General features: G+C 52.1%; 4 protein-coding genes across 5 annotated transcripts in view; 3 read left to right on the forward strand and 1 right to left on the reverse strand.

The window, feature by feature from the left end:
- The window catches only part of KLHDC3 (kelch domain containing 3), a 34,673-nt gene extending 28,214 nt beyond the window's left edge, over nt 1-6,459 (forward strand). For both annotated transcript variants that reach the window (XM_024213937.3, XM_024213938.3), the window contains exons 9-11: nt 4,760-4,833; nt 5,379-5,457; nt 5,932-6,459. In XM_024213937.3, the coding sequence (XP_024069705.2) occupies nt 4,760-4,833; nt 5,379-5,457; nt 5,932-5,998 (220 nt within the window). In that variant the 3' untranslated portion in view covers nt 5,999-6,459. The remainder of the gene's footprint in view (nt 1-4,759; nt 4,834-5,378; nt 5,458-5,931) is intronic.
- Nucleotides 6,460-12,799: 6,340 nt separating this feature from the next.
- LOC112116453 (neuronal PAS domain-containing protein 4-like) lies at nt 12,800-22,332 on the forward strand. Its single transcript, XM_024213936.3, has 8 exons — nt 12,800-12,897; nt 15,444-15,610; nt 16,953-17,092; nt 18,209-18,314; nt 19,286-19,532; nt 20,018-20,127; nt 20,718-20,859; nt 21,351-22,332. The coding sequence occupies exons 1-8, from the start codon at nt 12,800-12,802 to the stop codon at nt 22,330-22,332; spliced, it is 1,992 nt and encodes a 663-aa protein (XP_024069704.3).
- Nucleotides 22,333-23,278: 946 nt separating this feature from the next.
- Nucleotides 23,279-45,096, forward strand: RRP36 (ribosomal RNA processing 36). Its single transcript, XM_024213939.2, has 8 exons — nt 23,279-23,388; nt 25,518-26,011; nt 32,194-32,332; nt 36,818-36,884; nt 39,719-39,823; nt 39,963-40,037; nt 40,200-40,317; nt 44,713-45,096. Exons 2-8 carry the CDS (start codon nt 25,549-25,551, stop codon nt 44,850-44,852), a joined length of 1,107 nt encoding a protein of 368 aa, XP_024069707.2. The 5' UTR covers nt 23,279-23,388; nt 25,518-25,548; the 3' UTR covers nt 44,853-45,096.
- A 10,793-nt stretch (nt 45,097-55,889) lies between these two features.
- On the reverse strand, nt 55,890-58,682 carry LOC112116452 (transmembrane protein 121-like). Its single transcript, XM_026653196.2, has 2 exons — nt 58,322-58,682; nt 55,890-57,785 (listed from the first exon to the last, which is right to left on the reverse strand). Exon 2 carries the CDS (start codon nt 57,782-57,784, stop codon nt 56,840-56,842), a length of 945 nt encoding a protein of 314 aa, XP_026508981.1. The 5' UTR covers nt 57,785; nt 58,322-58,682; the 3' UTR covers nt 55,890-56,839.
- Between the last annotated feature and the right edge of the window lie 2,315 nt (nt 58,683-60,997).

Below are 60,997 nucleotides of genomic sequence, written 5' to 3' on the forward strand. Positions count from 1 at the left end.
CCTCTGGGTCACAGGGATTACAGTATGGCCAGATCAGACCCCCTCCAATATAACGTTACAGAGCCCAAGGAGGTGAGTGGGAGGGATGGTCTTCCGTAAATGTTCCATTACAGGGTGCTTGTGTACCTAAGGGGAGCAGGAAAACTCTGCCGGACCCTTTAAAGGGGAAGCATCCTTGTCTTAGGCTGTGTGTCTCCTGACTCTTGTGTGTTTAGGAGTGAGGTCTCTTTCGCATGGAATATACAATGTGTAACGTGAAAAGGAATCTGGTAAGGAACCCAGGGTTTCCAAATGAGCTCGGCTGCCCCTGCTTTTCCATCCAGGAGCCCCCTCTCAACCAGCTGCTGCTGCCTCCGAGCCCTCCCTTTCTCCAGCCTCCACCCTCTGCCCAATCTGTCCAAGAGTGTTGGAAGCAGCTCAGAGTGCTGGCCACATGGGAGATGGGGCCTGAAGCAGGAAGCTTTGCTGGTGTCTGGCTGATAGTGGATGAGGATGTGTCCTGAGACTCCCTTTCCTGGGAGCTGTTCACACTGACATTTAATCCCTTAGTTGCTCTCCTGGCCTTGAACTCGGCTTCCCTTAACCCCCTCAGTGTGTGGTGATAATTCAGCAGACATGGGGGCTGCTGGCTGTCCTTCTGAAAGATAAGGGATGCATTAGGGTTTCCTGTGACGGGGATGTGAGATAAGATTAGATTATCCTGGCTATGAAACCGCCACACCGTGGTGGGATTAAAGGGCTCTTTCCTGAGCTCAGACAGATGGGACCCATCAGCAACAGGTACTGTCTCTGCCAATATGGCCGCTGCACTGCTCACTCATGGCAGCAGGATGGTAAGGCCGCCCCTACGCTTGGTGCTGGGGTGGTTGGCTGCCTCCACATTCTGTGTCCCCTCTGCCTTGGGGCCCTTACCAGCCAATCCTCATGCACAAAGACTTGAGACGGGCAGAACCTGAGTGAGAAGTCGCCACTGATGCTCGTCTGCCAGCTGAAATCTGAAAGTATCCATCTGTGTCACTTTAAACTTACTCCATCCCATGCTAGAGTGGAACTTGTGAACTCAGACTCTTACGTACCATTTTTAATATCTGATGATAGCTTTCCACCATGGAGATTGTGCTGTACTTATTCAGAGGACAGATTGGCAGGGACAGTGTGTCCTGCATTAATGTGCCTCTTGCCAGTCGGGAGAAGGGATTAAGTCACTCTGGCTCACGTAGGTCTTGGCTTCTCTACTGGGAATGCACCAGAGGGTGCCAGTCTGCTAGGAGCTAGCCTGAAATTGGAACTCCTTTCACAGGTCACAGAACAGCCATCAGATGGCAACAACTTCAGGTTCCCATTAGCTGGGACTGGCTTGAAAGGAGTGGTGCAGAGATCACGTGGTACCATTCCTTTAACCAGTCAAGCCTCTGAACTTGTTGAGCTGTGTCCGTTTTAGAATGGAGATGAAGTAGTTCTGACTGACGCTTACAGTGACCCCCTGGTTAAGGCTGTTTGAGCATTTCCAGCCTAATTCCCTTTTGTCAGTTGCTTATAACTTTGTCCGGCTTCCCCCTTTTGGGATATGAATGGAGTGGCTGAAATGCATCTTGAAATAGCTTGTAACCAGGAAGAGAAGCTGTTTGAGACCCAGAAAGTGATAAAGGCCCTATACATATGACTTGCTAAGAGCGGCCAGGGAATCTTGGGAAGGGCAGTGTGGGCAGCAGGGCCCTGCTTATGCACGTTTCAGTATGCTGCAAACCTTCATCGCAAATGCGCCTTCCCGTTTTCTGCTGAAGAACTTGGGGAGGTTCTGAGCTGGAGCCAAGCAATGCCGTTCCTGGGGAGAAGAGGGCCAGGCCCAGGGCCGATGTCTGCATGAGGAGCATTGGCACCTAGATACTTAAGCAGGGGTGTCGCACTTGGCCACGTTTCACTAGAGTCTGCAGAATCTAGCTTTTCATTTTTAAGCATTTTCCCTAAGATGATGGGCACTAGCAATTGGTAGCTACAGAATTGCAGTGTGAGGCTCTGGGGAAGTCCTGATAGCTACTTGCTCAGCAGCTGCTCTTTTCACTGGCCTGTCGCAATCTGGAGCCTTTGTCTTGCACCAAAAGCACCTTTCTTTGGGGAGAGTATTAGGGAGCTGTGTTTGAGAGTGCTACAAGAGCAGCCCTTCTACCTCTGGAATTGTCTGGCTCGCTGCATGTGCTGGTTTCATCCCCGGGAGGGTCAGTGCTCTCTGTCCTGTGACCAGCAGGAAAAGAAAATGTTGTTTACTTGTTACCCGCAAAGTCTCTGCAGCCCAAGGAACGGAAATGGAGACCCAGGGACTCAGCTGCACACCGCAAACAAGCAGCAAGCTTGTGAAGTCTCCCAGAGTGTTCTGGGCTTCCAGTTCTCCACTTGACTGCATATGTTCCAAAAACGTGGCAGGCCCTCAAGACATCTAACAAGACAGGACCCTCCCTGAAGAGCATGTGAGGGTTGGGTACTAGCCCTTGTAGGTACGTGGGGATGGCGGAAGGATTCCCCGATGTTCTCCCTGAAAGGTGTTTATCAGCCTCTGTTAATTTTTCCTAGTCTAGGTTAGTTTTGACCTTGGCGCCTCCTTTTAAATTTTACTGTTACTGCTTTTTCTTCTTCTTTCCCCAGCCCTTGCCTGTTTCCTCACTGCTGTAGCTGAGTGAGCAGCAGCTCCGCTATTGTTAAGGTTGGGTCTCTTTATAGGACCACTGTTCTAAGTGCTTTAATGACTTGTACTTGGACTGTCTTGAGTGTGCTGTGCCTCATGGAAGGGGAGTAAATAATCCGTCCTAGAGCCAGTGTGCCCGGCACTCTTTTCTTTCTTCTCACTGCATTCCATTCCAGGACCCGTCCTGCTCCTTCCCTCTGCATCCACTCACTTGACGGGGATGGGGGCAGGCCCTAGGTCTGTAAGGGGTGGCCTATGCAGCACCAACTACTCCCACCATTGTTCTGCGCTGGGGTTCAGCAGAGGCTGGCTGGTCTCCTCAGTGTGGCCTTTTTAAATTCCTGGCTGCTTGACGGTTCTTCCAGAGAAACCTGTGTTAGAGGCCTGCCTCCCACAGCAGCAAAATCTCCTTAAAGCTGCCACTGCCCAGGTTTTCTAGCACACTCTGTCTGCAGAGAAGGCCCTAGAAATGTTGCTGCTCTTGAGTGACCTGACATCAGCCCCGGATTCCATTCTTTTGGTCTTGCTCCCGAGTCAGCTGCCTGCTAGGTGTCTCTGGCCTTCTGTGGTAATGAGTTCTCCAGCTGGTGCTGGAACATCCGGCCCCACCTGCTGTGGGGGCAGCACAAGGAGCATGGCTTGTTAGGGAAGGGGAGACGCTGGAGAAGGCTGGGCAGATGCTTGTGCAAACAAATCTGTATTCTGTGCCAGCCCAGTGTCCCCTTCCCAGCATGCTTGGGTTTCTCCTCCCTCAGGCGAGAGCTGCCTGGTCTCCAGCAGCTTGAAGGTGGCTCCTGCCCTGGGCCATTATGGGGCCCAGGCTTGTGTGTGTGCTCTGAGCTCTAGCGTGTGACAATTACCAGTCTGCAAAGGGCCAGCCATGTTCACAGCACTGTGTAAGAACAGGCTCCTGCCAGATCCTCTTGCACTTGAAATGAGAGAGGGGTCTGCATGTGGATGTCGCAAGGCTGAGGCCTCTGATCTGGGGTTGGGGGCGGGGGGGAGCAGGAGTGACTTTGGTACAGACACATCTTTCTCATGAACCTTAAATCTCTGTTAGGAGTCCGGTTCTAACTGGAGGAAGCAAAGTGAAGGAGAGGTCCCTGCAATGGGGTGGGAGCAGGGTAGTGGGGGAGCTGTAGGCAGGAGCAGAGTTCTGAAGGCAGGAAATGAGGAGTCTGAATGATGCAAACTGAGGCCAGTGCAGGCCTGAGAGAGTGATAGGCTTGAAACAGCAAATGGAGATGATTCTCCCTGCAGCTCTTGGGCCGGACTTGAAAGGGAGCTGGGAGGCCAGGGAGGAGGAGGGTGCAGCAGATGACAGAGCCTGGGCAAGGGGGAAGCGGGCCAGATTTCCAAGATGAGATGGAGGAAGAACCAGCAGGATTTGGCAGTCGGCCCGAATAACTGAGCAGTCTAATCTGAGCTGGAGGCTTCCAGCCTCCTCCTAACTGGGAGAGGTGGCGTTCTTGGCTGTGATGGGGAGGGGAAGGACAGGTTTCCTAGGAAAGAGGTTTTGCTTTTTTTACCTGGCTGATTGAGTTGGCGGCCAGCCAGCTAAGAGACAATTGCAGGTACAGGACTGAATGGAGCAGGGAAAGGCATAGGTTTCGTTGGCATAGAGGGGATGTGGATCCAGGTGGTCACCCGAAGAAGGTGGGAGGGAAGGGTTACTAAGGATGAGACCTTCAGGGCCCCTAATGTGGGAGAAGGAGGCAAAGCTGTCTTAGGGGAACCTCTGAGAGAGAAGTGGGAAGGGAGCCAGTTGAGCCCTAGTCAGATGCCACAGGAAGGAATGACTGTTGAAGGCTGTGGAGGCAATCCAGGAGGCTGCGGGCAGAGAGATTGGTGCCAGGCTATGGCTCCCCTCAGTAGAGTGGCAGGGATGGAAGCTAAATGCCAAGGACCTGTGGGGGAAGCTGTAGGGGATGAGCCCAGGCCCCTGGTAGCTCAGCTCTGCTGTGCAGTCCCTCGTATCTTGGTAGGACCCAGGGTCCCTACCTATCCCCTAGAATCAGAGCAACATCAAGCCCACATGAGGAGCACTGCTACAATGACTGTTCTAATTGGCTCCCACAGCCCGTCTCCAGAGGAGGGAATGGGGGACGAATTTGACCTGATGGATCACTCGGACCTCTACATCCTGGACTTCAGTACGTGAGCATCTCCTCACCATGGCTGTGGCCTCCTGTCCTAGGCTGCCCTCTAGCCAGCTCTCCCAACCCTGGGACCTGAAGGCCAGCTCCTATGGCCAGATCAAGGCCCCTAAATAAGCACTAAATAAGTGGCCTGACTTCAAAAGCGCAGTGCTTCCTGCAGCTCCCGCTGGAGTCACAGGGGCCCCTGCACTCCAGAACCCTTCCTCCTACTTCTAGCAGCCTATATACAGACATAGGAGCTGACCTGCAGGTGCCCAGGCCCTGGAGCAAGGCTGCAGCTGCTCTGTCTCTAGCTAGACTGGTTCACACCAAGCAGGTCCTCCTCCACGTAGGTGCAGCCTCTGGTTTGCCCCTGTCAGGCTGCACAAGTAGCCTAAGAGATCTTTGCCATCCCCACCCATGTGGCTGCTGCCCATGGTAGTTTATCTGGACCCTGAACTGGTGTCTGCCCTTTTTCCCCCTTCCCCCAAGCAAGAGCAATTCCATCTCTCTCCTGGATGTTGGCAGCACTAACACCTTGTGTGCCCTTCTCTCCATAGGCCCTAGTTTGAAGACCCTGTGTAAGCTGGCAGTGATTCAGCACAGCCTGGACCAGACCTGCCTCCCACATGACATCAGGTAGGGACGCTGCTCCTCCAGCTCTCAGCATGCCTGCCCCTGGCTCCCAGACCCAAGCCAGCTGTAGGTGGAAGCTGGTCAGGGAGCCTCACCCATGGGGTCTGCTTAGCTGGGCAATAGCACCATTGGGAGGGCTCTGGGAAGGTATCACACACACTGATGGGGGCTGGGCGCTGTGCCCTCAGATCCTTGGGCAACACTCCCACCCAGGCCCCTAATGCCCCACCTCCTCCTGTCTGCCCACCCCTTGGCTTGCCAAATAAACTCCTGATGGGGATTCTTTGGAGCCCCCCATGCTCAGCTCCCTCATCCAGGAGTTTGCACACAAACCCATGAACAACCCCAGCACACTAAAGTGTAATCCCCCAGCTGGTCACGTCTGGGACACGGGCCTGGTGGGGATGAGGGCTGGCACCAGATGGGGAAGCTGGAAACCTCTGTCTGTCTCTTTCTAAGGCATCTTATGTTTTGCAGATGGGAGCTTACAGCAATGACAACAAACAGCAACATCAGCCGCCCCATCCTTTCCTCCCACGGATAATCCTGCCGCCCGGTCCCCTCTCTGCCTGTCCTTGCCCTCTGCCCCGCCGTGCAGACTGAGCTGCCATCTCAATGGGTCTGCATGGATCTTTAGCCTCTTCAGGGAAGGGCCCTGTGCTCAAGTTCTTCCCCAAAGGCTTTGTTGTTCCTCCTGTCACCTGCCTCTTTGTGCCCTCACCGTACTGTTCTCATCTGTGTCCCTGGCAGGAACTTGGCACAGGTCAGTGTGCAGGCAGACGGGGGTAGCAGGCTCCAAGGAGGAAGAAGCCAATTGTTTCTACTCTCATTGCTGGCAACAGCAGCCTGAATCTCTCTGCTGCACCTCCCTGTGCAGCCCCACCGGATTAACAAATGCTCAGTACTAGCTGGCTGCAGGAGCAGCGTGTGCTTCACCTCTCCAGGATTACTAACTGGAGCAGCACAGACTCTGCATGGCTCTACTGTTCTCCTGCCCAGCCTCTCTCAGTGGCTGAACTGACTGTTTCTAGGCCAGCTTCTCTTACACAACCCTCTACGGCCGCTGCTGGCACGTGGGCTTGGTCCTGCACACTCCAAACTTGGCAGGGTTCACCCTCCACAGGGAGTGTCCAGAGAGACCCCTGGGACCTACATCTGTTAGTCCAACAATGCCTTATGGTGGCATGGACTCCTACTGGTGCCAGGGTCTCAGCTGGAAGAGGGGTGCTGAGGCTGAAGATCCCAACCTGTCAGGGCAGGCAAGAGAGGGGCTTCTCTGCATTTGACATTTGCACACACGCCTGAGTGGAATAGACTGATCTGTGCCTGACGGGAGAGGGGCTGGCCCAGGGGCTGCGGTGCCACTGCCCAGCTCCAGGTGTAAAACAGCAGCTTTGATTTCTATAAATATTTAAAACCAGCCCAACCCTGCATTGTCTGGTATGTCTGGGCAGAACCACTGTTTGGGGAAGGGACGGCCGGGGCCATTGCAGTCCCGGGAGGGCGGGGGGGTAATTCTTGAGCTGGCATGATATGAGGTAGGAGACAGCACACTGTACACCAGAGAATCTTGGTGCAAAGGCCTTTGTGGCCAATAAAGACTCTGCCTTAATGAGGCAGCTAATCAGTGAAGAGAGGATTACAAGCAAGTGTAAGGTTTTCAGGTGAGACTTGAAGAGTGGGGAGGGACAAAGGAGCTGATCCACATGGCAGGAGCTGCAGAGAAAGGTCTCTGTGAGAAGGTGAGGGGCAGAGAAGAGGTCTGTACTAGACAGGTTGGGGAAGGAGATAAGGGTTTTAAAAATTACTTTGCACTGTCCTCTGATATGAGAGGGATGGGGGAGGGGTGCTTCCACATCCACATGAGAAGGTAGCAGTAGTAGCATCCTTGGGCTGCCATAGAGAAGGGAGTTGTCATAGTGAAGGCAAGAGGACAGCAGCAGAGGTGAGGCTGAGGCCAGGCTAATGGGGGTTGTGTTAAGGATGAGAAGTCTGTAGACCCAGGAGGAGTATGAAGAAAGAGTTCAGGGTCAGGACTGGCGCAAGGATTGGGGTTGGCAAAGGCAAACAAGGGAATCCGAGAGAGCTGGCTGTCAAGATTCACCCAACGAGATCTGGCTGAGGTCACAAGCTGACTTGGTCACCATAGGCAGAGGGGGCCAGGGAGGAGTCCCTGCGGTCCTGCTGATGCTAGCAGCATGTGTGAACGTGGTGGTGAACGTTACAGGGGAAGAGAAGCTGCTCTTTCCTTCCCACCTTCTCTTGTCACTGCACTGAGGTCATCCAGTCCCTTAAGGAAACAACTTTCCAACACACAGGAGAAAGCAGCCACAATGAGGAGTGCCTCTCGGACCTGTGAGCGAAAGAAGGAAGCAGTGCCATTATCTGGGCTGGAGAAAGTGGGCAGGTGGAGAAGAGTGAATAGGCTGGAGAGGGAGTGAGGGAGAAGTCGGACTGCAGCCTGGAGGGCAGTGCAGGAACGTCCCGGATGAGATTTCCAGCTCTGTGGGGAGGATATGTCCATAAGCCTAGACCGTGCTTGCTGTGTCCTGGGCAAGGACTCCCAGCAGCCCTCATCTGTGAGGGAGCACATGGTGAGCGATGGGACTGCTGCTATGACTTTAGCAGCTTGGAGCCAAAGCTGGAGGTGATGGTCAAGGTCATTAACCATTGGGGCAGCTGAGGAAGGCACCTCTACATCCTCCATCACTCAGGGCTGCCCGGGGGGGGCAAGTGGGGCAATTTGCCCTGGGCCCCGCAGGGGCCCCCATGAGAGTTTTTCGGGGCCCCTGGAGCGGGGTCCTTTACTTGCTCTGGGGGCCCCAGAGCTTCTTCCGCTCCGGGTATTTGGCGGCGGGAGGTCCTTCCGCCCCGGGACCCGCCGCCGAAGACCCCAGGCCCCCTGAATCCTCTGGGCAGCCCTGCCATCACTTGCTGTCTTTAAATGGAGATGGGATGTCTGGTTAAAAGACACACCAGACTCAACCATGCATTAGTGGGCTTGAGGCAGGTGTCACTGTGAGGTTTTCTGGCCTGTTATGTAGGCGAACAGACTAGATGACTAATGATGCCTTTGGGTACTGAAATCTGTAAAGATCCTGCCAGACCAAGTGTGAGCAAAGCTGGATGCTGGAGCCCAGCTGCTGGTATAAGGAGGACAAGGCTGGAGCCAGGGTGCTCTGCAGGAAGAAATACCATGATCCAGCAGTTCCCACTTATGGAGACACAGCTACCACCCATCTGCGTTCAATGCTGACAGGACTTGGTGGGCAGATTTGGGGGAGGGAGAGGAGCTTTCATTCCGATAGTGGTGAAGCCTTACAATGGAAGGGGAGCAGTATGCAGTACTGAAGTAACTGAATACAAAACCTGGTGGGATGCCTCTCAGACATAGAGGGTAGATGGGTGCATTGGCTATGGGAGAGGAGGATGGAGCCTGGTATCTCAAAGTATCTTGCCAATACAGTGTGTGGTGGTAACACTTTGGGTTTGGTTCGAAGGAAGGACCATGGGAGAAGCTAGCTTGGCTTCCTCACCAATCGCACAGTGGGTCCCAGTTGCTTTGTCAGAGTCCTTCCTTATGGACTGGCAAGCAGGTGCAGTTCTTTCCATCCTGTCTGCTGCTCACTCTGCCCTGGCACATCTGTTGCTGCCTCTCCTTTCCCTGTTCACTTCATTTCCCCTCATGTCTCCTCATTTGCCCTCTGGGCAGTTTGCTCCTCCTCCTCCCCCATAGCTGCACTCTGTGTGACTCAGAGTGGGCATTTGGTGGGGGCTCCATCAGCCCGAGCCCCGCATGCTCTTGTGTTGGAGGCTGGAGCTGGCTGGCTGCAGCCTGGAGTTGCTCCTGCTGCCAGATGAATTGAAGCTATCTAGTCTGGGAGTGAGGAAGTGGGGCTGGCTTCCTAGCAGATGCTGACACTGAAGGGGGATGCGATAAGTCACCTAAAGGGTCTCGCTGCCAAAGACAGGGAGAAACTGGTCAGGGGAGTGTTGGGGGAAGGAGGAGTAACTAGGAACAATGGCACAGAAGAGAGGGCATCCTTTAAACTGCACAGTAAGAGACTTGCTGCTAGTGAGCTGTGAAATCAACTGCAGGGAAGGAGGGACCTGTCCCAGGAGACCTTAACATTAAACTGCCTGGCCTCATAAAGCTCTAGAACCTAGACAGTAGGAGCAGTCCTGCTCTGCCCCCACCGCTCCCTTTAATCCCGCTCCAAGTAGCCTGAGGCGGGCACTAAAGGGTCTGTTCCTAATGGCCAGGTCTGGAATGCCACAGGGCTGGGGTGTTGCTGCAGTTTTGGACTCCAGAATCTGTGTCCATTTTAAACAAGTTTCTGGCCCTTATGCTGTGAAGAGAACTTCATGAAAGTGACCTGTGTGTACCCAATGCAGCGCTGCCTGCCTGAGTCTGCAGAGAGCCTGAGACAGCAGCTCTGAGAGGTGTGAACTGGCACTTGCATGTCACTCAGGGCCCTGTCGGCTCAGACTCCATCTCTGGGGAATTGGGCATTTCCCCAAGATGCCCCAGAATTCAGCATTTCACCCTGGAATCTCTGGTTCTCTGCTTGAGGCACTGGCCCTTTGCTTCCCATTTTCTCTGCTCTGCTGGGACCTGCCCACACCCATTCCCCAGCTTCTCCCTGAGGAAAGTCAACTGAATTCCAGCACATGCTCCCTGTGCTGCTCCATGGGGCTGGGGAGCCAGAGCTGGGGGCTGGCTTCAAGTCAGGGCACAGGGTGGCCCAGCTGTGATGGCTGCCTGGAAAACAGCAACTGTACTGTGCACAGCTGGGGAGATGAGCCCATGGAGCTGGCCCCAGGGTCACTCTTCTCTGGGACACATGGGGGGGATAGAGGCCCAGAGCCAAGTACCTCAAGAACAGCAGGCCAGACAAGGTCTGGGGAGGGGAGCTGGCCTCCTCTAGGGCAGTGAAAACCCCCCAAATACATTTCCTCTCCCTCTGGCTGGCATTACAGGAATGGGGATTTTAAGTGCGGTAGTTCACGACAATAGATAGTTGCTGTGGAAAGTAGTTCCACTGTACCATTGTGCCCTGCTAATAAACTTCCAGGCCTCCCCCACCTATCTCCACTTCACCCTCCCCAGCTTACTCCAGAGGAGGTGAGTCAAGGTAGATCTCCACCTGTCTACGGCATGGTGGGTGCCATGGCAACAGGCACTTCAAAAATACCAGAGCCAGACTAAACTAAAACCAGCTGTTCGTGCCCGCTTTCTAAGGGGCACATGGGCTAAGGCCCAATAAATGGGAGTTTCCCAAATGCACCCAGACCACTTTGGGCTCTGATCTGACCAGCTCTGTCCCGGGGTAGGACTGGTTCAGTACACGCATGGGAGACTGAGGGAAAATCCAGGGGCTGGTGCCTCCAAGACTCTCCTGAAGCCAGTGCCGCAGAAGGCTGCAGGAGTGCTGTCTTTCCTATGAAATATAAAGCCGAGGCCCTGAGCATGCCTAGCTAGTAAAGTTCCCATGGCACTTTGTAAGTGTTGAGAAGTTAATCTGGGTGTCCTGGCCAGATTTCAACTCAAGTCCATCCCCCTGTAGTTACAACTGAATTTGGGCTCATCCTTCTCTTCATGTCCTAAGCCGTGGTGTGGTGCTGCTGTGTACTATTAATAACGTCTGGATGCCACGCTCGAGGTGGGCAAGGCAGTCCCAGCCTGTGAATTACATAAAGAGCAGTGGGATGACAAAGGCTGTCAATGGTTCTGGCAATTACTGTCTTTAACCCTCTCCGATAAGCCCCATATCATAAGCTCCTGTGCCATTGTCTTTGCAGCCAGGGATGTACTGTAGTGTCTCCATCATTGACTGAACTTCCCAGTGTGCTGGAATATGGGTCAGTGCCCTTTGTGAGCGTCCTGCAGGAGCAAAGCTGGGTGTGGGCATGGGGCAGTGGGAGCTAAAAGTCATATATTTTATCACCTTCATTCTCTGCCACAAACTGGCTTGGAGTGGTGCCTTCGTGTGTCACTGTCAGCCCCCTGCTTTCAGCTGGCACTAGCCACTGGGCACCCTGGGGCCTGTGCTGCAGTTGACAGGGTGTAGGAGCCTGATTCCTCTGCCCTGTGCTATGCCACAGAGCAAAGCTGTCATTCGGCATCCAGTGCTCTGGGAACATTTCTGAGCTGTTTTGGTGCCTATTTCTCTAGGTGATTGGGGGGGCGGGAGGTGCATTTGCTACCAGTGGCAGATCTGTTCTCCAATGGGGAGATGGTGAGTGCCAACCCACAATGGGAGTAGGGACCAGCAGGAAGGCTCCAGTCACAGGTGCCAATTCTCCAGCAGGAGATGATGCAGCTGCTACTTGTTCCCCAGTGGGGGAGAGACTGGGAGAAAGGGGACAGCCTTGCACTGCAGGCCAGCCTACCCCAAGCTGGGAACAGCAAGGGACAGACGGATTACACCCCAAGCAGGGGGCTGCAGCTGGCACGCCAGAGTCTGCTCCCACAGCGATCCCCAGGCTTAGTGTGTCTCATACATTTTGCAGGGAAAAAAAACACATTTCCTGGGATGCCAATGAAGTGTATTGGGCTGAACTGACTGGCTGGGCCCATCTTGGGCCTTATGTATGGTGGGTCCAGATGAGACAGATGATGGGAAGACAGCCAATGCCTTCATCACACCAGGACAGCAGGGGGTTGGGGGGGCGACTGACTGACCTCTCTTTCCAATGCCCCTGCCCTCCCTCCCTCCCTCTCCTGCTGAGCTGACAGGTTTGTTTTAAAGAGCCAGGCTTCCTTTTATTGCTTCCCCTATCAGATTGCAGCCAGGCTATGGAGGGTTATTTTTAGAAGTCTGCTTTCTAAAAATAGCCCAGAGCTGTTTAGAATTGCGTCACAAGAGGTAATTTTATCCTGTTTGGCCTGGCTCAGGCCCCCGTTCGCCCCAGGAGGGGGAATACAAAAGGAGGGTCAGTACAGGAGAGGGGGTCAGCGGGTTCAGACTGAGCCAGAGGGGAAGGAGGTAAGAGGCACTTTGCCAGATTCGGACAGCCCATGAGTGGGGCTTTGAGCCCCAGTTATGTGTGCAGGGGTTCTGCCTCCCCTCATCCCATGGGGTCCTGCCAGAGCCCAGGCCTCTCCCTCCACCCAGTGGGGAGCTGGTGTGTCCGTGACCCCCTAAAAGCAGAGCCAGCTCTGGGGCAGCTTCCTGCTGCATGGGGGATGTCTCCTGCTGTTGGATCCTTCCATGCCATCTGGAGCCAGGCTTCAGGGAAAGAGACCAAGAATGGCTGCTCCTTCCCCCCAACAGCAACCCCTCAGCTTCTCTCCCCAGCCCTGCCCCTCTGATGTGACCATGTCTTCATGCAGGCCAGGACAATGACCATCTTCTGTGACCACTGCAGCAGGCCGCTGAGGAAGATGAGCCACCCCCGAGGGAGGAGTGGGATGGAGCCCAGCGCTTCAAAGCCATTCAGGTTAGAGACCATCCTGCTCCCTCTTCTCTCCTTTGCCCGGGTGGACATGCTGTCCCATTACACGCTGCGGGGCTGGATGTTGGCCCTCTTTACTGTACTCTCTGATTCTGTAGAATCAAAGGGCATCACCCTCCTGCCCTGCCCTGTTCCCTTAGCCCTACATGTGAGTCAGGGGGACAGGAGTGAAGGCTATGAAATTAGGCTCTGACTGTATCTGAGCTCGTGGGGCAGAGAACTAGGGTGTTAGCAGTTAGGCGAAGAGGGGCTTGGGGAGAGCAGTGAGGGGGCTGTGGAGGCAAGTAAGAGTCATGGACTGAAGACAGATTGGTTCTCTGTGGGCTAAGTTAAAGGGCTTTAGTTCTTGTGCCAGGCCCCAGTGCCCTGCCCCTTTGGAGTCTCGCTGCTTGGGCTCTTTCCCCAGGTTGTAGATGGATCTTTCTCTTCTCTGTCATACCCAAATGGAGAGAGCAGAGCTACCAAACCATTCATGTATCAGAGGGGCAGCCGTGTCAGTCCGGATCAGTAAAAAGTGACAAAGAATCCTGTGGCACCTTATAGACCAACAAATGAATTGGAGCATAAGCATGCGTCTGAAGTGGGTATTCACCCACGAAAGCTTATGCTCCAATACGTCTGTTAGTCTATAAGGTGCCACAGGACTCTTTGTCACTTTTTACAAACCATTCATGTCACAAAGGTCCTGTGGCAGCCTATGGCTCTATTTGTGTTCCTAGAACCAAAGCCAACCTCACTGTATCTAGGGAATTGTGTCTCCCTCTCCGCCGCAATCTCCTACTTGCTTCTTCAGGATATTCTGCCAAGTGTATTGTCCCTCTGTGCCCAGCTGTAGCCAGGCAGGCTTGGCCTGGGAGCTCCTCCTCAGGCAGGCTTGCTCTGAGCCACACTCCTCTTAGGACAGGATGACACTAGAGGCTTTTGCTGGTGCAGCAGTGCTGGTTAGGGGTGGGATTTTTTGTGCCAACATTTCTATGCTGGGCAAAGCCCTGGTATAGATACAGTGGCATAAAACTCCTTTGACTGGGGGCTCATCTACACTGGCACTTCACAGCGCTGCAACTTTCTCACTCAGGGGTGTGAAAAAACACACCCCTGAGCGCTGCTAGTTTCAGCGCTGTAAAGTGCCAGTGTAGACAGTGCACCAGCGCTGGAAGCTACACCCCTCGTGGAGGTGCGACGACACAAGCCATGTTAAAACACTGCCGTGGCAGCGCTTTAACATTGCCAGTGAAGACGTGCCCTGGGATAGCTCACTTTACTTGGCAAACCAGACTAAGCTATGTGGCAAAAGCCCTTTGCCATTAGAAGCTAGGACAGTTTGCCGGGAATAGCAATACCAGCAAACTTTCCAGTATCGATTAGGTTTAGCCCTTCTCTCCAAGGGCAGGGGTTGGTGTGGGGATCTGAATCATGAGGGGAACTGGCCTGTACTGAGCACCCCTCAATTGTTTGGGGGGCAGGTAATCACGGGGCATCCCAGTGAATGGGGGTCAGTGGTTCATAACAACATTCCAGGCTCAGACTGTTCCAATGCTTTTGTAAAGCGATTGCTTTATCCGCTGGGGCAGAGCTGAAACGCACAGCAAGGCAGAGCTGAAACATGCTGCATGCATGACTGCATCACTTTCCACGGGCTGGCCCATGAGTGATGTGGGGATATGGCTGAAGGCCAGCGCTCAGCAGGGAGATGAACCCATGCCTAGGGACATGCACTATGCCAGCTCTGCAGGCAGCATTGTGTCCCAAGAGAGCGGGGAACTTGCAGGAAGGCCCCACTGAGTGGCTGCTGCCTTTCCTGCTTGTACTGCTTCAGACCCCTTGCCTCTGAGCTCTCGTTTCCTCGGGTTGGTGATTCAAGCCATACCACAGTCTGGTATCCCCAATCTCCCTGCTCCTGTTCCCATCTGGAGCCTTCATGGGATTCTAGGGCTGCATGTGGCTGGGGTGCCACCTCGTGGCCACTTGCTGCAGTGCTCACCTTGGGGGAAGGCGATGGGGCTAAGGGGGATGGATGTGCTTTGGGCAGGTCCGTGGTATCTGCCTGCTGTAGTCCACACTTCTTGTCACTTGCTTTGCATTAAATGCAGAAATCAGAGTTAGTGCACCCTGAATTCTGAGTTGATAGAAGCCTGGATCCAGAGGGGACCTCTGGTTGCCACAGCAGTGATCCCTTGCACAACTTGGTGCTTTGTCACGTTATCTGCCCTGAGTGACTGCTCATGGTTGTCATGGGGACCATGGCTTAGAATTCCCTGACTTGTGTGCAGATCAGATACTCAGAATGGGGCATTGTGTGTTTTATCTGGGGATGGGAATGTCCAAGCCCAATGTGATGCAGATTTTCCCATCACCTGGTAGCTTTTTAATGGAAGTCATGGAGTGGAAACTGTTGCAATGTTTCTCTTCAGCTGGGGTCACATCTGCTTTGGGAAACAAATGAATTACCCCCTTTTCCCTTCCCCAGGGCACCTCCCCGGAGCAGGGACTCCCGCCTTGCTCACAATTTCTAACACTCTGCTTCTCTGCAGGTCGACAAAGGGAGCCTCAAAGGCTCGTCGGGATCAGATCAATGCTGAGCTACAGACCCTGCGCTCCCTGCTGCCCATCTCAGCACAGGAGAAGGAGCGGCTCTCGTATCTCCACACCATGGCTTTGGTCTGTCTCCAAATCCGTGGGGCACAGCTCTTTCCTCCAGGTAAATATCCAGCCCGCAGCTATCCCATTCACAGCCAGGCTGTTGAGTTTCTGCACTCCCAGCAGGTTGCAGAGCTGATCTCTAGCTCCCAGAACCTCCCACTTCATTAGGTCTCATACTTGCTTCAGGTAGGCAGAGCCATACTGTGCATAACAGCTGTTCCCCATACCACGCTCTGGACATGGCTATTGCTCCCACGAACCACGGCACACACCTTATCAAACTGCTTTCTGGTTCCCTTCTCTTCCTCCCCAAGGGCTGCATTTGCAGAGTCATCACATTGCAGAGCAAGTAAGATGACTCATAGACTCATAGACTTTAAGGTCAGAAGGGACCAATATGGTCATCTAGTCTGACCCCCTGCATGATGCAGGCCACAAAAGCTGACCCCCCCACTTTCCCTTAACTCTGCTGTTGAAGTCTCCAGATCGTGATCTAAAGACTTCAAGTTGCAGAGAATCTTCCAGCTTGGGACCCCTGCCCTATGCTGCGGAGGAAGGCGAAAAACCTCCAGGGCCACTGCCAATCTACCCTGGAGGAAAATTCCTTCCCGACCCCAAATATGGCGATCAGCAGAACCCCGAGCATACAGGCAAGATTCTCTAGCCAGACCCTCATTTTACCAGCGATGGCCGTTATTGCCTAATTGATTAGAATCACGTAATCCCATCAAACCATTCCCTCCATAAACTTATCTAGCCTAATCTTGAAGCCAGAGAGGTCTTCCTCTTCCATGACCATGCCTCTTGCTCTGGCATGACTACACCAGGAATAGCCTGTTCAGTTCTGAGCCCCTCATTGCCAGAAAGGTTCCCTCCGTTTGAGGGTGGCTTTCTTCAGACAAGTGCAACAAAAGCCATGGTGTAACAGCCGCAGGTGTTTAAAGGCTGGAAATCTCAAGGAGGGGTGGGCTTCAAGGGGGTGCAACCAGGGTCAATGGAATAAAATGTTAGGAAAGGCAGGTGGAATGTCAGGAAAGGCTTCTGCAGCCTGATGGGTCTGGCCACCTGGAACAGCCTCCCTTGGGAAGTGGGGAACCCTGGCACTCAGGACATTCACACCATCAGAGGTGCTTCCATCACTGTTACTCGGTACCTGCCCCTCCCTGTTTGCGTTACACCCACTCTGGCTGTCTTCAGGGCAGGGACTGCGTCTAACTCAGTGTGCATGTGCAGCACCCAGCGCTACAAGGCCCTGATGCTGACTGGGGCCTCTGGGCACTACTATCATAGAAATAACGACCCAACAGGTGGCACCTCTCTCTTGGCGAGTTGATGTTCCTGCCCCTCCCACTCAGAAGGAACTGCTGTGGAAGCTCTATGCTGCTCTTTTGGTTTTACAGGCTCATCTGGACGTGCTCCTGTCACGATGCCAGATCTGGAGCTCCTGTCCTCATTGCCGGGGTTCATCGTTGCTCTCTCTGCAGATGGCAAACTGGCCTACATCTCTGAGAACGTGGCCCATCTCCTGGGCTTCTCTGTGGTAAGCTCAGATTGTTGCAGGTATAAGGCACCAGCCCACTCTGTTCCCACTCCCCAGTGGCAGGTCAGCAAGTCCTCTGCAGAGCTACAGACTGTTGGGGGGGCTGCTCCCATCACAAAGCTGTTGCTGTTCATGTGCAGTGCCACACCACACACCAGCACACAGCAGCTAGCTTGGCTTTTGTTCAGGGCTGGTTTAGGATAATGAGAACCTGGGCCAGCAGTGATCAACGCTAACTGGCTAACAGCCCAGTTACCCTGACAGTGACAATCCACATGGTTACAGGTGCTAGGCACCCATTGCTCCACCTGGAATCTCTCCATCTGGGCTCTGTTGCCTGCCCCACCCTCCACCCCCATCGCCCTTGCCAGCTGTTAATGGCTGAAACCAAGGACTCTGGCAGCAGCTATTTTTGCTTATGAGCTGTATGCGTTGAGGTGGCAGCTCCATCTGCTGCATAGGTGTCATGACCGCTCCTCTGCTTCAGCTTAGCTGCTGTCTAGCTTTCTTGATACATCCAGCTGATCGATTTGTGTTGGTCTCTGCAGGGTTCCCTGGTTTTAATACTGGGAGTGGGAGAGTGAGGGAGAGAAAGGTGAGGTAAGGAATGAATGAGGGAGCCTGTGCTTATGAACTCAGCAGTCATTCACTGCTCTCATTCACAAAGGGAATGTCAGGCCCATCCCTTCTCCCTGTTCTGTTTCTCAAGGTCAGTTGTAGTTGTCTCCTACCTGTGTTTGGTTGGAGGAACCTGGTTTTTTTTTTTTTTTTTATGTATATTTGTTTCCTAGGGATATTGTTAATATGAGACGTTGTCTGCTGGCTGCTGAAAGTCTGGCCCGTGCTCTGATCCTCTCTCACATGAAGTCCTGAAATTGCTTCCTGCTGAGATCTCTGCTCATCTGTCCACTTTTTTCAGGGCATTCAAACCCACTGTGCACACGGTCTAGTGGCCCAAGGACAGGACTGGGAGACAGGAGCTCTAGAGTTCTAATCTTGGCTGTGACCGTGATATTAGATGCTGTGATACATAAATAAGTACCCCAGTGGCACCAGGCCAGTGTAAGCCAGTTTGTGTCTGTACTAATAAAGTCTCTTTTTGCCCTCTCCTACCAGGTGGAGTTGCTAGCCCAAGGAGACTCAATCTTCGACCTACTAGATGGCTCAGCACATGAGGCCGTGCAGGAGAAGCTCCACTCCGCTCAGGAGCAGCCAGGCACTGGTAAGCCCACGCAGGACTCAAAACAGGAAATACATGGCATGGGGGACAGCTGGGTTATTCATGGGGCTCGAGGCAGGAGTATACACAGGGCTGTGTGATGGGGGATTAGTCCATGTACCAGCCTGTGCTCTGGTGACCTATGCGAAAACCCCCTTCCAGAGGACAGTCTTTAAAAAGATAAACCAATCCAAATGATTGCCACCCAGACCTGCAGATGCTGGAGTGAAGGTCACAGGTACCTATCAGGGGCCCAAATACATTTTATCTCCCAAGAATACTGGGGTAGGTCCACTCTTGAACCAGAATCCACATGGCTTAGTGTGTCCATGTTGAATCATGTTTAAAATCCGTGCACTTCCATTATGTACCCACATCAGGGCTGCTCTAAACCATTTCAGCTGCACTGCCTTCTGGCTGCTTATCCCACAATACAAATACAGCTCCATTAGCCGTGCCTTGTGGGTGATTTCAAAGGTCTTGTTGGGTACTTCATGGTTGCCTTGGAGAATTATGGAAGGAAAGATCAAACTCCCAAAAGTCTCTGGGAAATGCCGAAGAGACTCCTATAAGATCCCTGGGGTCAGTGCCATTTCTAAACTGCTTCCACATGGAAGTCAGGCAGAATGCTTAGCTTACAGTCCTGCTTAAGGAGGGAGAGGACAGGAAGCATGTCTTACCCAGGGTTCATCCCATATGAGTAGTAGCTGAGGCAGTACATCTAGACTGCACATCACTGAGAAATGTGCTATGGTTACTCTTGATTCAGTCTCTTGCTGCCAGGAGTAACTTCTCCCGGGTTGGGTAGGGCTTCCCCTCCAAGCACCCCCCACAGCAAAGTCAGTGTGGTATATTGGGTAATTTCCTCACCAGAGATAGACTGGGATCAAGCAGTTTGTCCCATCAATCTAGCAGCTGCTCACTTCCTAGGAGAAGATGCTGACAATTTACACAATGACTTTTTGTTGCTGCAGAAATTGTGTTTGTCAGTGAAATGCGCACATCCAGATCCTTTCGAGTGAGATATGGAGGGAATCGGGCTGTGGCTGTGAGGGGCCGATTCCTCGCTCTGGATGGGACGACCTCCTCCTCCATCTTAACATTCGTTGGCTTCTGCACTCCCATCAAGCAATTGTCTGACTATGGGGATGGCATTTCTTATGATGCCCCATTCCAGAGCCAGCACACACTGGATATGAAGGTCACTGATGTCACAGAGAGGTAAGGGGTGGCTGCTCTTAGCATGATCTTGACTGAGTCCCTGGGAGAGCAAGAGAGTTCAGATTACAGTTGCACTCCAGAGTACTAATGCCAGCCACAATCCATGCTCTGCAGTGCTGGAGCCAGGTCTCACTCACTGGGATGCACACTGCCAGCCCACCAAACAGATATGCAAGCATTGCAACTATAGACACCCCACATCCCTGCATGCCTCTTCCCCTAACCCAGTACCACTGGGGAGAGGGTCTGTTGCCACCTGCTTCTTCCTGCCCCCACCACCAACAAGGAAAGGACCAGATTATGCCTCTGTGTGCCCCAAAACTCTGAGAGTGGGCAAGTTTTCCCCACCTCTTTCCCTTTATCCTCACATCGGAGAGCCTGTCCTTTCCCCTAGCCAACACTCTCTACTCTAATCCTTCCACCGATGAGAAGCATCTCCAAGAAATGTGTTGACTGAGATGCTGTTCCTTTCTGTTCTTCCTCAGTGTCATTTATCATCTTGGCTATCGGAGGGAGGAGCTGATTGGTCAGTCTTGGTACAGCCTCCTACACCCTACAGATGTTGCATCAGCAGCTGCCCAACATGAGAGCCTGAGTGAGTGCCAAGCTCAGGCTGGGAATGCCTCTACGTATGGGGGAATGAGAGAGATTCTTTAGCAGGTTCTGAAAAGCAGCAGAGTTCACTCTGTTTTATGTTACAACAAACATTGATCTAATCTTCCAAGCCCCTCCCATTGTGTATGGAGCGCTCTCCCTGAGCCTGTCAGCAAGGCCACTGCTCTCTGCCATCCAATCCCTCTTCAAAATCCACTTCTTCTGTGATTCTTACCAGAAATGAGCTAAGGAAGGAGCAGGGGGTTTGGGTTTGGGGCCAGCAGCTTGCTCTGCTCTCCTATAATGTGTGCATTTGTACTGTGCCTGTCACCACCGTACCTAGGCTCTTGGGGCCCTTGTGTGTTCCACTGCCATGAGTATAACATAATTTGACACATATGCTGTTAAGGGCTCTTCCTTTGGGCCAAACCAAGCTCCTTCTTCAGTAATCAGAAGCCCTGTTTTGGCTCTGTCCACAGCATTCCCACGCTGGGGGATGACATGGGGCCTGTGACCCTGCCAGGGGAACAGGACATGGTGCTGTGTACTGCCATCATGGAAGCCCTGATCATTCTGTGTTTGTGATTTCAGTGTGTGACACTGGGAGGTGCAATCAGCACTTAGTGGTTCGCCTGCTCTGCAAAGACCTGAGCTGGGCATGGGTGCAAATCATAGCATCAAAGGAGTATGAGAAAGGAAGAGAGACCATCACCTGCACCAACTTCAGCCTCAGGTACAACCCCTTGTCCTTCCTAAACTATTCCCTAAGGAGCTACCACCTGCCCCCCACTTGTTTAAGGCTCAGTGTGCGGGGCACTTAATAGAACATAGAGCAGAACCAATGTGAATGTGACGGAAACAACAAGATTAAGCATGGTGACTGCTACAGGCCAAAATCAGTATCAGTAATGTTGTATTAGTATCATGGTCCTTACAGTGGTGGCTGCCAGCTGGAGGGGTCTCTGAGGGCAGGGGCCATTAGACTGCCCTGCAAGCTCCTCCTGTCTGGGTAAGCTGCTGGGAGGTTGATGCTGGGTCTCCAGAACCCTGCAGGAACAGACTGCATCCTCAGGGATTGGTGCTTCATCAAGAGGTGGGCGGTTGTTAGGACTTTTGACCCACATGGTCCTAAGCCCTTGTTGACCCCCTTCAGGCTGCTGGTGAATAGGGAGGTCTCTTTCAATGCTTACTTCAGTCCCTGACACATTTTTTTGTTTTCTACAGTGAGGAAGAAGCTCAGTATCTCCAGAGCCAGAATCCATGGCATGGAGTCATCTCTGCAGATGCCCTGAGTCCAAGGCACTATGCCAGAGAAAAAGAGCACAAGACACTGCCAAGAACGCTAAACTCCTTTCCACAGGAGACAGCAATGCCTAACCAGGGGGTACCCAACTATAGTCCCTGCCAGCTCCCTAATGCCCATCAGGAGGAGATGCTGCCAGCTTCCCTACAGCCTTCATTCACCACCTGCTTCCCTGCTGCCACTGTCGAAGCTGGGTTACCCTCCCAGGAGACTGGGTGCTCTATCCTACCTGCTGGGCAGAGGAATCTATCCTGCCCCTTCAGTGTTTACAAGTCACCCTACAGACAGCCCTTCTCCAGTCCTTGTGCGCTCTATTCCCCAGAGGTTCCCCTTTCTCCTGGCAGCAGCCCTTCTATTGATGCTTGTCCAGTCCCTGTAGGAGGGCAGTCCCCAGGCATGTCCTCTGCAGTGTTCCACTCTCCCGAGACAGAAAGATGGGCAATCAGCGTGTTGGCTGAGCAGATCCACTCCCTGGCTGAAAGCCTGTCTCAGTACACAAAGCAAGTGCAACCAGAGACTCCTAATGTCCCCCTGTGTTCTGAGCGACCCAGTGCTGACAGCCAGCTGGGGTCAGGACAGGGCTGGGGCAACTCTGGAACAGCAGCTTTCCTAGCAGAACCCTGTTTAGATGAAGACATCATTACCAGTATATTAAGCAATCTGCTGGAAAATGGGGGTCCAAACTCACCTACCACTGCATGGGGGTCATCACCCACTATCTTGCCTTCAGACTCGCAGGGGGGCCCTCCATTCCGGATACCCATGTCTCCAACAGTCACCTGTCCAGATCAGTGCCTCTTTCTACAGCCTTTGCCTACCTCTGCGTCATTTGACTCCTGTGCACCAGTGTCCCTATGGGATGGGGATCTCAATGAGACTCCATGGTGCACTGCAGCAGAGTAAGTAGGCCCTTGGCTGCGTTTCAATGCCAGAGGTGACAACCCATCTCCGCCCCCTCTTCCGCTCTCCAGTTGCGTTGCAGACTCGGCAGCTTCTGCACCTTCTCTCAGAAGTAGCACTAGAGGTGGGGGAGGGAAGATGGTGTTATCTGTCTTTTGCACTTCCCTGTTATGTAGTTTCCTCCCTTCATTCTGTGGACGGGGACAAGTGGAAGAAAAGCGATGACTAAACGAGGAAAAAAACTTCAGTTCTGTGACCCAAAGATGGCCCTTGTCTCTACCCGGTGGAGACCAGTCAAGGGATGGGTGTAGCACCATGTTCGCTGCCGCTATTCTCAGACACGGGGCACAGGGAACCGGACTGGACGAGTGGCAGATGAGGGCTGTACATTCCTGCCCGAGGCTCCTCAGCTCCTGCTCTGCCCCTGAGCAGTAAAGCTACGCTGGCTCCACCATGAGGCCTTCAGCCGTCCCACGAGCAGCCTCCGCTGCTGGCCACGGCAGGGAAGTGATGGACCCTCTCGGCCCTGGGGCTGGGCATCATCCCCCCAAGGGCGGGAGCTCCCTGAAGGCTTCAGCCATCGCCCTCAGCCGTGGCCGGGGGGAAGGGGAATGCCTCGGCCTGGCCACCCCCCGGCGCACAGGGGCCCCGCCGTCCCCAAGGGGAGCAGCACCGGGCTGTGTACGCGGAGCCCAGAGCTGTGAATAAAGCCTGAGATCCCGGCCTGTGTGTGGCTGTGTGTGAGGGGGGGGAAGGGACATGCCTGAGGGAACCGCTACGGGGGCCGCGCGACGCTCCCTCGCGCCTCTCCCGCCCAAGCGTCGCGTCGCGTCGCGTCCCGTTCCGCCCTTCGGCGCATGCGCAATTCTCCCCCCCGCGCGCCCCCCCCGGCCCTAGGCGCCTCTCTCTCTCCGCCCGCGCATGCGCCCAGCCGTCTCGCTCTCCGCCCTCTGTGACGCAATGCCGGGGCCGGTTGCCTGGAGGCGAGGCGGGGCCTGGTCCGGCCGCGTGGAGCCTGGCTAGCGTGCGGAGTTGCCGGGCGTCCGGGAGCCTCCTGGGGTGAGTTTGGGCTGGGGTCGCGGTCCCCGCGCGGGGCGGGTGGGAGGAGCCTCCGGGGAGCCGCGCCTCGAGGCCGGGCTGGGGCCACCGGGCTGAGAGCGAGCGCCTCCCCCCCCGATGCTTGGACCGCTCGTGCCGCCCCTGAGCTCGCTCCGGGGGCGGGTGGAGTTCGGTCCCGCAGCAGAGCCCCAGCCGTCGGGCTTCTCCCGCACGCCACTGCAGCGTGCTCGGGGCCTGTGCCGAGCCGGGGGGAGGGCGGCTGGCTGGCTGGCCAGGGCCCTTGGTGGGCGGCCGCTCGGTGGCTTCGGCCCAGGGGGGGGCCAGTCCCGAGCTGCAGGGATCTGCAGTGCCCCTTCTGCCCGTCCTAGGAGGCAGCCAGAGCCCCTGCAGGAGCAGCCCACAGGGCTGCGATCAGTGGCACTCGCTGTTTGCGAGACAAGGAGGGGTGGGGTGAGTTGTATTTCAGTTGGTCCAATAAAAGACAACAAGGAGTCCGGTGGCACCTTAAAGACGAACCGATTTATTTGGGCATAAGCTTTCGTGGGTAAAAACCTCACTTCTTATGCCCAAATAAATCGGTTCGTCTTTAAGGGGACTCCTTGTTGTTTTTGTGGATACCGACTAACACGGCTACCCCCTGATACCTGACAATAAAAGAGATGATCTCACCTTGTCTGGCTAATGCCCTGGGATCGACATGGCTACAACAGCGCTATGATGAAAATAACTTGTTGGGGAAGAGTCAACGTGGTTTTTGTAAAGGGAAATCATGCCTCCCCCATCTACTAGAATTCTTTGAGGGGATCAACAAGCACGTGTCCAAGGGGGATCCAGTGGATATAGTGTACTTAGATTTCCAGAAAGCTTTTGATAAGGTCCCTCACCAAAGGCTCTTAAGCAAAGTAAGCTGTCATGGAAAGAGGGAAGGTCCTCTCATGGATCAGTAACTGGTTAAAAGATAGGAAACAAAGGATAGGAATAAATGGTCCATTTTCAGAATGGAGAGAGGTAAATAGTGGTGTCCCTGAGGGGTCTGTACTGGGCCCAGTCCTATTCCACATATTCATAAATGATCTGGAAAAAGGGGTAAACAGTGAGGTGACAAAATTTGCAGATGATACAAAACTACTCAAGATAATTAAGCCCCAGGCAGACTGCGAAGAGCTACAAAAGGATCTCTCAAAACTGGGTGACTGGGCAACAAAATGTCAGATGAAATTCAATGTTGATAAATGCAAAGTAATGCACATTGGAAAATATCTCAACTATACATATAAAATGATGGGGTCTAAATTAGCTGTTACCACTCAAGAAAGAGATCTTGGTGTTACTGTGGATAGTTCTCTGAAAACATCCACTGAATGTGCAGCGTCAATCAAAAAAGTGAACAGAATGTTGGGCATCATTAAGAAAGGGATCGATAATAAGACAGAAAATATTGGATTGCCTCTGTATAAATCCATGGTACACCCACATCTTGAATACTGCCTGCAGATGTGGTCGCCCCATCTTAAAAAAGATCTATTGGAATTGGAAAAGGTTCAGAAAAGGACAACAAAAATGATTAGGGATATGGAATGGCTTCCGTATGAGGAGAGATTAATAAAACTGAGACTTTTCAGCTTAGAAAAGAGATGACTAAGGGGGGATATTATTGAAGACTATAAAATCATGCCTGGTGTGGAGAAAGTAAATGAGGAAGTGTTATTTACTCCTCATAACGTAAGAACTAGTGGTCACCAAATGAAATTAATAGGCAGCAGATTTAAAACAAACAAAAAGAAGAATTTCTTCACACACTGCACAGTCAGTCTGTGGAACACACTGCTAGAGGATGTTGTGACGGCCAAGACTATAACAGGGTTCAAAAAAGAACTGATAAGTTCATGGAGGATAGGTCTCCAGCAATGGCTATTAGCCAGGATGGCAGGGATGGTGTCCCTAGCTTCTGTTTGTCAGATGCTGGGATTAAGCGATGGGGGATTGATCACTTGATGATTCCCTGTTCTGTTCATTCCTTCTGGGGCACCTGACATTGGCCACTGTCGGCAGACAGGATACTGGGCTAGATGGACCTTTGGTCTTACCCAGTATGGCTGCTCTTATGTACAACTGATTGTTTATTGCAGTTGGAGTCTGTGTGGAAACAGTGAAAGCCTCATGATGTGGCCACGCCAGGACAGGCCTGGGAACAGCCCCAGAAAGAATGTTTCCTCCTTTGGAAAAGGAGTGTCTCGGGGGATGCACGGCAAAAGGAAAGTACCAGCCACAGAGACTGTGGAAGAAAGTGCTCAAGACACCATCCTTGATGCTAAGCTTGTCACTGCTCAGAAGCAACCGCTGGAGAGTTCAAGTGGCATAGCAGGCATTTCTGGGGAGTGCAATCATGATGCTAAAAAGCCTCGGCTCCTGCAAGGAGAGAGTGCCACTGACCAGGGAGCTGTCAGTGAGGACTCCGAGGACAGCGATGGCAATAGCGATTACAGTGATCTGGAGGACTTCTCAGGGGATGATGATGACAAGACAGGTAGCGGAACCGCTGGCAGCAGTGATGAAGAGCCATGTGCTGGGGGAAAAGACATCTCAAAATTCAAAACTACCCCAGAGAGTGATACGAAGAGAGGTAAACACTGATAATAGGAAGTGTTTAATAAACTGTGTTTCAGTGTGACCCATCAGCGGTTCTGAGATCTTCTTTCCATGCTGACTCCTGCTTTTCTCTTTGACGTGCTCCTATCTCACAAGTACTGCTACCATGGTTCAGGGCATTCACACAGCTATATTTTTGTTGGCATAATTTCATGTTAGCCTGTTGACACTTTGCACCCTGCCAGGTACATGCGTTTCATGCTGCCTCACCAATGGTGCCTGGGTAGAGGATGTGGATGTGTTTTCAGTTGCTGTGTGGTATAGTGAGATGTCCTTGGGAACAGAGACCTGGGAAATAGGATGACTGGCTAATCCAGTTGCACAGAGCTGGTCAGACCAGCCTGTCTGCAGTAGACACTTCTTGTTACAACCCAGTTATAGCCTGACAGGCACGTTACAGCTCTGTTCCCCAGCGGGGTCAAACCCACCGGGTTTGGAACCTTGTATGTGGAGTAAACTGTTACAACCTGGTTATAAACTTGTTAAAAATCTGTAGAATGGATAAACCCTTAGGCTGGATACCAGGACCTATGTCCTAATCGTGTAGAATCTTTAAGGATGTAGCCTAAGGGAAACATTGGAAACTTATTATCTGAGTCACTTAAAACTGGACAAAACCTTGGAGCAGGGGTTCTCAAACTGGGGGTCGGGACCCCTTGGGGGGCTGCGAGGTTACTACATGGGGGGTCACGAGCTGTCAGCCTCCACCCCAAACCCTGCTTTGCCTCCAGCATTTATAATGGTGTTAAATATATAAAAAAGTTTTTTTAATTTATAAGGGGGGGTCGCACTCAGAGACTTGCTATGTGAAAGGGGGTCACCAGTAAAAAAAAGTTTGAGAGCCACTGCCTTGGAGAGTCTTTTGTAGAGAATGTTACCACGTTGACCTGAGGATGGATTGGAGCTGAACTAATAAGCAGTTTGATAGTCATGTGCAATGTGTGAGCTCTTAATTAACTATTCGTCTTTCCTCCCCACCCACACCAACCTCATGAATTGAATTTGGGATGGGGGGATGGCTCATGATTTTATCTGAGCTCTTTAAGTAGAGCTCATAAATCTGTAGAATGAAAACCCCGAAGATTTCTGTATTTATTTAATTTCCGTGTGAAGAAAGTTAAGCATTCAGTTTGTCAGGGTCATGGGACAGTAGCCAAGGTTCTGCCACCAAGTGCCTGAGAACCATAGTTGATGTCTGTGAAGTCTTCCGATGTGGATTAGCTAATGAACTGCGAAAACTAGGAAGGTTCCAAAGGATTGAGGTGGTGTATGCAAATATGATCTCCGCCTTCAAAAGGGCTCCTGGCAAATGCCACCCATATATCTAATTTAAGTCTTGAGTGAAATAATGGGACAAATAGTAAAGGAAAATAACCTGTAAAACATGTGGTTCAGTGGTGTCAAACACAGAGCCCCCTTGATGTACTTGGGGCTGCATGGTATATTTAGACTGTGAAGAATAAGTTTTAATTAAAAAAACAAGAGAGAGCTCGGAGCCTGCTCAGTTTTAATGATAACCTTCCAAATGTGAATCAAGGGTATGCAGATGCAGTTTTGTCTTCCTGAGCCTGAAACAGTAGCTTTGTGATTTGTGAACTTCTCTACTGCCCATTTATTTAGTTGGAGTGTTAACACTAAAGCTTGATGATAGGACTTTCTAAGATCTGCTCTAGGAATTATTTTGGGGGAGTTCTATGGCTTGCGTTATACAGGAGATCAGACTGTATGATCCTGATGGTCCCTTCTGGCCTTGGAATCTACGAACCTATGAAATGTCAGCATTAACTGTTTTGTTACTGATCATTTGAGTAGATGCAGTGAAGAGAATAGGAGGGGAGCAAAGCCAGTGGGGTTGTGGAATTGTGAAGAATTGTGCTGCAGGGAAGAAGATGTAGAAGGGACATAAAGAAAGAGAAAAAAGGAATTAGGAAGGAAGGTGGGGAAAGCAGGAGTGTTGGTACTAAAAGATGAACATGTTTTCTTCCGAGTGATGCTGAATGCAACAATAAGAACCAAACAGGCAACAAATATAGATAACTAAGTCTACTTATGACAAAAGCCAAATTCTACTCTTCATGTCTGCACCAAGTTCAGCATCTTGGCAGGGAGTCACTAGATGACCATTGTGGTTCCTTCTAGCCCTATGAAGTTCCAATTGACATCAGCAGAATTCTCACTGTGAAATGAGGATAGTATTTAGTCTTAAATTTATACCCCTGCCAACAATTAAAAATGGCATTAGCCTTTCTCACAGAATGCTTGACACCCCTGATTCAGGGTATCATAGAGCTCTGAGCAAGAAGCAGCATGGAGGATTTATAAAGAAAAAATAATGCCTGACAAACTTTTTTTTATTTACTAAATTAGTGGGCAGTAAGAATGATACAGATGTGATATCTGATATTTGTAAAGCCTTTGATTCAGAACCAAATTTTCGAAACCAGCTGCTTAAATTTGCATCTGAGTTACTCCCATGCATCTGAGTGTCTGCCTGAATGCACAATTATAGGATTTGCATCCTTATGAAATCAAACCCAAAAAAATGACATTGGATAAGGTCCGACGCTATTGCATGGATTAAAACCTAGCTGATTCACCACAAACCAAGCTTAATTGTAAATAGTAACATGTTGAGTTAGGGAGGTGTTTAATGAGTTCTGCAGGGACAGGTGTTAGGTTTTATTAAACATATTTATTAATGGATCTGAAGGAGGGAATGGAGAGCACATAAATGAAATTCAGATGATATTGAACTTGGAGGTGGCATGAATATAATGAAGATAAATAATAGAGAGGGCTCTAGAGAGATTAGATAGGTGGTCAAAATAAAAGAAATGTGAAACACAGATGTTCAGTGCAAGGCAGAAACCTGGAAACCAGTGATGCCAAGATATTTAGGGGTGTTAGTGAACAAGTAGCCACAAATCAGAATGACCACTTCATCTCTCACCTTCCAACTGAAATGTAAAATCCACTTCTTTCACCTAACCTCCCAAAACCAAATCCACTGAAATACAACAAATACTGAAAACATCTTCTTGGCTGGGGGTGGGTGGGGGAGAGGCAGATTGTCAGGTGTCCTGGAATTTGTAAGGCACTGAAGTGATAGAAGAACTGGTGTGATAGAACTGTAATGAAGGTTAGATATGAGAAGTAGCAGCTTAAAAAGGCTTTGTGGTGCTTGAGTGCCCAGAACACAATAGAGTGTTTATGAACTTTATAGAGTTATGGCCATACTGGGTGAGACTTCCGACAGTGGCCGGTGGGAGTGAACAGAACAGGAAAATATATTGAGTGATCCATATAGTGTCATCCAGTCCCAGCTTTTAGAAGTCAGAGATTTAGGGACACCTGGAACATGGGATTGTATCCCTGACCATCTCGGCTAATAGCCACTGATGAACCTACCCGCCAGGAATGTGTTTAATTCTTTTCTAAAAACCCAGTTATACCGTGCTAGGAGTCCCAGAACTTTCACCTTTCGCAGCAACTGGGTCTATGTGTTGTAGTTGGCTTCTAACTTGGGTATTGCTCTTGGATAATGAGGCCATTCCTTTGAGGACAGATTGCTAAGGGACATAGCAAAAAACAATTCAAGGTGGTTGTTGTCACAGAACAGCTGCAGATGGTGGAGCGCTGCTTCTGGGCCCAAGGAAAAGCACTAACTGGTGAGATTGCATTGTAATGCAGGATTGGGGCGACGAGCAGTGGCTACAAAACCTTTGGATGCAAAAGGCCACATTCCTGGATCTGTGTGCCATGGTTGCCCCAACCATCCAGTGCAGTGACATCAGAATGAAAGCTATACTGACAGTTGAGAAGCAAGTGGTAATCACATTCTGGAAGCTTGCAAGGCCAGATTGCTTATTGGTCAGCAGGAAATCATTTTGGAGTTTGAAACCCACAGTGCGGGCCAGTGTCTTGCAAGTTTGTAGGGCCATTAATAACCTCTTGCTATGCAGGACAGTGACGCTGGGCAATGGACAGGACGTAGTGGATGGCTTTATAGCAAGAGGGTTTCCAAACTGCAGTAGGATGAAAAACGGCATGCCCATTCCTATTTTGGCCCCAGCCCTCCTTGCCACAGAGTACGTCAACAGAAAGGCCTGCTTTCCTGTGGTTATGCAAATGGTGGCTCACTAGGGACACTTCACCAATATCCATATGGGCTAATCAGGGAAGGTGCATGCCCCTGACATCTTTAAGAACACAGGATTGTTCAGAAAGCTACAAGCAGCGGGATTCTTTCCCAACCATCAGACTACTATTGACAATATGGAAATGCCAGTAGTGATTTTGGGGTTCCCAGCCTACCACTTACTCCAGGGGTTGTGTCCTGCATAATATCTGTGATGCAACGGCGGAGAAGCTGCCAGCAGGGTAGAGGGCTGAGGTGGAGTGGCTGTCTAAGTTTGAACAGCCAGACACAAGTGCTGTTATGCAAGCTCAGTGTGGGAGTATGTTGTTGAGGGAGGCTTTGAAAGAGTACTTTAACGGTCAGCCACATTACCGTTCTGTACTGGACTGTTCTGTGGGGCTGAAGCGTTGGGTGCTGCTAGGAACTGTGTAGTGCTCGCTGGCCATCTGTAACTGTGTGTGTACTGAAGCTATGAATTAAGAGGTGCTCGTCGTACATTTATAAATGACTGCACCTTTATAAGTACCATGTGCTTTAAGTACCACTGTGCATTCAGTGATAGGTGTGGTGAACTAATAAAGATCATTATTTTATTTTAAAAAATATAAATGTATTGAGTGGCCTAATCAGGGCAGAAAAACTGTGCAAAAAAACAGGCAAGGCAGTATAAACTTTAAACATAAATTAACAGAATGGGACTATGAAATTGGAAAGGCAGCAAACATTTCTATCCATTTCAGTGCACAAACTTAGTTAATTGTGGCTACTCATTCACCTGCCATGGTTCTCACAGTTCCCTGGATGTGAATCTGTGGTTTTTCTTGCAGTCTCCCGGCATGGAGTGGCAGGGGTATGGTGCGGCCCATGATGCCACTTGGAATGCTGGGGTGGGGGTGGGGGTAGCTGCTAGCAGGTTTGGACAAGTAGGTCGGACAGGGTCTGCAGCATGTGTTTGCTGTCTGAGAAGACCCATTATGTCCTGGTGCATCTCCCAGTCCCACTGCAGGGCTCTACTGCGTGGTACGTTATAACTGGGATATTACACTGTTTACAGCCTTTGAGGAGAAAGCAAAGCAGGAGGTCTGACTTCCTGGGGAACTCCTGTGCAACCTGGAAAACCCCTGGTTAGGAGAGGAAGAGATGTGGGTCTCTGCCCAAGGGAAGTGACTGCTGAGGGGCTGAGAGCCTGGAGTGGATGCCCTTGCTGGATTATGACGGGGGAATACATGAGCAGTTGCCCTAAAGTATGACATAGGTAAAGAAATTCTACTTCAATAAAGACACTTAAAGTAATTGAATCTTCTGCTTCAGGACGTCCTCTGTTAATGGGGTCAGTCAGGAATTTGCATGCAGTTGACCAGCTTTGTTAGGTTTTTTTCTTTTTCTTTCTGAAGCAGAAGATATTGGTGGTTGCCAAGGGCAGGATAACTGACTTGATGGACCAATGGTCTGATCCAATGTGACAATCTGAGCATGGAGTGTACTGTTTGGGCTGCATGTTCAGAGGCTTTGTGGCATGTGCAGGAAGATGATTGCACTGGCCAGATCACATCAGGAATATTGTGTTAGTTCCAGACACTTAATATCATGAAGAATTCAAGGGGATGTATATGTCTCGCACTACTATGGGGAGGGTAAATGTCTTGACTATTTTAAAGGTGTAAACAAGAGGAAGAGGAACTGTTTGGGGTGTAACTAGAAATAATGGGCTAACAGGCATACCATCTACTTTGTCTGTAGTTGCAAGTAACATGTAAAATCACTGCCACTGAAATCTCTCTCTAGTATCCTGGTGTTTCTCTTGGTTTTGTTTCCATACCATGTGCATTTGCCTGCACTCTAGTCTTGGGAGAAACCCAAGAAAGACAGTCTGACTTGCTGGCTGTCCCTGTGCTTGGGGGTGGAAGTGTTTTGTGAGTGGAGGCACTGCAGCTGCCCCTGTATCCCTTGTACAGAGGGTGTAAGGGCAGAAGTGTGTGTCTGGCTGTGAGAGTCCCTTTTTGTTTTCTCTTTCCCAGAACTATCCTTAATGTCTTTCGAGGAACTGCTGCAGCTGCGGAACAGTGTTGGAACCAAAGCGTATCAGCAGATGACTAGTGGGAAGAAGCCATTGAACCATACAAAACCTAGGACAAAGCAACGGCCCAGCAAACAGGGGTAAAGGTGTTCCAGAGCCCTTTCTCTGCAGACAGAAGTGTATGTATGTGCTGCCTGGGATCCTCAGAGTGTCTTCTGTGCCAGGCAGGTGGATCAGACCCTCTAGCATGGCACACAAAAGAGATCCTTTGTCATAATGTTTCCTTTGGGAATGGTCCATCCCTTTGCCACTTGCCAGCCATGACTTTGAACTCAGCAAAAGTGTTTGTCAAGATAGCTCTTAGTTCCTAACCAACACTTCCTGCTGAGACACTCGTCCTGCCTGTGTCTCTGCTATCCTTACTGCAGGTGCTTTGCAGCCCCTCAGATTGAGAGATGCTTTTAACACTTCCCATGCTCACCTTTTGTTGTCTCTTCTGAGCTGTCCATAGTTCTCTTTAAATCTTAACTGAGTCCCTTCAGTCACTGAACCATTCTTCTTACTGTTTTCTGAACTCCTTCCAGCTTGCCAATATCGTTCTGGTAACGAGGTGCCCACAGCTGAGCACATTATTCCAAGTACAGTTAGAGCTATCTAAAGAGGAGCTATCCCTCCTGCTCCGTGGCCGGATGTAGCCCCAAATTGCTTTTTCCCCTCTGCAGCCTCTCACAGCTGCATTTTTTCCAAGTTAAATTTCCTCTTGTTAATTTCTGTCCAAATTTGTCAGCACTGGTGTTCACAGCTCCTCCCAGTTGAATATATTCTGGGGTGTCATCAATGTGATGATTAGTGGAGATATGAAATAATACAAGACCTAAACAGATTGCTACAGTCCCTCACCAGACACCTCCCCCCAGCTTTATACATTACCATGTGTCATTACCCTTGATTTGTGGTCCTGAAGCCAGTTTTCAGTCCGAGTAAGTGTCATATCCAAGGTGATTCAAACAGACTGCCTCCCCACTCTGTTTCATCAGCATTCTTTCATCTAGTTCTAAACCTCAGATGAAAACCTCTCTTCCCCCTTACAGGGATGGTGAGAATATTTTGTACTTCTGTTTTGCCTTCTACCTGAGGATCTTGGAGCTTTACAGACAATCCAGTATGCCTCATAAAACATCTGTGCCTCTGCTATTATGGAGTATTTATCTCTAGTTATTGCTGATGCTCCAAAGCCTTTTGAGGAATGCTTCATACAAAAGCCCCCAGGCTGCTAAAGTCCTTTGGTATGTTTGTGTTCTGAAAGGAACCTTCCTAAAAGGTCTGCCAGGGAAATCCATCAGAGTTCTGCTGATTTCAGTGGAGCACTGTAGAATGAAGTGCTGCACACTTGTTCAAAGGGTAGCAGTCCCTGCCAAATCACCTGTCATGAAAATACAAAGAAATGCACTGAGCGGGGCTTGAAAAATGTGTAGTAGAAGAAAGGGTGGGGGTCTCCAGGGAGCTGCTGGGGCAACACTCTGGTGAGGAGCCAAGCTGCTGGATGTGGGGCTAGTGCTGGTGCTCCTAGCAGGGTACTATCATGGGACTGTGCTTGGGACTTCCTCTCTTGTATTGTCTATGGCTAGGAAATGTCTGAATTTGATAGATGCCAGATGGGGGATGTCCTTCTCTCTTCCAGCAGGGAGATCATTTACTCTCTCTCCTCGCCCCCCACCCCCACATGCCTGTAAGCCTCCTGATTGTCCAGGGCTGCAGGGACTGTTACTCTTTCCTTCATGCAGCCCCCATTATTTGCATCCTCTTTTCTTGTGAATAGCTCCAAATCCTGCCTCTGCTTTTTGGGAGAAAGTACTGTCTGAGCTGCAGCAAAGCAAAATTGACCTGACTTGTTAGTTTCACTGCTGAACATTGTCATATTTGGATTTCAGGAAAGCGTTGGATGCAGTGTCTCAAAATCTGACCTTTCTGTGGCACGCCCAGATTGTTTACACTCTTTCGGCTACCTGTCAAAGGATAATGGTACATGGCAATGTATGACATTGAGGGGAGGTGTCCAGTGAGAGATGCTGCTGGGATTGGGCTATGTCCAGTCTAATTTACAAACATCTTAAGAGAGACTAAACAGCACTCATGTCGCTTGCTGATGATGTTGAATTGGGGGGAACCTCAAATACCATTGAGGACAGAAGTGATACAGAGGGAGCAAAGGTGATTTGAAAAACTGTCAGAAAACAACAAAATGTGATTGATTTTGGAGAAGATAATCCAAAATCCCTGGTAAGCAGTAATGAGGAAAATGTGTTGGGGCGATAGTGCATGGCTAATGAGACATGACCCTTTAACATGATATGGCAGCAAAATTAGCAAGTGTGGTTTTGGACTGCATACACAAAGGTGAGTAGCAGGGAGAATATAAGAATGGCCATAGTGGGTCCTTGCAGCCCAGTATCCTGTAATCTGACATAGGTGCCAGATGTTTCAAAAGGAATGAACAGAATAAGGCAATTTATCGAGTGATCCGCCCGTTGTCCAGTCCCAGTTTCTGGCAGGCAGAGATTTATGGATACCCAGAGCATGAGGTTGCATCTCTGACCATCTTGACTAATAGCTATTGATAGAGCTATCCTCCGTGAACGTATCTAATTCTTTTTTGAATCCAGTTATACTGGGTGGGAGGCAGTGGTCCTCTTTGTACAGTTCTGGTGGGATTTAGAATATCTAATACAGTTCTAGGCACTTCATTATTAGCAAGATGGGAATTTAGAAAAAAAAGCAGTAGAAATGATGAGGGTCTGGAGGAATGTATTAATGAACACTGATTATAATAGCTGTGTGTGCTTAAATTAATATCTGGTCAACTATGGCTAAGGGGGCGAGGGACCACATGTCTACAAATACTTTCATAAATGCTAAGATGAAAAGGGACCATTATGATAATCTAGTCTGACTTGTATAGCACAGGGCAGAGAACCTCACCCAATGATTTCTGCATCAGGCCCATGACTTATGATTGAGCTAGAGCATGTTGTTTTAGAAAGACATTCCGTCTTGTTTGAAAGACTTCAAGTGATGAAGATACTATATCATCTCTTAGTAAGTTGTTCCAGTGGTGGCTTACCCTCACTGTTCAAAATGCACCTTATTTCTAGTCTGGACGTATCTAGTTCAGTTTCCAGCTATAGTCTCCAGAAGAGAAGAATGAGGGGGGATTTGATAGCTGCTTTCAACTACCTGAAGGGGGGGTCCAAAGAGGATGGAACTCGGCTGTTCTCAGTGGTGGCAGATGACAGAACAAGGAGCAATGGTCTCAAGTTGCAGTGGGGGAGGTCTAGGTTGGATATTAGGAAACACTATTTCACTAGGAGGGTGGTGAAGCACTGGAATGCGTTACCTAGGAAGGTGGTGGAATCTCCTTCCTTGGAGGTTTTTAAGGCCCAGCTTGACAAAGCCCTGGCTGGGATGATTTAGTTGGGAATTGGTCCTGCTTTGAGCAGGGGGTTGGACTAGATGACCTCCTGAGGTCCCTTCCAACCCTGATATTCTGTGATTCTATGATCTTGTTCTGCCTTTGTCTGCTAGGTTAAAAAACCCTATACCATCAAATCTTCTTTCCATATAGGTTCTTGCAGATTGTGATCAAGTCACCTCTTAATTAAATAGATTGAGCTCCTTTAGTTTCTAACTATAGGGCAGGTTTTCCAGACTTTGATGCATCCTTGTGGCTTTTTTCTGAACCCTCTCTGATTTGCGAGCATCTTTTTTAAGGTGTGGACTCCAGAACTGGACACAGTATCCAATAACAGTCTCATCAGTGGTAATACTACCACTCCCTGCTTCTACTCTGTATTCCCCTGTTTTCCATCCAAGGATTGTGATAGCACTTTTAGCCACGGCATCGCACTGGGAGTTCATGTTCCGTTTCCACCATGGCCCCTAAATCCTTTTCAGAGTCTCTTTACAGGATACAGACCTTCATCCTGTAAGTGTGACATATTCCCATGGTTCCTAGATGTCTGACCTTGCATTTGGCTGTATTAAAAAGGCAAGATCTAGTGAGCCCAGCTGCCCAAGCAATCTAGATAGCTTTCTAGAGCTGACCTATCTGTCTCTGTTATTTACCACTCTGCCAGCGTGATTTTTGTAATCTTCTTCATTGATAGATATTGAATAGTATTGGGCCGAGAACACCAGGGAGGGAGAAGGATTATTTAATGTGTGTATAAGGGCCATGTTTACGTAGGTATCATGGGATGAAATTAAGCAAAGGAGACTGTCAGGTGATTGAGCAATAAATTATTTCACATTGTTCCTAGGGAAGCTATAGAAACTCCATTCCTTAGGAAATATTTTAAAACTAGCCTGGACAAAGCCCTGGAAAACATACTGTGGGGAGTTCTCCTGCCCTGGCTCTGAGGATGGTGGTCTGAAGGCAGGTGTATGTGAGAGGTGCAGGTGGTGAATGGACTGCACAGAGCAAACCTCCCCAGTTTTCTTTGATTGTTCTGGGTGACTGGAGAAGCAGTGGTCTTTCTCTATGCTGAGTGGTAGCAAACTGTCAGCAATCAGAGTCTGACCTGGCCAGTCCTGTCTCCTCCTTTCTCTAACATATGTGTTTCTCTCAGGCCACTGGAGATTTCTGCCAAGAAACCGGTCCCCTTTCTACGACAAGTGGTCTCTGTTAAAAAGACGGTAAGTGCTCTTTCCCAGGTTAGCAGTCGGTTCTTTTGGGGGCTGATGAGGGACACAAGATGCGTGTGGAGAGACAGCATAAATGGACTGATGAAGGGAATGAGACCCAGGTGGTGGTCTGGGGGAAAGGTATGGACCCACAGACTTCTGAGGCAGTCAAGGAGCAGGCTGTGAGGCGCATCCCCTTGTGAGTACAGGAGAGTTTGGTGCTGCCAGCGGATATGTGGAGGAAATGGTGCTTCCAGCTAGTCCTAGATTTTTAGATTCCAAGGCCAGAGGGACCACTGTGATCATCTAATCTAACCTCGTGCATTAGGCCATAGGATTGCCCTGGATGAGATCCTGTTGGAACTAGAGCTGGTCATTTGGAAAAACCTCCAATCATGATTTTAAAATTGCCAGTGATGGAGACTCTAACTGACTGACTGATAGGTCTCAAAATGTAATTGTGAGCAGGGAATCATCAAGTGGCTGTGTTTCTAGTGGGGTCCCACAGTGATCGGTTCTTGGCCCTGGGCTATTTAAAATCTTTATTAGTGACCTGGAAGAAAACATAAACTCACCACTGATAAAGTTTGCAGATGACACAGAAACTGGGGGAGTTGTAAATAATGAAGAGGACGGGTCACTGCTTCAGAGTGATCTGGATGACTGGTAAACTGGGCACAAGCAAACTATGCATGTTAATATGGCTAACGTATGCATCTAGGAACACAGTATGTAGGGCGGACACACCCCCACCCACCCCGTATCCTGGGAAGCTGCAACTCTGAAAAAGATCTGGGGATCCTGGTGGGTAAGCAGCTGAATACGAGGTCCGTGTGATGCAGTGACCAAAAGGGCTAATGGGCTCCTGGGTTGCCCAAATGGGACTCTCGAGTGGGAGCAGTGGTAATTTTCTCTCTGTATTTGGCACTGGTGCGACTGCTGCTGGGATGCTGTGTCCAGTTCCGGTGCCCACAGTTCAGGACGGATGTTGATAAATTGGAGAGGGGTCAGAGAAGAGCCACGAGAATGATTAAAGGGCTAGAAAACCTGCCTGATAGGATCGATTGAGCTTCTGGAGCCTATTTCGGTTAACAAAGAGAAACTTAATCCTTTAAACGTTCTCGTGGCTCTTCTCTGACCCCTCTCCAGTTTATCAACATTCTTCTTGAACTGTGGGCACCAGAACTGGACCCAGGATTCCAGCAGCGGTCGCACCAGTGCCAAACACAGAGGTAAAATAACCTCTCTGCTCCTACTCAAATTCTCCTGTTTATACATCTCAGGATCGCATTAGCCCCTTCGGCCACAGTGTTGCACTGGGAGCTCAGAGTTTAAGGCCTGAAGGGACCACCACATCATCTCATCTGATCTCCTGTCTATCACAGGCCTCCTACACCGTGAAGCACCCCCATGCTAAACCCAACAACTGAAATTAGACCAAAGTGTTACAGCCCACAGGAGACTAGACTATTAGGTGCTACAGGCAGAGAACAGGAGGGTCTGAGGTACCCTAGTGCCTGAAGCCCCCGCAATGGTAGGAAAATGGTAAGTAAGATACACCCAGATAGTCCTGGCAAGTGACCCGCACCCTACGCTGCAGAGAGAGGTGAAAACCCCCAAAGGTCACTCTCAGTCTGTGCTGGGGGGAAATTCCTTCCTGACCACAGGTGTAGCAATCAGTTAGACCCTGAGGATGTGAGCAAGAACCAACCAGCCAAGCAACTGAGAGAGAGAATGCTTGGAGCCACCTCAGAGCACCAGCCCATTGCATCCAGTGTCCCATCTCCATCTCTGGCCTTCTCTGATGCTGCAGTGGAAGGAGACAAAAAGACCGAAAAAAAGTGAGAGTAGAGAAAAATCTCTTCCTGCCTCCTGCTGGTGACCAGCGGAAGCCCTGAAGCATGGGATTTTAGAAAAATCAGAAGGGACCCCCAGGGCTGCCGAGCCTTGCCCCCCCGCCCCAATCACAAGCAACCCCCTTATACAATCACACTCCTAAATTTGTCTAGCTCTCTCAAATCTCACTAAGTAGGTTGCCCCATCGGTTCTTATTGGGACGCTGTTCCAGAACCTCACTCTACTGATGGTTAGAAATCTTCTAATTTCTAGCCTGAACTTGTTCATGGGTAGTTTATCCCCATTTGTGTGTGTGCCTATACTTTTTTTTAGCTTAAATAGCTCTTCAGCTTCCCTGACATATTTACAGAGGGTAATCCTATCCCATCTGCCTTTGTTTTGTCTCCTTTCATATGTCTCCGATCATCCTAGTAGCTCTTCTCCTCACCTGCCGCAGTTTGAATTCATCTTTCTTGAATGTGGGTGACCAGAATTCCAAATGAGGTCTGACCAGTGCCTTGTACTATGACATTTAATACTTTTCTGTCTCTACGGGAAATGCCTCGCCTGATTCATCCTAGGATTGCGTTTACCACAGCAGATTTTCTGTCCATGACCCCCAACTCATTTTCAGAGTCGCTACTTTAGAGGCCCCCATCCTGTAGGTATGGCCTGCATTCTTTGTTCCTAGATGTATGACTTTACATTTGGCCATATTAAAATACACATTTGCTTGTTCCCAGCTTATAAAGTGATCCAGATTGCTTTGTAACAGTGATCTGCCATCTTCGTTATTTACCACTTCCCTAATTTTTGTATCTGCAAACTTTATCGTTGATTTTTATGTTTTCTTCCAGATCATTGATGAAAATGTTAAATAGTGTACGACAAGAGCCCTAGATACGGGAGCTAGGACTAGGCTGAGTTAGGGAGAACAACCAAGCTGCATTCAGGCATTAGTTCTGCTCTTGGTTCTAATCCTCTGCCCCCCCCCCTTCCATTCTATGCAGGTGCAGAGAGACCCACGCTTTGATGACCTGTCTGGGGAGTACAACCCAGAAATATTTGAGAAGACGTACAGTTTCCTGAACGGTCTCAAGAAGAGGGAAAAAGAGGTGACACTATGTCCTTTGCTTGTGTTGGGGCAGAAAAGCCTGCTTCAGTGAGGCATCTTTTATAGGGCCCCATCATGCAGGCCTCAGAGGGAAAGAATGACATGCAGCAGGACTCACTGGGTATTGCTCTCTCCTGTAGATAGTTCAGAAGCAGCTGAAGAAAAGCCAGAATGTGGAGCAGCAGGAGAAACTGCAGCAGCTCCTAAAGCGCATGGTGAGTTAGTGTTTTGAGAACCAGCTTCAGCTCACTGCTCCCATGGGAGGGAGACAGCTGAGACTGGCCAACATGGAAGACTCCAGTGTGGCTAATGAGACAGGAGGTTTGCCCTGAGCACGGCCTGGACAGTCCATAACATGTTCCTGTTTTTCTTCCCAGACACAACAGGAGGAGGCTCAGAAGGAACGGCAGAGGCAGAGAGAGAAGGAGCTGGCCTTGAAGAGAGCACAGAGGGAGCAGGCCCAGCTGGGAAGGAAGCCCTTCTACCTAAAGAAATGTAAGTTCATGATGCTGCTGCTCTGTTTACACTAGGAAATGGACCTGTTGCTGACAGTTTGCCATTAACGTGTGGTCCCTGCACCTAGAGTACTAACGAGCAGATTGAAAAAAACTCATTCAATAAATAGCCATCACACCAGATCCCCCTACGCTGGTGGGGGCAATAGTGTAGGTGGGGCAAATCTGTCAGCAGCGCCATTAGAGAAGAGCAGAACAAGCATTCTACTTCGAGTGATTGCTCATGTCCATTCAACTTAGGTGTGTGCGCTCGCCACATGCACTGGTGCTGGAAGTTTTTCCCTCAGCAATATCCATAGGGCACTGCTTTGGCGCCCCCTGGAGTGGTGCGTGTATGCCGTGGCATATAGGGCGCTGCCAGCCCCCTCCACCCTCAGTTCCTTCTTGCTACCAGTGACGGTGCTGGAACTGTTGCTGCTTCAGCTAGCGCTGTTGCTTCTCGTTCGTTCAAATCCATTTACCTTTTGTATATTATTGTATATAGCTTCCCTCTAGTTTTAGTTTCCCTATTTGTTTGTTACAGACTTAGTAGGTCCCGAATGGGGCATGTCCCGGTCCCCACGCTTTAAGCCCTGTGGTTGCTGTAAAAGGCCCATGCCCATTAGCGATCCACATAACAGTTGTTTACGGTGGTTGGGCGAAGGTCACATTAGTGATAAATGCAGAATCTGCAAGTCCATCAAGCCTGGGACGAAGAAGGAGCATGACATTCACTTGAAAGTGCTCCTTATGAAGTCTGCCCTTTACCCCGATGCTGGAGCAGTGCTCCGATTCAGCGCCAAGCACCATGACGTCGGTGCGCAGCGCCCCGCCAGTACCGTCTGCAAGTCAGCACCAGTCCCCTTCTGTGGCTCCAGCCAAAAAGCCCAGAAAGATAGGGCAAGGAAGGTCTCCAGCTTCCCACAAGGGAAAGGACAAGTCTGGGGTGGACCAAGGCCCTGTCTTGGCACCTCTTCACCCCCTTGGGGATCCTGGACCCCAGTTCAGGTCGAGCAGTGTAGCCCAGCCTGCTCCCTGCCGGCTACCCGGGATTGCGACAGAGGTCCTCATCAGCTCCGTCCATGCCAGAGGCCCTGCAAGCGGCACAAGAGATTATGTCCCTCCTGGTGCTGCCCACTTCGGCCCCTGCAGGGTCCCGGTTCCCGGGTAAACCCGCGTCGGGACCACCACAGTCTCCACCTTTCCAGCAGCGCTCTCTGTCGCAGGCAACGGTCGCCCTCTCGCAGCTGACACGCTTCTGACCGCGATAGGTAGAAGCTTTGCAGCCCCATCCAGACCTCAGACAAGGGCAGAGAGGCTCGAGGCACGGCTCGTGTAATCTCCGTGGCACCGGTACCTCTCCAGGGACAGGTCGAGGGACCGACGGTACCATTCTCCGGACCATCACCGATTCCCCCAGGGTGGCATCACCGCGTGCGGCTGCATCTTTACGATGCTAAGCCCACTCTAGTTCCCGATCCCGCTCCACATTCTGGTACCGCTCATCAAGTGTGAGGTGTAGATCACCAGACCAGGGCCGCTGAGTGCCGCCGGTTGCCAAGGCCCCAATCCAGGCGCTCGTCGAGGTCAGCTAGATCCAACTCCAGGAGGAGCGACCGGTACCGAAGAGGACAGATCCACCACTCAGCCCCATCTTGGTCGCAGAGGAGCGACCGCTCGAGTTCTAGCTTGGGTTCAGAGCGAGGTTCCCTAGCTGCGGGACAAGCTCCGATACCTACGGTGCAGACTCTATTGACGGCACTGCAGCCCGCCCCATGGCCTCGGTCTCCATGGCCGGCAAGGTGGTACCCACGGGGGTTCACTCAGCCCTTGGTATCCAGAGCTTCGGAGAGATTGGCTACCTCCCTCTCCCGCCCCGCTCCAGTTCAAGAGGCCTTGGCTGCAGGCACCTCACAGGCAAAGGTGGGGATTTCCCCGAGTGGATCTGTTCGCCACCAGGCAGAACAGGAAGTGTCACCGCTTCTTCTTCAGATGGGGTCTGGGCAAGGGCTCCCTCTCCGATGCCTTCCTCCTGTCCTGGGCAGGAAGCCTGGTGCCCCCCCCCCCCCCCCCCCCCCCAATCCCGCTAGTCAGCAGGGTCCTGGTGAAAGTCAAGAGAGACAGGGCCCAAGTTATGATCGCCCCAGCGCGGCCGTGCCAACATTGGTTCGGCACACTGTTGAGCTTGGCAGCGGTTCCCCCGTGGTCCCTGCCGGACCGACCAGACCTGCTGTCACAGGACCACGGTCGCCTCTTGCTCCCCAGTCTCGCGTCTCTCCAGCTCATGGCGTGGATGCTGCGTGGTTGAAACCCGAAGAACGGACCTGTTTGGAAGGGATCCAGAAGGGTCCTGGGGAGTAGAAAACCCTCGACTAGACAGACCTACCTGGCAAAGTGGATGAGGTTCTCCTGCTGGGCAGCCAAGTGGAGCATCTCCCCCTCACGTTCTTCGGTGCAGTCGATCTTAGACTACCTGCTTCATTTGAGGAATCAGGGCCTGGCACACTTCTCTATCAGGGTGCATCTGGCAGCCATCTCTGCCTTTCATCTGCTCGTCCGGGGGCAGACGGTGTTCTCCCATGACATGACGGTCAGGTTCCTCAGAGGTCTTGAGAGACTTTTTCCTCAAGTTCGGTCCCTGGTCCCTCAGTGGGATCTCAACTTGGTTCTGTCCAGGCTCACGGGTCTGCCCTTCGAGTCTTTGGCCTTGTGCTTCCCCGTCTCACCTATCATGGAAGGTAGCTTTCCTGGTGGCGGTGATGTTGGCAAGGCGAGTCTCCGAGCTGCATGCCCTGACCTCGGAACCACCATACACGGTCTTTTATAAGGACAAGGTCCAGCTCCAGCCCCACCCGCACTTTCTTCCCAAGGTGGTGTCCACTTTCCACATGTGCCAGGGTCTTCTGCCCTAAGCCCCATGAGACTAGTGAGGAGAGGCGCCTTCACGCTTTGGACGTAAGAAGGGCTCTGGCTTTCTGCCTAGATTGGACAAAGCCTTTCTGTAGGTCGACTCAGCTTTTCATCTCTACAGCGGATAGGACGAAGGGCCTCCTGGTGTCCACACAGAGGATTTCTAACTAGATTACCTCTTGCATAAGGGCTTGTTACCAGCTAGCAGTGGCCCCGCTGCCGCCGACTGTCAGAGCCCACTCAACCAAAGCGCAGGCATCTTCAACAGCTTTCCTGGCACACTTCCCGATCCAGGACATCTGTTGAGCTGCGACGTGGTCCTCAGTCCACACGTTCACGGTCCATTTTGCCATCACTCAACAGGCCAGAGACAATGCCGGGTTCGGCAGAGCTGTATTGAAATCTACATGTCCATGAACTCCTTACCCGCCTCCATGGGTACTGCTTGAAGTCACCTAAGTTGAATGGACACGAGCAATCACTTGAAGAAGAAAAGACAGTTACCGTTTTCTGTAACTGGTGTTCTTCGAGATGTGTTGCTCATGTCCATTCCACCACCCGCCGTCCTTCCCCACTGGCAAGTAGGAACTGAGGGTGGAGGGGGCCGGCGGTGCCCTATATGCCAGGCCACTCCAGAGGGCGCCAGAGCCGGTCCCCTACAGATACTGCTGAGGGAAAAATTTCTGGCACCGGTGCATGTGGCGAGCGCACACACCTAAGTTGAATTGGCATGAGCAACACATCTCAAAGAACACCAGTTATGGAAAAAGGTAACTGTCTTTTGGCCTTCCCTAGCACTGCCATTGTGCTAAGCACATTAGACAGGGGAAGACCAATGGGTGAACCCTTCCAAAGTGACCTAGACACTTAAGAGCCTGAACCTCATTCCAAGTCAATTGGACATAAGGTGCTTTAAAAATGTTGTTCACGGTTCCTGCACCAGAGGCCTGAGAGAGGAAGGCAGAGCCCATAGATGAGGCACTTGACTGGGATTCAGGAGATCTGGCTCAGTTCCCTGCTCTGTCACTGACTGCTTGTGCCTTTTCATCTCGCTGTGCCTCAATTCCCCACCTGTACCATGGGACTAATAGCTCTTTGGGGAAGGGCCTGTCCTTTAGTTTGTGTATGTACAGTGCCTAGCACAATGGGGCCCTGGTGTCAGCTGGGGCCTCTGGGCGTAATGGTAGTATTACTATGAACAGTGTAAGCCTAAACGGGTGGGAGGGGGGTGGTAGCCAAGTGGGGCAGCACCTTGCTCCTGGATTTTGCATGTGTCCAGCACTGTTGTGTATAGATGATGGGGCAGGAGGATCATGGGCTGTCTGGAAGAAACATGTCGTCACAAGGGACGTGAAAAACAAGAGGGTGGAGCCATGGGCCAGGGTTAGGGAATGGGCTGCAGGTGGATAGGGCAGAGCAGAAACGGATCCTGAGAGGGTTGTGCTGGTTTGGAGTAAACACCACCTTGTCCTTTGGCATTCCACAGCTGAGAAGTGGAAATTGGACCTGGCTGAGAAGTACAAAGTGCTGAAGGGGAGCGGGAAGCTAGAGAGCTTCCTAAGCAAGAAGAGGAAGAGGAACGCCATTAAGGACAAGCGCAGACTGCCCTTCCGGAAGAACATGTGACTTCTGGGTGGGTGGAGCCGGCAACCAGCTCTTTGAGTGATGGATATCGGATGGTGGGATTTTAGCCTCTTCTGATGGAGAGCTGGGCTTTGGATTGTGACTACAGCCAGCAGCCCCACTTCCTGACTGCCTCAAGTCTGTCCTGCATCTCTTTAGCATCGGAACCAAGGACTGTGTCCGTCCATCTAGACAGAGTCTGAGCAGAATAAAGTTCTGACCCAGGCCTGCACAAGGCCACCTCGAATCTTCCATAAGGTCAAACCTTATCTATAATTCTGTGTCCATACAGCAGGGGAGTCCAATAAGGGGAGCTCTGTGCTTCACAAAGCACGCCTCCACTTTGCAGACAAATTCAGCAGAATTGGAGGGGGCTTTGCAGGGACACAAGGGGAAAAAACAGAATGAAGAATCATGCTGATTGTGCTCAATTGATCCTGCGTTACTTATGCACCCCAGAGCTGGTGCTCTTTCCTGTGGTCATGGTTGACTTCTTGTAACATCACCACATTGTCTTAATGTAACTTCAGCCAGTAGGGGGAAAATGGTAAGTCACAAATCCTAATGGAACTCTTATTACAGGGTGGAAAAAATCAACTAGGCTACGGCAAAATTGCAAGTACTGTACAGTCTCACTCCACAGCAAGCTTATAAAATCATGACTAGAGTGGAGAAAGTGAATAAGGAAGTGTTGTTTACACATGAACCAGGGGTCACCTAATGAAATTAATAGGCAGCAGGTTTAAAACAAACATAAGGAAGTTCTTCACCCAATGCACAGTCAACCTGTGGAACTCGTTTTCAGGGGATGTTGTGAAGACCAAAAGTATTACTGGGCTTAAAAAAAAAAATAGATTAAGTTACAGAGGATAGGTCCATCAGTGGCTATTAGCCAAGATGATCAGAGATGCAACCCCATGCTCTGTCTCTCCCTAAACCTCTGACTGCCAGAAGCTGGGACTGGATGACAGGAGATGAATCAGTCGATAATTACCCTGTTCTGTTTATTGCCTCTGAAGCATTTGGCATGGGCCACAGCCAGAGACAGGATACTGGGTTAGATGGACCATTGGTTTGACCCTGTATGGCTGTTTTTACGGCCTGAATCCTGCAGCAAACTCCCCCTGCATTCCACAGTTACTTGAGTGCAGGATGGTGGAGATTCTATGGTAGCTTCAGCTACCTTCAGAACCCCTCCAGGTTTCTGTGCATCACTAGTGTTGCTGAAACTATGTACGTCACATAAGTTAAAAATTAGCTGCCACCTCCTACGGTTGTGCTGTAAGTCACGTGCCCTACATCCCAGAGCCCTGGATAGAACCTGGGTCCCAGGCCACTTCCTTAAGTATAGCACCATCCCTTTTCTATAGGCAGTGCCCTTCTGCATTTGCTACACAGAAATTCCATCGTAGGCCACTGCTTGCTTGGCCAGCCAGCTGGGTCTCCCCACTGGGTAGACATGGTGGTGCTGAAGCAGCCCTGTTGCACCGACAGCGCTGCCAAGCACAGACACGTGGCCCACTCTTTCAGCGTGGCGAAGGGTTGGTGGTGGTACATGGCAGGAGCTGGGTTCTATTGCTGGCTTTGCCAGAGGTGATGTTGGCTCAGGCCCCTGGCCTAAGAAGTGCCAGTACAATCTGACTTTGGGGGGGGTCCAGTCTGGAGAGGATGCAGAATTCTACTTTAAACAAATTTCGCTTTAACTTCCAAAATACTGGTAAAACCAATGTTTTGTCTCATGGAACCATAACAGCCTGCCTACCTCCCTGCATCAGCAGTGGGGATACCACTCACTCACACGCACACGCCCTCTCCCCTTCGGGTGAACACACCTTTAACAATTGGGTGAACAGTGTTTTTCTAGACAGCCGGAGAATGGTGGGAATGGTGACTCCTGTGGTCTATTCCTGACATGGGGCCTTAGTGTGGTCTAGTGGTTACAGACAGGCTGCCCAAGCACTCTGTTTGTACATTCAGTCTGAAAAGTAGTGTGGGTAAGTGGATGAGTCTTGGATTTTAGTCCCTGCTGTGGTGATCTTGTGCAACCTCTCAGATAAGAGGAAGGGTAGTTGTCTCCCTCCAGGGTACGAGGCCTTGCTCAATAATAAGGACTGACAGGTACATAGAAGCACCAGCAGCCAGTGGAAGAGGTGAGTTAAATTCATGGTCACCTGGTTTACAGTCCAGTGCACTTTCCCCAAGGCTAAATGGCATTTTGTGTGTGCCCCACCCCCACTGGGAGCCATAGGAGAATGTACCACAGTGTAGACCCAAAAGCATGGCCTAGCCTGCACGTTTGAAATATTTGACTACTGCTGGACACGAAGGCACCAGGGCCCTCACAGTAATATCAGTTCTAAGGTAAGAAGCCTCAGGCTGTCCAGTAATCCAGCCTTCCACCCCTCCCTTCCAGCTGCGAGCAAAAGAGCATGAGAACACTCCCAGTTATAAAAACAACCTCAAATTTCTAGTCTGAATTTGTCTGGCTGCAGCTCCCAGCCATTGATCGTGTGCTGCCTTTGCCACGGTAAAGAGCCCCCTGCTACCAGAAATCTTTCCCCAGGTGAATGCTTAGACTGTGATCAAATCATCTCAGCGTTCTCTTGGGCAAACTAAACTAATCTCTTACTAGGAGGCAGGTTTTCCACATCTCAAATCATCCTTGTTGCTCTTATGAACTTAGTTCAGTTCCTCAATGCCCTTTTTGACGTATGGACCCTGAAACTGGGAATCTCAGTAACAATGATCTCCAATCTTATCCTCCCCTGCCCCACGCTCTTCCTCAGACCCTGTTTCTAGCCAGTGTGACTAGGTATGTAGATTTTAGAAAGAATGCAAACAAACCTTTTTGCCCCTTAGCAGTGGTGTGACTGCTTATTCACTGCCTTCCTGTTACCTCCAGTATCACCCAGTGAGAAAATACACTGGTCTTTGGGGATCACGGCTCTTTCTGGTGTTTCTCGCCCCTATCTCTGTCTTGGTTCTTCTCCCTAGTGTTTCCCTAGCTGCAGCCACTCCCAAGTTCCTCCACATGGCCTCCACTCCCAGCCCTTGGCCCTGTTCCTTTAGCTGAAATGATCAGGTAGTTCACGCTGATGTTTAAAGTCCCATTCTAAGGTTTTGAAGTTGCCACCCTAGAAGCTCAAGGGGGGAGACCAGAGTTCAGCCTGCTGACGTGTTTTCAGTGTGACCTTCGCAACCTTGAGAAGTGGAAGCAGAGAGTCTCTATGACCTGACAGCCCCCTGAAGGCAGGTGTGTAAACCTTTAATTACAAAGAGCCAGCCATGGCACCACTGCAGGAATGAAACGCCCTGAGTGGTTCTCCTGCAGTGCCAGGGTGGGCATGGCCAGAGATCTGCCACCCCCTCTCCTCTCCATGGAGTCGGCAGTTCCTGTCCCCAGGAATGTCCCTAACCCTGAGCCCAGGGCCGTTCCAGCTGCCACGTCCGTGCCTAACCTCCCTCCCCCACTGTTTTAATCCCCACTCCCCTGGCCCTGCTTGATTCCCCCCCCCCCCACACACACACACACGTTTAACCCTCACTTCCCTGGCGCCCTGCCCCTCTCCACAGGATTAAATTCCCACTGCCCAGGCCCTGTGTAACATCCTCACCCAACCCTGGCCATTTAACCCCGGCTGCCCTGGCACTATCTGATACTCCCTCTGTGCTGGCACTGCTACTTCCTTCCCCAGATGTGTGTAACCCCCTGCTCTCCTGGCACAGCAGAACCCCCACATGCTCGGGCGCTTACCCTGCTGCCCTGGGGCTGCCCAACTCCCCCTTCCAGCTGTCTTTTCTCACAAGCCTTTCTGAATTTTACTGACCAAACCAACTTCCTGTCCTCAGGAGCTCCACTAGCTCTGCTCTGCCCTCTCCAGCTAATCATGTGTCCTGGGGACCCCAGCCTCCCTTCCCCCATCAGGAAGGTCTCCCCACGCCTATTGCTCCTGACATTTTGCCCATGTGGTTTGGGGCCAGGGAAGGGTTTGGAGGCGGGATAGGAGGGGACGTGAACAAGTGGCTTCTGAGATTTAACATTGTTCTAATGCTCTGCTGGCAGGCCACAGCTGCGGGGAGCTGGCCTAGAAACCTCACAGGGGGTTCCTGATATATTCTGCACAGGAACCTCCCTGGGCCGCTCTGCTTGTTTTAGGAGGCACTAGCTCTGCAGGGCAGAATATTTGGCTGCGTGGGCAGATCACGGGGGATTGTCTGATGGTCGTGCAGGGCGGGGAGTGCTGGCCCAGTCGTAAACCGCATTTGCTGGACTGCTCAGCTTCAGGGCCTACAACGCTCGCACCAGTGGGTTTGGGTTGCATCGGGCGTTGTCTTGTTTTCCGCTAACGGACACAGCTGGAACTATAGCAGATAACAGCACAGCAACCCGAGCGTTAAATATTAGCAATTGGAGGCCGTTCAAACAGAGGCATGTTTAATTGCTTCCTAACAGAAGTCCTAGCCAAAAAACAACCTGCGATTGTGCTTTTCCAAATGACACAACAAAGGTTTGGTGTTTGTGTCTCACTCTCTCCAGAGCAAACCTGCTCAGCTTACAGGGAAAAGAGAGGGGTTTTCTAACCACCACCAGCATAAACGCCACCTGAAATGTGACAGCACAGCTGGGTTCTTTCTGACCCAACCTGCCCCACAGCAGAGAGGTTCTGCAATCTGTGGATGGTATGCCAGCTAGAAAATAGAATCAAAGCCTCTCTCGCAGAGCTAATGATATCTTAGGTACAAGCAATCATGACTAGATCACATTTATAATGTGCAGATAGAATAAAGGCCAAACCGGCACTATAGATACATGTGGTGCTTTAAAAGGGCAAGTTTCACCCATGCAGTCATGAGCCAAATCAGCTGGCAGGAACATCTAATACGTGTCACACCCATCCTTCAGTCCCTACGGTAGCCTGAGCTAGCGACAAACCCAGCATTGTTCAAGACTGGGAAGAAAGAAACTACCTCTCTGGGCTATGCTTTAGGGAAGGGCCAAGTCTGGCCCCTGGTGGGTGAAATCCAAGCCCTCACAGCATGCCTATACCCACCGTGAAGAAGCAAGTCAGACAGGTTTGGGGGCTTGCAGAAAGTGAAAGAACTCCTGGGTAAAGAGCTTGTCCTGTGCAGTCCCGGTGCCACAGGAGAATTCATTTTACAGAGCAACGCTTCGGCCGTGGGACTGGGCGCTGTCTTGTCCCAGGAAGCAAACGGAGAGGAACACCCAGTACTCTCCTCGAGCCGCATGGGAACAAGCATAGTCCATTATAAAAAAGGCGGGTCTCGCTGTGAAATGGGCCATGGCCTCTCTGATATTACCTCCTGGGGAAGCCATTCAAGCTTCTTACCTACTGCACCCCCCTGAGGTGGTTGAACACCATGAAGGACGCAACCTCCTGGCTTGGGCGCTGGTCCCTGTCTCTCCAGCCATACACCTTCAACATTCAACATAGAGCCAGAAAAGCTCACCAAAATGCTGACCCTTGCTCCGGGGAGCAGTCCGATGGTCCTGGCTCCCTGGGTTCCATCTTTGGGGGGGGGGTGCATGATGGGGTATACAAGCCCCACACTGGGCAACAAGGGGTGAAGTAGCTGCTCTGGGCTCAGTCCTGCCCCGCTGCACCTGCAGGAGATGCGCGGGCTGGAGGAGGAGTTAAAAGGGAGCAGAACAGCTCCCCTGTGGGCAGGCCAGTGACGAGAGGTTCTGCAGCTCTCAGCACTTGAGGGAAGGCAGGATCTCCCCCAGCCACAGCTGCCCAAAGGTCCCTCCTTGGGGGAAGGGCGGACCAACGTCTGATGGACCCTGCGCAGGAGGCATTGCCCCCTTTCTCCTACTACCCCAGTCAGTGCTGATTCCCCGGCTGTGGTTAGGGACTGGCCCTGAAGGGGAGAGACTGGGAACTGACCTGGCCCAAGGCACAAGAGGGAGAGAGCTGCCACGCCATGCCTGGCCACGAAGAGGTGCCATGTGGTGAGCTGATGCCTCTCTGCTGTTAGACTGGGAGCTTTGGGCAATAGCAGGGTGGTAGGAAGTGGCAATCTCCACAACCAAAACTGCCCCTCACCCCACCCCTGCGTATTGAAGGGACTAAACCCCTGACCACTAGGCAATGCTCCCTAGGGGCCAAGACCATCACAGGGCTACAGGCATAAAGGTAATGGTCCCAATACAGATCCCAGGGGCATGATGGAGGGATGAGCCCTGGACTGTCCCCGGGAGGCTAGTGCGTGAGCCTCACACGACTCCCTTCATGCACCACAGGCCTGACCTGCCCGACACTGCACTCTTCCACTCCTGCAGCCCTGCACAGCAGGCTTGATCCAGCCTCCTGCAGCCACTACTTAGGGACATGCACCCCAGCAGCGTTTGCCAGCTCAGCCAGTCATGCAGGGCCAGGGTGGGGAAGCAGGACAGGGTCAGGTGAGGGGCTGTCCTCTTTATTCCAGCTGAGGGAGAGCCCCTTCTTTCCTGCCCCAGCACCAGCTCCTTTCCCTGCTAACTGAGGCCTTGTTGCCTGTTGGCCTGACTAATTCAATCTGCCCCATCTGTTTCCTTCCAGCCCTTGGGGGAATCCCTTCTCCAGCTGAAAGGTCCTACCTTGGCAGCTGGTGTGCCAGACACCTGTGGGCCTCTGCCTCCAGCGGAGCAGGCTGGGCTGGGTCAGGCCCCCGGTCCAATGGGTGGTGCAGTGCTGGCTGCAGAGGGGATTTGGGTTTTGCTTTGCTCACATGCCGTTGGCATCCCTGAGTTCCAGATGCCTGAGTCGGGCCCCAGCCAGCTGGAGCTGGCCTTCAGTGTCAGGAGAGGCGAAAGCACAGTAAATTGGGGGCCGTGATTTGCCTTCTGGTTTGGAGCATGTTGGAGAGGCAGGAGCGGGAAGATGGTTTCAAGCTTTCCTTCCCAGCCAGGCGGGCTAGAAACGGCCTCCTCCTTGTAATGAAAGCTGCGGTTCTGAGGGTACCCCAGCACCCACAGTTGGCATGCATCACTGCCACCTGGGGGCGTGTCCATCGGCCAGGGCCTGGCCCAGCACCGCATCACCAGCGGCACTCGGCTGGAGCGGGGACAGCTCTGTGGGAGTTGGGCGCTGTGCCCAGGGGCAGGGGAATGGCGGCAGGGCTGGCTGAGCAGGGGAATGGCTGGGCTGAACGCTGCCCCTGTGCAGAGCAGCCGTGCGAGTCCCTTCCTAGCTCTTGGACGGTCTGCTAGTGCGATGCGTGTGCAGATTCAGATGGGCCTGTTCTGCCCCAGCTGCAGAGCACCTCGTGTGAGGGCTGTGTGCACCCATTTCACTAGTGACTTACCAGTGGCAGCCCCCTTGCATGCACCCTGCCACATGCCTCCCCTCTGCAGTGAGGACAGAGGTGGGCTGCTCCCCCTGTGCCAGGGATAGGGTTAACAGCACCGGGGCTGGGCTCCCCATCACTGTCAGTGTGCAGCCACTAACCACGTAGGGGGGCGGGCACTGTGCTTTGTATTCCGCTCACGAGTGAGTGGCTAATTGGTGAGATGGATGAGTCTCGTGTGGCTCTGCCTTGGGCACCTGCTGCTGCCTCTCTCTGTTTGTGCTCCAGCCCTGCCAGCCTGGAGAGATGAGGGCTGTCCCGAGCTGCTGGCTGGCCTTCCCTGCTCCCAGGGGTGCAATTCCTCCTGCTCAGGCTGGCACTGAGCCTCCTGCGGTAGAGACCTAGAGATCTCAGGCTAGATGGCTGCATGAGAGAGAGAGAACTGGGTCTCCTGCTAACCAGACCGCATCTCCATGGAAACAAATAACCAGGGAACAAGCAGGGGGGTGAGAGCTCAGCTGTCCCAGGGGTCAGCAGAAGATGGGGATGGTGGGAGGGGGGAAGGCTCTGGGACTGAGCCATGGGCTGCAGGGAATGTGACAATTCATGTTACTGAGCATCTCCCCAAGGCCTGGCCCAGCTCGAAGCTGGAGCTGGAGTCCGGCAGGATCTTCCCAGGATGTGGCAGGGAGCCCATGGAAGAGCTGTAGAGGCTGCGTTTCCAGCTCCTGTGTCTCCAAGACTTGGGACTTGCCCAGAGCCCTGGCCGGAGGCTGGGCGGCTATAGCAAAGCTGCTAATGAGATGACTTATGGATGTGCAAGTGCTGGACCCTGCACAAAGGGTTAAATGCTGACACCTGGCCCAAGGGGGCTTTGATAAAGTGGGAATATTTGTATGAGTCCTGTTTGTGCCCCAGTTTATTTTATATAATGCACTGTTACCCAGTGGTGGGAAGGGTCTGTTTGCTCCCAGCGCAGGCTAAGAGACACGGGGATACGTGGCGCTTAGCGCTCTCTGGGGCTTGGTGAGATGCATGAATCCCGGCAGAGAGGACACGTCTCCCTCAGGGTCTGTCTCAGCTGGACTCGCTGGACGGAGCTCACGCTGTGAAGCAGGGTGCCGTCGGCCCAGAGGTCCTGTCTAAGGAGGAGGTGAAGCCGTGTGGCTCACCTGGAGGAAGAGCAAGACCCCTAGGGGGTCTGGCACACCGCAGGGGTTCCTCCTAGAGACTGTTCCAAAGCTGGGGCCGTAGCACCAATGCTGGGGACGGTTGTTAATGGGATCCTGGGGGATTTAGCAGAGGAGCTGCCTCCAGTGGGCACTGGCTCTAGTCATGTCCACCTGAAGCCCCTTGGCTTGCAGAGCATCTGGCCCCGAGGAGGGTTAAGGGCCAGACCAGGTGGAACTGGGCCATGCCATCCGGGGCTGGTAGGCTAAGCAGTTCCCCCGGTGGAACGGACAGGGCCCAGCCAGCAGAGATGAATGGAGTGTGCTCAGCAGATAGCAGAGACCAAGGAGAGAGCTGGACTGGGTGGGATCTTAGCTGGGCTTCCTGCACGTCATACGGCTGAGGCCCCGGACTGTGTGGGCATGCTGTGCCGCCACTGAAAATACCCTGAGTGTGTGTGTCACACGGAAACTGAACCACCTCCAACCTGCTACCACGCTGCAACCTCTGAGAGCAGCCCCCGCCCACAGCCAGCCCCCCGACAGATTCGCTGCCCCACCGCCAAAACCCCACACGCCATCCCCTCCTAGAGCCAGCTCCCCTGCCACACAACCAGTTCCCCACATGCCATCCCCTCCCTTCGAGCTTTGCTCCGTGAGTTGCTGAAGACCCCACGGCTCTAGCCCGTGGAGCTTTGATGAGCCGTGCCATTTGAAGTCTCGGGAGTGGTTAATCGCTCCCTGGTGGTGAGAGGCAGAGCTGAGCTCAGCTAAGCAGCGAAGACTGGGTATAAAAAGTCACTTGCGAGGTGAACTCAAGAGCCACAATCAGAGGCAGCTAACGGGAGATTCTGAGGGAGTTTGGCATGGGAGAGGCTTTCCTCCCAGGTTCAGCTCTGTGTAGGGTAACCAGACAGCAAATGTGAAAAATCAGGACAGGGGGTGGGGGGTAATAGGAGCCTATATAAGAAAAAGACCCCAAAATTGGGACGGTCCCTATAAAATCAGGACATCTGGTCACTCTAGATCTGTGTGTGATATCAAGATAGCCAGCAATGGAACAATGGTGGTGACCTACAGCGGAAGTGCCACGCTCTCGTTCCTGCCTGAAGCCAGGCGGGATTTCCTGGGCATGAAGTGACCGTGCCGGAGCAGAAGATGCTTGGACTGGAGGGGAAAGCTGAGACACTACTAAGAATCAGAGAAGCCGAGGAGCTTCTAGACAACCAGATTTGGGAAACACCAGTACCCCAAGTTCAATGAAGAATGGAGCTGAGAGTGGGAGTCAGACAGGAGACCTGGCAGTTCATAACTGCCAGAGGAAGAGGTCACAACGTCTTTCTGTACAGATGGAGAAAGATGAGGATGGGCAAACGAGGGCCAGCAGAGAGAAGAGAAGCAGGAGGAATTACACACAGCTAGGAGTTTAAAACAATATTGGTTCTTCAAAGTGGAAACTATGGAAGATGCCTCTCAAGATCCAGCAGTTCCCAGCGAACAAAGAGATGTACAGGTCACGCATGCAGAAGCCAGCTCAGCCCAACGGATAAGAAAAGCAAGTTTACCTGCAAAGAATTCTCCAACCATCCAAGGAAGACAGACGATCCTTGTTGGAGATTCAGTACTCAGAAGAATGGAAAGAATGTGCTTTATCTGTTAGGACTTTGATCCATAAGCCTTCAAGGTCATTTTCTTTGGAGGGATCAGTGATTCGGAACAGGTAATGCCATTTTTGACAGAGTGCCACACCCGCTCCCCTTTTGCCCATTCAATCCTTCCTAACTAGGTTATAAACATTGATTTTAACATTCCAGTTGTGCGAAGCATCCCGCCAGGTTTCATTAATCCCAACTAGATTGAATTTAAGCTCATAAATGAGCAATCCAATTCCTCATTTGTTACCCAGGCTCCTAGCATTAGTGTAAAGGCAATTAAATAATTCCTTCTCTTCCTGTCCTTTGGTGTCTTGATTAATTTTCTTCTCAACATATCAGTTTTGTGCTAACTCAGTACTCATATCTTCCATCTTTCTACCCTCCCCTTTTGCTATTAGTTTAACCCCCTCCTGACTACTCTATCCAACCTGTCCCTGAGAAGATTGGTCCCCCTTCTATTGAGGTGGAGCCATCCAAACTATGCAACCCCTTTTCCCCATAGAAGGTGGACCAATGTTCCACAAAACCCAAACTCTCCACCCTACACCACTTACCTAGACAGCAATTCGCTTCCAGAATATTCTGTCTTCTGTCTTCCTTTGTTCATTCTTCTTCAGCATGCTTCCAATTTCCCTGAAATCACCTGTTATCTGTGAGATATCCTGCGACGCAGTGGCATTAGTGCCAATATGAACCACCAGCAATGGATCCTTGCCCGTAGACTTCATGAGCCTATCCAATCTTAGAATGACAGCTTGTGTCTTGGCTCTGAGAAGAAGGCATACTGTCCTGTTGTCTGCCTGCCCCATCCGTCCCTAAGCTGCAACAAATGGGTTATAAGAAATTGAGGTCTTACACAACCAATCATGTTGGAGGACTTTATCTTGGGCACCCTTTGATCCAGTGACCCCAAAGGTGCCCCACACTCTCCCCTGGGGCCTGAACTAGCACTTTCCAAGCCCATCTGACTGGTGGCGCAGGCTTCAGAGAGGATGGAAAATTCAAACAGAAGCCGTGTTGCAACCTTAACAATGAGCCAGCTCTTGTTGTCCCATAATCCTACCCACCCACCATGCCTTCTGTCAGCCCTCACAGAGAGCAGGACACACGCTCATCCCGACTGGCCTCCACACACGCAGCATTAGGCAGCAGCTGCACACAGACGCCAGGAGGCTGCAGGGCTTGGACTCTCATTTATTGGAAAAAGGAAGATGCTCATGAAGAAGGCCCACAAGCCAGTGAGTCCCATTGGGCGTCTGGGGGCTGGGCAGCTCCGGCACCAGCACCACTCCCCTGGGGGATCCTGCACTCCCGAGGAGGGAACAGGCAGCGGTGTATGTGTGTGTGTGGGGGGGGGGACGTGTGGGCGTGCAGAGAGAGGGGCCCAGGAGACACAATCGAGGGCAGAACGGGTGCCCCCCGGCACTGTTAGACTCCACGCCTGACTCTGACCTCACAGTGACTGTGCAGGGAGTCCATGGAGACTGTGTCCCCCCGGGACATTCCCAGCAGGCCCACCGCAGAGCCATCGCGCTGCGACACCCTTGCAATTGAAGGAATACAGGGGAGCAAGCAGGGATAGACCCTGTCGCCTGGCACTGCCTGTTCCCCTTCGATAGCCTCTCTACAGGGTCTGCCAGCTGGCCTCAGGGGCTGGCTACCATTGGCTGTTCTACGCCGTGCCATTCCCCAGCCCCGTGCTCAGCTAGGATGTGGCTGGTCAGTTTGTCCGTGCAAAGCAAGGAAGGGTCGCTCACAGACTTCCTGGAGGAACCAGCATTGGGCAGGGGCTCGGCAGGCGGCGGTACTCTGCCATCGTTAGGGTCCAACCCCAAACAGACGTGTTACTCCGTGCCCAGTCTGCGGTGCCCGCCTCAGGTCACGTGTTCTCCCGGCCCAGGGCCTCGGGGCCAGGCGTCTGGTTCTGGGATTTCAGCAGCTGCAGGGCAGGCTGGGGCTGGGGCACGGCGCTGTGCTGGGGTGCGGCGCTGAACTCCACCGGCCCGTGGCGCAGCTGCTTCCGGTACTGCACAAACATACAGAGCTTCAGCACAATGGCAAGCACGTTCTTGCCCATGAAGATGCCCGAGACCCGGGCGTCCCGGAAGAAGACCATGTTGCTCCCCCTGATGAAGAGGGTGGCGATGTTGACGGTGAGCAGGCTCAGCATGGGGTAGAGCATCATCCGGTGCGGCACGATGCTGAACCCTTGCATGCTGATCTCGCACAGGGACACGCAAGGGAGAGTCAAGAGCAAAATGTAGCAGTAGAAGAACATCAGGCCCTCGGCCCAGAGGGGCAGCCCTTTCTTCTGGGGCTCCCACAGGTTGGCCTGGATGTCCAGCACGTCCAGCATGTCAATGACGACCCAGAAGAGGCGGTTGCGGAGGTCCTCCTTCTTCTTGAATGTCCGGACGTAGTCCATGTGCTCGGTGGCCACCAGCAGCACGTAGAGGGCAGGGATGCAGATGGACAGCAGCAGGGTCAGGGCTTTGCGTGCCAGAAGGTCCAGGCTCTTCCGGTCAGCCTTGTAGTTCTGGTAGACAAAGTAGACCTTGATCTCCAACACGAAGACGTAAAGGAACCAGAGGATCATGGCATAGCCGCGCTTGGCTGTCCTCACCTCGGCCCCGACCCAGACCGCCATGTACCGGAGCACCAGCAGGAAGCAGACGTCGCCCACCAAGACCATGATGCAGATGCCCAGTTTCCTGGAGCCCTGGTTCTGCTCCACCAGGTAGGCATCCATCAGCACCAAGCTGCTCATGATGAGGACGGTGGAGAGGCAGACATGGGGCTTGTTGACGGGCGGTGGGGGAACCATCCTGGAAGGAGGAACACACGGGTCAGTCAGGCAGCTCCTTTGCTGTAGGGCTCTCTCTGCTCTGGGTGGTGGTCAAATCTCCCCCGCCTTGGTGGGCAGCACGTTCCTCCCTGCCACCTCTCTCCCAGTCAGCTGTGGGCAGCAGGGGGAGGGGTGCTGCTTTGCACTGTTAAGGTCATTCCCCTCAACAGCATCCCTGTGTCAGGTCCCCCTCTGCCCCCCATCATACCCCTGCCAACCCACCCTTTGCCCCCCCACATCATCCCTGTGCTAGATCCCCCTCTGCCTCCCATCATACCCCTGCCAACCCACCCTCCGCCCCACACAGCTTCCCTGTGCCAGGTCCCATGCCCCCCCTCATGCCCCTGCCAACCCACAGTGCAATTAAAATTGTGATTAATCATGACTATTCTTTAAAATCTGGTTAATTTGTTTTGCGTTAATCGCTTGCATTAACTGCAATTAATTGACAGCCCTAATTGCCAGTGACAGAGAATCCACCATGACCCTTGGTAAATTGCGCCAATGGTTAATTACCCTCATGGTTAAAATGTAATCTTATTTCCAGTCTGAATTTGTCTAGTTTCAATTTCCAGCCATTGCATCTTGTTAGACTTTCGTCTGCTACAACGAAGAGCCCGTCATCAAATTTTTGTTCAAGTCGAGACTGTGATCACAAAATAGCAAACCGGTTTTCAGTGTCTCTTATGTGAACTTTGGAGAGGGTGCAAAACTCTGCATTAAACAAACCCTGTGACACCCTTAGCGCCGATGCAGCTGTTACTGCTCCAGGTTTCTGTGTCCCCGCTGACCTTCGTAGGGGCACCTTATTTTGTTCTGAGGCCTTGAATGTGTCGGCACAATTCACTAGTCTTTAACACGCGTGAATGTGAAGGGGTGATATTTGATAAGTCTTGTAGTGTCACTTTGCCTTGTGACATCCAAGGGCCTTGATTTGATAATTCCTCCCGTGCCCAGGCCTCTCACGCTGTGCACAGAGAAACCTAGAGCAAGGACTCAAACTGCCAGGGCACCAACCCTCACATCCAGCGTGTTGTGATCTGGGCCCTGTGTTTTAGCTTAGTGCTCTGGATTCCTCGACTGCTGGGGCATGGAAGCGTTGCCTGATACGTCCCCCTCCTCCTCTGTCGTCCGTGCAGAGTAGTGTCCTCCTCAGGTACCAGGGAGGATGCCACCCCTCCCCCGGGGCCGTCTCTCTTTCTGGCCTGGGCACAGCACTGGTGCAGCTGCTGCGGCTTGCTGCATGGGGAAAAGAGGAGGAGCAGAGCCAGGATCCTGACTGCTGCTGCTTCGCAGCTGCTCTGGAGAGAAGCCAGCACCAGGGCTGAGACGGGAGGAGGAGGGGAGTGTGTTTGTCCCAGTGGAGGCACCAAAGCCCCCTGTGAACTGATGTGGCCAGCGACTAAGCCTGGAGCAGTCTGAGGCTATGGATGTTATGGGCACAGCATGCTGAACCACACTCCGCCCTGGCAGAGGTCTCTGCTGGGCCCTGCTGAGCACCTGCACCCAGAGAAAAATAGCATGTGATCATGCAGCTAAAGGCGGTGGCCTGATGCATATGCCCAAGGGGGCACAACCCAGATCGCAGAGGTAAACGAACGTCCTCCAGTGCATGGGCTGGGGGGAGGAATCCAGCAGGGGCCTTGGCTTGGTCCACACTCATTAAGCGTTTTCACCTGTGATCTGGAAGTGAGCGGTGAGCAGCGGGTGACACTAAATGGGGAGCTGTGATCAACAGTGAAGACAAAAAAAATGAGCCCGAGGGACCCAGCAAGATTAACACCGTGGGCAGAAATGGCCAAGCTGAGACGCAGCTGGGATGGATGCAGCTACCCCAGCTGGGGAGAACAAGCTAAGCCACCCCCCGTCAATGGGAGAAACCAACCTAGGAGCCAGTGCACCTGAGAGCCGAAGCCCTTGTCTACACTAGCCTTTCCCCTTATACTTTCCCTTCGTTCCCACCACTGGGGCAGTCCCCGTGGCCTCCCGCATGGGGGCCACGGTGCCATGCAGGCTGCTCCCAGCCGGGTTAGCTGAGACGTGGTTAAACACCAGCGGCTGCCACTGGAGGAGCTGAACCCGGCAGCAAAGGCAGAGCCCTGGGGGTGACAGTGGACGTCAGCGCAGACACCACCCGGAAATGCAACGGGCAGTGAAAACGGGCAATGCGACTGAGGGCTGCAGGCCCAGAGGCAGCACCTTGCTGAGCAGGGGGCAGCCCCTGAATGCACAGCCGGGCCAGGCCCAGTGTCCTCTATTGTGGGCACCACATTCCCAGAAAAATGCTGACCACTGGAGGGAACTGAGATCAGGGACTCAAGGGTTCAGGAGTTCAGTCGGTCCAGCTCAGCTAAGCAAGGACGGACATGCTGTGGCTGTGAGAGGAGGAGAAATAGTCCCTGCCCCAGAGAGCCTTTCTCCTGGGGAACTGACTTCCCAGGGACAGGGGCAGGGGCAGGAGCCCCCCAGTGCCTGGGCACAGCCCTGGAGAACGGCCCATAGGGCCTGTCCTACACTGTCGAGCTCAAATATACGTCACTTGATCCTATGCCTCTCCTCTGGCCATGGCCACACTGCCGTCCCCACCGAACCCCGGCTGCCCAGACCCACCAATACTCGGGCCCCCAGCGTGTCGACCAGTTCTTGCACCCAGAGCTCCTGGAGCACCAGCCTGCCTCTGTGGCCATGGCTCTGTGGTGCTCCACCAGCTCCTGGGCCCGCACTGCTGGCGCAGACTGGCCAGGGCACGAGCTCCGATTCCCTTGCAGACATTTGGCATCTCGCTAGCTGCTGCTAACACCATCAGAGCCGGGACTGCCCAGGCCAGGAGAGACACGGCTGTGCAGTGCCAAGTAGCCCAGATGGGACAAGACTTCATACAACCCCCTATTTCCCCCCACACAGTGGGGCAGGGGCCAGTGCCCTCTGCTTCTCTGCCTGCCCTCCTCAGTGTCGCCACCCCAGCCGGGCAGTGCCAGCCGCCAGCCGGCCCCACCAAGGCAGCTGGCACCCTGGGGCACCAGCGGAGATGGCTGCCTATCCGCCAGGGCCCCCCCATCTCCATGCCCCCCCCCCGCCCCCTGTCCCCATGGCCCCCATCTCTGCCCTGTGCAGGGGGCAGGCTGGGGGGGGTCTCTGCCCTGTGCAGGGGGCAGGCTGGGGGGGGTCTCTGCCCTGTGCAGGGGGCAGGCT

The sequence above is a fragment of the Terrapene carolina genome, unplaced genomic scaffold (assembly GCF_002925995.2).
Source record: "Terrapene carolina triunguis isolate 2854851 unplaced genomic scaffold, T_m_triunguis-2.0 Scaffold132, whole genome shotgun sequence".
In the NCBI taxonomy this organism is placed as follows: domain Eukaryota; kingdom Metazoa; phylum Chordata; order Testudines; family Emydidae; genus Terrapene; species Terrapene triunguis.

Bases quoted from the DNA above. Each gene is read 5' to 3' on its own strand.
- LOC112116453 (XM_024213936.3), top strand. From the start codon at position 12,800: ATGACCATCTTCTGTGACCACTGCAGCAGGCCGCTGAGGAAGATGAGC. The intron at 15,611-16,952 runs GTAAATATCCAG...TTGGTTTTACAG, and splicing joins GGCACAGCTCTTTCCTCCAG to GCTCATCTGGACGTGCTCCT. The intron at 20,128-20,717 runs GTGAGTGCCAAG...TTGTGATTTCAG, and splicing joins TGCCCAACATGAGAGCCTGA to TGTGTGACACTGGGAGGTGC.
- RRP36 (XM_024213939.2), top strand. From the start codon at position 25,549: ATGATGTGGCCACGCCAGGACAGGCCTGGGAACAGCCCCAGAAAGAAT. The intron at 39,824-39,962 runs GTGACACTATGT...TCTCTCCTGTAG, and splicing joins TCAAGAAGAGGGAAAAAGAG to ATAGTTCAGAAGCAGCTGAA. The intron at 40,038-40,199 runs GTGAGTTAGTGT...TTTTCTTCCCAG, and splicing joins AGCAGCTCCTAAAGCGCATG to ACACAACAGGAGGAGGCTCA.
- LOC112116452 (XM_026653196.2), bottom strand. From the start codon at position 57,784: ATGGTTCCCCCACCGCCCGTCAACAAGCCCCATGTCTGCCTCTCCACC.